The following is a 72,089-nucleotide window of genomic DNA, read 5'->3' on the forward strand; positions in this document are numbered from 1 at the left end:
TCATATTATTTTTATGATATATAAAAATGTCAAAGACATTTCAAATGGAGATTACTGACTTTTCTGCGTCAAAGTGACGAGAGCCAATTAAACATAACTCAGTGCTACCAAATTCTGTCCGAATGATTATTATAGGCCCATCTGGGTCGGGTAAGACGCAGTTGTTACTTAATTTAATAATGAGGTGGATGAAGTGGGATAAATTATATTTGATAGCACCGTCAGTGGACGATCAGCGATGCTACAGCGTGTTTAAAGATTTTAACGAAAGTGCAAAATCGATAAGTGAAGAAGATGTTGTTGATTTTATAACTGATATTGATGAAGCACCGAGTATCGATGATATTGATGGGAGTATTAATAATTTAGTTGTGTACGACGATATCATGTTGGACAAACAATCAAACCCTGCCAGGATATTCTCACGCGGCAGGCATAAAAACACTGATGTGATTTATGTAACTCAACGATATACACAAATCCCGAAAGTGATCAGAGATAACTGTAACGTTCTCGCGGTATTTAACGGCGTTGTCGCGCACACGTTACGAAATATTCATCAGACCTGGTGCAGCGGTGACATGGACATAAATAAATTCAGAAATTTCTTTAGTCGTGCTCAGGCAAAACCATACGGATTTGTAACAATAAATTTACATGATCCTCGGACACGGTATCGAGTTGGGTTGGATACAATTTTTGACTAGAAATGCAAGCATTAAAAATTCTAGAATTAGAAATGAAAGCATTTTGAGCAGCAGAGAGACTGAGCCACCGAATGTTTCGTCTAGTAGACCCTTGTATCGAGAAGCAGTTATATAGGTAGATATTTTTCATCAGATAACCCTTCTGGTCAGCGGAGAAAGCCTCTATCAGTGTTTTCTGACTAGAAGGGTTTATTTTGTGAAGACAATACTTCTATCAAGAGTGTTTTCGATAGAAGGTTCTGTTTGACGAAATAGTTGGTGGGCTCAGTCTCTCTGCTGCTGCAGCTTTTAATTCTAGATCATGAGATGATCGAAACAATCTGCCATATTTAGAACATACACACTCAGTATTTAGCATAATAGTTTATTAAAGATTATATATATAGATAAACGGAAATCCTGCACAGGATATATTTGCTGTGAATGGTTTACAGAACTTGTGATTGAATGGAATGTACATGAAAAATGGAATAAAATATCTTGAATACAATATAGAATGTAAATACAGTATAAAGGGTACATATAATATTTCAGCACAAGCTCTGTTTTCAAATGAGGATATCATGTGATATATATATATATATATATATATATATATATATATATATATATATATATATATATATATATATCAACCAAAACTTTTAGCCACTAGCACATGCATCACACGGTGCAACCTCTTCTATAGCACCCTGACAATAGTCTCCCCCACCATTAGCTGGGTAGCTGCAGGTTCTAGTCCTTGTTTTCTTGCCTTTGCATGCATTAACTGAGACACAGGACGAGAATTCAGACCAAGCACTAAATACGCCATCAACAGCTGAAATGGAACAAACATTTTTAATCCGCTTTGCAAGAAAACGGATCAAACATTAAACATGCATATTCCAGCAGTTCAAATGTTTAGTTTTATTTATGATTCTCATTCTCAAAGACGAATTGTTTGTTTTCTTCGAATTGTTTAATATTCCTTTTTGGATAATTAAGGATGGCTGATATATTCTGTTCTCAAATATAATTCTGTGCGAACGTTTTGTTTTCTAGTTAGTGAAAGAAAACAAAATGTGCTCACAGTTTGTATGCATCTTTACTAAATAGTAAATGTTTAATAATAATAATAATGATAATTAATAATAATAATAATAATAATTAATAATAATAATAATAATAATAATAATAACAGACCTTTAATAATTGGGATTACAATTTAATAGTAGTATGTACAAAGCAAATGAAGCTACCTTTTATTTTACCACTTACCACAGGAATGTGTGTTACAACTCTGCTGTTCTTCGGCAGAACCCAAACAGTAAGCCCCGCCGTGGGGTATCGGGTTGTTACAGTATCGGTACCTCTTTTGTATACCACCTGCAGAATGAATGCGTTTTTTCTCTAAAAGAACTAATTCATAGCAGCAATATATATTTATTTGAAGCATACACTGTAGGAAATGTAAATTTAAAAAAAAAATAGTTCATAGAGTAAAACAAAATCGTTTTATGGAAAATAGTGGGAGGCTGACAGTTATAGAGACAAATATTGATTAGGATAATCAACACTTTATTTATGCTAATTTTGGAAACGTTGCACTTCAGTAGTTTAAAATAGAAATTTATTTAAAATTAAAATTATGTAAACATTTCCGATAAAAGTATTCACGTCTTGGGTGTGTCCTCTTAGAAGAGTTCAGACTTCATTTTTCATTTTTTGGAAATGTTAGTTATAATGAAGTAATCCGATGCAATATTACAGTTCATTATCTTTTCTAAGCCTATAGGAAAACATAACTGGATTTCTCTACATTGCAGATTGTTGTACTAGATGATGTAGTACCAAGATTTTATGGCTTTCTCTCTCGTTTTTTATGCTATCAATACCAACCTCCACATGTAACCGAGCAGCTACTCCAGGGTCCAAAATCACCCCAGGCTCCATCTATTGTTCCTCTGTCTGCAAATGGACGTGTTGACTTGGCACCAACACCCTAAACAATATGAATTCATAATCAGTAATTCAGCTTAAATTACTAGTTTATGCTTGTTAATATGATGTCTTGTATTATTATTAATCAGCGTCACATTACAACGCAGTATAAAATATAACATATTCAAACGAACTCAAACGCTATTGCACATTTTCAATATCATCACAGATTCTTTGAAATTGTCTTTGTGTAAAAGTGGAAATAATTCTATATTTTACTTCTACGCAAATATTAATTCGTCTCTGCTGTCTCGCTCTTCTGACTATAATCACAGATAAATAGAAACTTCATGTAGGAAAAAGGCTTACCTGTGGAGCGATCTCAGTAACTGTAGAAAGAGATTGCGTGTCAGTAGCCAAGGTAACCTAGACAAAGAAAGTCATACACGTTGAATATTTTTATTTTTATTTGTCAACAATTCGTGAAGATTTTAAAAATGGTGAAGCAAGCAAACCACACTTGTCTTCCTTTCTGCTTAAACTGGAATTGCAGTGAAACTGGGTTTGCTCTTGTCATTTGGATACTCAGTTTGTGAAAGTGGAGCATTAAAACCTAATTCCTTCCTAGGGATGAAAAATGGATGAATAAAGTAAAATGTACGAAATTGATGTGAATTGTTATGTACGTCTGTACTATTTGCTTAACTTTAATCCATGAGTATCGATTTTAATGATCACTGATAAAGAACATATCAAATTTCGAAATTCACGTTAATGATTGTAGACTCTGATCGTAGAGAGTGGGCTATAAATAGGTCGTTTACTTGGATATTGATTCTGTGCTCTGCCTTGATAATGAACATGTTAACTTTTTGAGGTAGATTCCCATTGGTATACGAGAGCATTGCGGCATATGTGACGTTGGAATGAATTGCGATATTTAAGTCTTAATAGAATCGTGCAGTTACTAACAAGTGGAGAAGTGAACAATTATTCATATTCTATTCCTATTGAGCGGCATTTAATATTAGTCTTGTCGTTGGTTTTGTTTTGAGTTTGAAGCCATTTTTCAGCACCTGATAGGCTATACGCATAGCGGCCAGTAAAGGACGAACCCAAGAAAGTCTCTGTAAAATCCACCGACCTACTGAAAGCTACTGGCAAGCTTTCTCACATTCACACGTTAGCCGAGCCTGAGACTCAAAACCACCACTGGTAAAGGAGAGCTCTTTAGAGCGCTCAACCACGGGTTCCCTCTCAATGGTCTAAAACTACGTAACATAAAGAAGCAAAAGCAGAATGTCTAGTACAACTTAACAAATAGTTTAATTTGTAAGTTATAATATGAAAATTTAAGAGAAACTTAAAGTTGTATTTATCTCTAATAACAGTGTTTAAACTTTATCATCAATATGCTGTCATGTTCACATTTTATGTCTGAGTGCTTAATGGCTTCTTATAGACGTCAGCAACTCAAAAGTTACTATTAGCAAAAGTAAACAAATGATAATGCAAAATGGTAACTAAAGGAAATAAATTGATCTTAAAACAACTTTGTTTGATGGGAATAAATCAGAACATTATAAAAACAATTCTCCTCAGTGACCCGAAGTCAACTAAAATGAAACAAATATTACTAATATAAAATACATAACGAAAAAGTTTGGTTGGTATACTGACGCTATTTCATCAGTCACGATAACAGAATATCGAATTATCGAATACAGTTACTATGTTGTTAAATGTAGAGAAAAGATACTTATAATGTGATAAATAATGTATCATGCCACATTTTGAACCTCTTTATTTTGTTCAAATTGTTCACAGAGAAATACCTTGCAATATATTAATGATCTGTAATGTTTCCCAACAAACAATCAAAAAATTGGCCGGATGGGCGATTGAGACGATGATTTCAATACAATAGTTAACAATGTTGTGATACGATTTATTTATACATGTTCCTTAATCTAAACGAATTCTGCTTAAAACTGCACTAGCAAGAAAGAAGAACGATTTATTTATACAAGTTCTTTAACATTTACCTTACCTAAACGAAGTTTGCTTAAAACTTCACTAGCAAGAGAGAAGAAATATTTATTTATATACAATATTTCTTCTGTCTCGCTTGTTAAAACTTTAAGCAAAATCCGTTCAGATTTAGGCAAAATATTAAGCTCACAAATATTTTGGGATGTACTTTTGCAAGTTGAAAGGTATTGAAATGTCACCTGCCAAATCTATTCTTGTACATGAGGAGTTTACCTTTCAACAGGCACAACTTAAAAGCCCACTACCGGTTGAAACAGCTTAGAATAGCAAACACTGACTGATTGTGCCACAAAATAAAAATAAAATTCACTTTTATGGGCATTTAACATAAAACGGTTTTCCTTCAGAACTTTGTTGTAGTGGATACATTACCGTGCTTTTCTGAATGTTCAGGCGGGCCCTACAATCGGCATCAGTGTAATTGATGTTGGTTCCACTCATAGTTATCTTTACCATGGGACAACGGTCCTGTGGGCAGGAAGTGGTTTCTCCCGGTTGGCGATCATATTGGTTGATGAATTTGAAGTAGAGAACACTGTTAATTGAGTAAGACATATATTCAAGTGCGCATGTAATAGGGTAGGAAACAAAGTTAATAATGTTGCATCCTTTTAATGTTTACCCATAGTATACCTTAGACAAAAGACCAGTCATACGTTTTCATATTTTGCATGAGATCACATGGTATGCTTTCCCATGAGACAGTGGGAGAATATATCGAAAAACGTATGATATCAAACAAGTGAAAGACCATCCCTTAAAATATCAAGCCGAAATAACCACAAATGTTCCATTTTGCTGTCCCAATGGATGTCTAAAACTGGATGAAGAAATTTTCATGACAAGAAAAAGAAAGTATTTCTCGGAGTTTAGCGTTGATATTTATGCCAAGTCGTATGCAACGGGATCTAGCAGCAATTGTTGTAGTACGAAGTGACCTGACTTAGAAGACGAGAGGTGAATAATAATGCGAAATGTTAGAAATTCAACACTTTCAAAGTTTTATCAAAATAACGGTACTGAATAGTTTTTGCCCAAAAGCCATAATTTCTTAGCTAAGTTATACTGCGTAAATCAAAGTTAGGAGGACATGCATTCAGAGGTCAAATCTCGTCTGTTATTATGGAACCTTTGAAATAAGCTTATTTAAGAATCTCATCAGTATAGCACTGCTTGTTAAATTTAATGCGTAAAGATGTGCTTTGTAATTCAAGTAGAACTCCAAAAAGAAGTAGACTATCACAAGGTCTCATCAATCTGATGCTACAAGTCCATAAATTGTGGTGATATTAGTTTATATATTTTTCAAAACCCAAGGTCAGCACATCGGACTGTTTTCAAGGATACTAAACGTTTACATCACATACAAAAGGTAGATAGAGAAATACTCATGCACAATTACGTAAGAATATGTTGAATGATTCTTGAGCTAAAGTAGCTACAAGCAATATCCCACGTGAAGATAAAAAGTTATATTTCAAGAGACATTCCTCTTTCACAAATGCAATGTCTAGGCCTTGGTACAGCATATTCACTAAATTGTATCCGAATTTTGAAGAATGGGTCCTGCGCTATGATTATTGGACGGAGCTGGTATAGTAGGTATTTTATATTGATAAAATAACTTTATCAACTGGATCTCAGAAGACAAAATGCACATTTAGATATAATAGTCGATTCACCTGATAAATGACACAAACATATTTGAAAGGTTGCAAAGCTATGCAGGTTTTAAAGAATTCATGTGTTATGATATAAATGTAATTTTCAAGAACGATAACTCAGTTTACAATGAAGTTGACGAGACAAGCCCTGCTAATGGCACATCTAGGTTTGTATGAACATTAATATAAAAAATAAGTCAGAATAACAAGAACATTAAATGGTTCTCGAGTTATACAGGTCATAAATCTTTTCTGTGGTGCATTTTTAATATTGGTCGCAAAAGGGTTATAACTATTTCGAACCTTGACAAAATCTATAATAGCTTTAGAAGGCAGGTCTACTTGTAATAATCAATTTTGCCAACAAATTGCAACGTGCTATGTATAATGGTTGCAAGGCTACGCTCATTACAAGAAGTGTGAGTAGACGGATAAATGAACCGAGGGATGAACGGAGGGAAAATATAATTGTTTGCAACAGAGGGGGTTAGCTACCACAACGTAAGACGATTAATAGTTTTAATCATCTTTACAATTATCAATTATAACTGTTGTCAGCATGAACCAGATAGCTTTAGCTTTATCGTGTCCAACATGTTACATATATTGAGCAAAACTAATGTGAGCAGAGCTTTCCTTTATTTTGTAAACTGCATTATTGTTATAGACAGTACAACAAATATAGGCTACATACCCATTTGTGCTATCGTAGTAATATTTCTTGCCATCATTAATTGTGCTTTCCAAATCGGCAATACTGCTTGCTGCTATCCAACTACTCAAAGTCGGGGCCCAGTGTGGAAAGTAGGAGTAAAGGTCAAACGCTACTCCTCGAGGAAGACAAACTCCAAATGTTACCCACTTATCTCTGAAATAAAATTATATTATGATTTTAACGTGATATTAAATCCTCTTTCTACTAAAGCGTCTGAAATAGCAACCGATATGTCATATTTGTGCTCAACCAGGAAGGAACGAGGCCGTATCCCACCCATTCAAAACTGAATAAGAGTTTAAGTTCATATTTGTAACAATTTATTTATATATCGTTATTTTGGGGTGTTTAAATGAAATATCGTGCATGGAGTGCTTTTCATTTGTTTTATTTCATTTATTTGTTTACATTTACCGTGCTAATTTGTTATTTAATGTTTAGTTTACATGTTTCCTTTCTAAATTATTAAAACGGTAATTCTAAGTTAATGTGCAACTCATTTTGTAAAAGCCTGTATTTGTTTTCCCTTTAGTGTTATGTAATATTGTATTAGCAGAATAATGTATCATTTTAGTATTGACCGAAATAAGGTCATGTTTTCATCTATGGTCTACCTCTGTAGCAATGCCAGAACTACCGAACAATCAGCCTAATTAGCCACCAAAAGATGGTTATGCTTAAGACATTCCTCAATAGACCAAGCCAAAAGCAGAACATATAATTGCTGAAGAACAGGCTGGTTTCAAAACAGGACGTAGCACTATAAAACAGACCTTTATCTTCAGAGTCCTCTATGAAAAATATCTGAAACATCAACAGAACCTCTATCATGTCCTCATTAACGTCAAGAAGACTTTCGACTAGATATGTCATGCGGCCTTGTGGGCCAGCAGGAGGATATACAACATAGACGCAAAAGAAATCAACACCATAGAAAACATGTATTTTAAGGCGACTAGCAGTTCTTGAAACTCGCAACTAAAGTCAAAGTGAAATAGGCGTGCATTCTCTTACCCACTCTCTTCAACATGTACCTGGAAAGGATAATGTCCGATGAACACTCACCAACCTGCGCAACGCTGATGATAATATCGATGTCTTAACATCAAAGAGTGGATAGGCATGGATTTTGCGAAGACCCAACAAGGAGTGGAGAACAGGGTAAAATAGAGAGAGTGTCGTAAAGTCATCAGATGAGCCCCTACTACCAGCTAGATTACGGTATATATATATATATATATATATATATATATATATATATATATATATATATATATATATATATATATATATATATATATATATATATATAAATGGGTGCACATGTTTGATTGTATATGTAGCATCTTACTTTTCAATTCCATCACTGTATATTTCGAGAGGGTTCGGAATCTGGCGGCTCCAGTGAAGAATATATCTCTTGGATCCACCCAAGATGACCATAAAATCAGCTGAATCAACTCCTGTTAACTGCTCCTCAGCCCCCGTATCTAACCGCGTCATGATGGGATCTGTTATAGCCTCAATACTGTCTGGTACCCTCGGACGGATCTAAAATAACAAAATGACCTCTTTGACTGGGGAACCGTTTCAGATGATACAGACGTTCTCAATAGATGCATGTATAATATACAATCCACAACATTTCTACCAAACATTGACGTCATATGAAAGTTTCATATTTAGTTTCTGTTTTAAGGAATGAAAATGGTGCACTTTTGAAGGTCTGGGATTAACGTCAAACTTTTTCACTCGAGGTTCTAATTGTTAGGAGGTTACGATTAAAAGAAGTTATAAGAAATACTTTTTTACTCTGAAAACAAATCCATTATCTTGCTTTCTATTTGACAAAATAAATACCATGTCATGCATTTCGCTCCATTATCGTTTGTTTGCGTCAAGACCCATGACAGACTATACTTGTGATGATGTATTGGTTATTATATACATTGCCAATTGATAACATACATATAAACAAAACATTCTTGGACATAGAATCGCAAAATTCAAATATGCTACGAATGATTCTCTCTTTGCAGAAATATCAAGTGGACATAATATACCTCGTAGGACAGTATTGAATAAATAAAACGATATCTGATTTAATTAATATTATTGTATTATACTATAATATGCATTTGTTCAAAAATTTACTTTGCGATGGCTTTATTCGTTACCTTTCCATAATCATGTGGACATATCGCCATTTCCCAGTTTACTCTCTTCCTGCATTGGTCTGTAACATAATAATCAAACGGTTTTACAATCTGATTATTAGCAGCGCCAGAAACAGAGCCGTCAACATCTTGGAATGATGCCGCCTTGTCTCCGTCTTCATTTCCGAATCCAATATCCTCCTGGTCTCCATTTATGACCCAGTTTCCTGTAGAATCCTGAGTTGGAAGAAATATCAAAGCAAATACAGTTCTACTTATTGTTGCGTAAACCTTATCAAACAGATAGTAGGTGGGTGCATGTTTCTCATGTGCTAGATCTATTTCCGATTTCAAGACTGAAATAGATGAAAAGAGATGTTGCCTGGGTTTCCGCTTATCCTTTTTCTCCCACACGTGCTCTTGCAATAAGTCTTAAGGAGTCATAGGGGACCAAGCATATCTAAATCCTAACATAAATGAACCGTATACAAAACTTTAAATATTTTAAAGTCACACAGGGCTCCTTATATTAGCAATTAGACCCGCAGAGCTTAGTCCAGACATTTCATCTCGTCACGATTAGATTAATAAGTAATTTGACTGACTTAGTTTCTAATCCAGTGTTTAATCCAGTCAAAAACGACTGAAACAGAATAAGTGTGACTTTCTATACATTAATGGTCTTCTCATAAACTTCTCATCAAACCGATGTATTGATAGCGGACGACTAGTAGTTATCATTACATGTCATATCAATTACAAAGGAAACGGTCACTCGCACTAAATGAGGCGGTCATGTACAATACTAACCCCATCAACAAATGCAAATTTAGCAGCCTTCATGGAATTAACAGTAGAACTGCTAAACCTATTTAGCCTCAGAAATCCTATAGCTCCCATGTTGTAGTAAGGTGTTTTCTTGTATCCCTTAAACCAGATGTTTTCCGAAAAAACTGGTCCGTCATAGTAGATAAATCCTTGCCTTGGACTGGTCCTGCAAGATAAGTAAGTTTCAAAATAACAAAACTAATTAATACTATTATGTTCAAGGTAGCTTTAAAATAATTTAGTCATATCTATACGATGTCTGCAGTGTTGCAATTTAAAGTGATGTCTACAACTGGGGCATCAAGCCGCAAACATGTAGCACGATGTCACACCCAGTCACATTAATCTGATACCAGCCGAAAAGTCCTAACACTGACCTCTTAACGCTGAGCGCCTAACGATTCGGCCGGGGTTTGAACCCGCGACCTCCTGCATCCAAGGCAGATGCTCTAACCACTATGCCATCGGAGTGGTGTCGCTGTTTCTTGTGTAGGATTATATATGAACTTATGAAAGCACTGCACGCTCGTTTTGGCTTAGATTAGAAAGCGCATATTAAGCAATATTATCACCGATAATCTATGCTAGGAAATGAAGGAAGATTCAATCGTAGCAATATAAATTAAAGAGTATACAGAATATTAAACATATTCATGATTGCTGTGGGACAGTCTAGAGTATATTAATCTCCTTTACTTTTCTGTACATTGGCAGATCTTATCACCTATTGGGTTACCTTATGTGAATGTAAATTTGAATATCCACGCAATGTTTCTTGCCAAAATATCGAGTTTCATGAAAGTCAATAGATTTATAACAAATTTTATTTACCTGATTATGTTAAGATACACACTAGTTGGCATGTTCTATCTTTCCATAAATAATCACACAAACCAATGGATCCTCATTGTAATGACCACACTATCCCTGTTATAGCGTATCAAAGTCATGGTTCTCAACAAGTTGCTTGAATTTTTTATACTATTTCAAGATGAATAATTTATCTTAATTTAATTACATTTCTAATGACAACTAATGAAAATGTGATTTCACACTGTTAATAAGCTTGCTTTTCTATTCTTATATAATAATATACAGCAGCGCCATTGAAACAATCGTCAGAATACAATCCCCTAACTGATAAAGTATGTCTAAGCACGAGAGAGGAGCACTGTATAACCAATTTGTATAAACGAATACCACAATGATCGTCGACGCAACAAAACAGTACAAGACTTTCACAACGAGACGTGCCGCATAGCGCGACGTTTGCATCGATGTAGTGTTTTGCTTTAAAACACGCGTTATACGTGAGTGACAATTTAGAACTTAATTATAGTTTCTTCTGACAATTATTCGGGGCAAATATATGATGTAAGCAAAAGAAAAACACTTACAAAGCCCAGTCCTTTGGCACTGATCTGTAGTATTTGACTGTCGTTCCATTGAACGTAAATATAGCTGGTTCACCAATATTGCCGGATTCGCCGATGAAAACACTGTCTTTTATAAACTGTTCTTTGGGACTTGACCTAAACCAAAACAAGAAGCGATTGAGATGTTTTAATATTTCCGTAGTTAAAGGTTCCTGACATGATAAAATTGATAGCTTGTTGTTTAGGATATGTTTGCGATATGACTAAAATTAATTTGGTGTTTGCAAAGTCTCCAATATATAACAAGCACTGCAACATATTGTATTTCTTCTTTCTTTCTGGGTCGCTGCCCTATTCACCATGACTCAAAACAGTTGGATTTTACTCCCAAGAATATCTTAATGTTTTGTCTTTATGTCACACATGCTGTAATGTAGCTATACTTCATGGAAATTATTTGCTTTTCATTTCACAGTTTGAAACTCACACTTTCTGGCATTATTAGCCATCCACATAAATCATCTGTGAATTATCGCATAATCGTGTGCTTCTTAAAGAAATTTAATCAGAAATGAAGAGATTTAGTAAAGACTGACTCACCTGGCATATGTCAGACCTCTGATACTGCCCAGAAGCCTGGAAGTAAAATGTTCAGACAGGTATATTTGTGAAATGATAAATTTCTTATTCATCTTGATATACCACAAACAGGACGAAATAAATATACATTAAAGGTAAAACGATTCACAGGAACACGGTCAACGAGAGAGAGAGAGAGAGAGAGAGAGAGGGGGGGGGGGTGTAGAGAGAGGGCGAAATTTATTTTCCTACGTTAATGCCGGATATATTTCATCGTGTGGTACCAATAACATGATATGTTATCGTGTGGCTATTTGCTTGGTACTGAAGGATGAAATATTTCCGGTATTAACGTAGGAACATAATATTTTCTTCTTGGTATATGCCAACTTCCTCCAGAATCGAAGTTTAGAAGATTAAACTAAATCTTCGGTCCAACACACTCACCCCCTCAGCTGTTGTTCGTAGCATCACCTCACTTTCATAGTCTGATAATGTAAGTATAAGTGACTTAAGAATGCCGTATGATTGGGTTGACATATTCTGCCACAGTAAATTACATTTTTTTCATTTTATAAGCAATTTAAATCTATCTGAAAACAATGCGAGTGCGATTCAGTGCAACTCAGCGGAGTTGTTGTTGTTGTAAGGTTTAACGTCATTTTTCAGCACATGATAGGATATACATGGCGGCCAGTATTAGTGATGGAGGAAGAACCCGAGAAATCCCCGGAAATAACCACCGACACACGAGAAGCTACTGGCAAGCTTTCTCACATACACACTTTGGCCGAACCCGAGACAAGAATCCACGCAGACAGAGGCAAGATGGCAGTGATCCGTAACGGTGAGCGCCTGGTCAGATTTCTTTACCAAAGATTAATTTAGATGTCTGAAATGTAAGGCAATATCTATTTATTTGTCCTGGCTCGAAAGTTACCATTGTTTTATAGTTTTTGCAGGAGCAACTTTCGAAGGGCACAGACAATCAAGATGGAAAAATTATTATAAGGACATCTTTGTTACATGTATTAGGACAGAATTTTTTAGTACAAGTAACAAGATTGAAAATTCCTCTAAATTGTATTAAGAGTAAGTTTTGATTAAATTGTATTAGAAGTAAATTGATAAATCATATTGAAAGTAATTTTCTACTAAAATATATTGAGATTGAATCCATTTATTCGTGTTACAATTATATACTACTATTCAATAATGATTACGCTATTATGATCAAGTACGAACCGTCTTATACACACATTACTTGTATCTCAGACTCAGCACAAAAAAGTACATTCATTAGGTTACGTAAATAGTGAACTAGACAGATTCCAAAGATTCATATAGAGGGCAAATGTGCTGATCTTGCAGAAGTACCTACGTAATAATGTACATAGACCTAGACAATAATCTGTAAGAGACTACGAAGCCTCACTTTGAGATTCTAGCCAACGCAAGAGCTAGGAGCGCGCCATATTTGGCGTTGTCTTAAGAAAACGGGTATATAAGCCCCAGCCACGGGCTGACATCAGTTTTGCTGGCCAGAAGCTCAAACAGGCTTTGTCTTTGCAGGTAAGATTATAATCTATGTACAATTTTTCATAGTAAAAGACCTTTTAGAGTTATAAGAATTTTTAGTGTTAAGATGTTAACCTAACATCAGTACGTTTAAACATTAGATTATTTTAATATTTCTTTACTATTCTTTAATATAATGTATCGGAAAGTTTAATTGTTTGAAGAACTTATATTTACTTATAACTATATTATTGATTATAGTAACAGCAACGTTCGCTACCAACTTCATACTCAGTAATAGTTAATTTGGAAATAAAATACTCTTTAAATAATAGAGTTTTATATGTTGACATTTTAGAATTAATTCAGTAAAATATATTTCAATTACTGTATTAGTCTGAAATATTGAATTTTAGATTCTTTTGCTATTGTGAATTTATTCGATATTTTATTATCTGTATTACATTCTAAAACGGCAGCTATTATACAAGTATGATGTTGGCAAGTGAAAGAATATCGTAGATTTATATGTATTTCTTATATCCGTAAATTGAGCTTGTTGTAGTTTGATATTGAAATGTAAGTTTATATGTTGAGTATTTCAATAGAGTTTTGCTGGCCAGAAGCTCAAACAGACTTTTGCCTTTACAGCTCGATCCGTGTACTCTCTCATGCCAAGCTTCCCCAACATGTAGCTGTATTTCCAACATCAACAAGTGACTCCTCTTTCAAGAGGACTGAACTTCCTTTCTTTCCTCTCTCTCTCTCTCTCTCTCTCTCTGTCGATTTTTGGAAACAGATTGACTTAGAGTTTACGAAACAAATCTTCACATAAAAGCTGGTGGAGAAATCTTTTCGTAAAACATGCAAAATTATGGGAATGATGACATATTCACATGATTTCACAACACAAAATACAAGATGAACACTTACGATGAATTAGACATTTCAAACCAGCCACCACGAATCCATGCATTCTGGTTCCAGTTGTTGTAAGCTGGAAAATAGACAATCGTAACCATCTTTCACGTCAAAGCCCAGTCATGCATAATACAAGTAAAATAATTTTTTTACAAGAGTTTCATATTTCTAGCTTATCATAGGTTCCGAGAATAATCAAAATATGTTTCAATACAATTATGTCTGATATCGTTTGCGTAATAGGTGGGGCAATCGCAGCAATTAATTTTCATCCACAAACAAATGAAATGAAAGCATCATTGACATAGGTAACCGTAAATCTTGTTTTGAAAAGAAAATTCCCTCCAAATAATTAGTAGTATGAAAGACTTACAGGTGAAAGAACGTACACGTTCCTTTTCTTTCCTTTTTTCATTGCTCACAACCCCAAATGTCGTTCCGAAACCAGGAAAGAAAAAAAATCTTACTGGATACGTCGCCTTAGAACATTGAAACCAAGCGGTTTAAACCAAGAAAACTAGAAAAAGCTATTCACAAATAAAAAATTACCTTTTTGTAGCCGGCATGTTCTCTTTTCAATAATACTCTTAATTTGCTTAATAGTCACCCACTAACCTATAATTACAACTATACCAATGAAATATCCGGGATATAATTTGCGCGTACATAAATTTACTTAAAATAACAGATGACGCTATGGCTCATCCATTTCTAGGTCAATATAAAATATATTTCAGCATCCGCAACAAATCATGTTCATGTATATTACTAGAAACATTTCAGCTCATTTATATCTGTTTCACTTTCTCTCTTCTACTTTCCCTATTAGAATTTATGTTTGTCTGTCATTGACCTCTTTACCTGTTAAACCAGTCAATTTCACTTTCTTAGCGGGTGAACTGCTGTTGGTTGGATCTTCCAGTGGATTATAGTCATTGCAGCAAAACATTTGTCCATCAGATGCTAATTTGTTGTCGATGAATAAACCCTAGATAGATATAAAACATATAACATGCTTGTACTGTAAAAAATACATTTCAAGAATAAATGATAATGTGTCAAAACACACGGATCAGCAGTAAATTCAATATACAGTGCAACCTTCTGCAAGTGATACATCCTTTACCAAAGTAATGTAACATTCTCGAGCGTTGTCAACAAATGTAACACACTCGACTCATGAGTAATTGATTCTGATAAGGAAAGCATATGTTATAGAGAAGTCATTCTTATCTGTTTCCTTCTTTACCGATTATATCGATTCCTGTCCATTTCCAATAAACTAATTACTTTAATTAAAACATACAAATATGTTACTCCCATCATTGCTTTTTTCAAAAAGTAAATACGTGCATTTCTGAATGTTTCAATATTTATGTCTCTTCCAGGTATTAAACTAAATGAATTCGTTATTAAATAACATATTAAAATTCAGGTTTTGTTTTTTGTAAAGTACTTACAGATTCATATCCGTGTACTACGTTGTTTTCGAATAAGGAAATAGCTGTGCGGCGAGCTTCCCCTACTGCCATAAAGTTTTCGGTGGCTGATAGACCTAGTGGTGATTCTGGATAAATATACCAAATTCCTTTCCCCTGAATTGATGAAAAGCATTCTTATCAAAATTGTGGTAAAATACATGTATTCACAAAATTCATTAGACCGACAAAAACTTAAAAAACGCAAATAATCCAATCATTTTGGTTTAGGTTAGGAATAAAAACCGGTCTTCTTGCAGGAAGCAACATTTTTGTAAAGCTAAGTTTGTATAATTTTACCCATTTCGTAAGTTAACTAATGATTGTGTGCGTTCTAGGATGAACTTTCTTGTCTTAAAATGAGTTGCTCCTGATTTTATAAACTGTATTCAAGAGAAGGAAATTCGTGCTAAACACGTGGACAAAACAACGTACCTCACCACCAGCACCAGCATTGTTTCTTAGGTAATTCAGAGGATTGGTCATCCAGTATGATGTAGGGTCACTACATAAAAAAATCAGAAATTATAATTTTTCATTCATGTAAGAAAAGTATCGTTATTTTCAATGTCTTTTCTAAAAAATAAATTTAAAAAAAGAAATAAAAAATGAACACAACAAGTCATTGTATAATTCAAATGCAAAATTTGCAAAAGATAACCTCTAACTCACTGAATTATTACAATAGTTTTATGAATATAAGAAAACTTAGCAAACGTTTTTAATTAATGTTTGAAACATTTTTACACATAAGAAACATTCTTACACATAAGATCAAAACAAAAATTGTTTTTTTCAGTAACATAGAAGATTCCAAAGTAAAGCTGCACGTTTAACTCTGAGGATGCACATTGTGTTATTCATTACGACATAACAAGTTTATTGCAATATAGTCTAATAAACTTACCTATCAGATGGGATGAGCTTTGCCCTCAAGGTTCCAAGAGCCAAATTTCCATCAAATGTATTATACTTTTCCCCACCATCCTCCAGAAAGTAAGAGTGCCCAAGAGAGCGATAGCAAACATTGTCCTTTACCTATAACAGGATAAATGTAACGCATTAATATTTATATACAGACAGGGTCAGCAGCAGAAGAACGTGACATGACTTAATAGAGATCAATTTAAAAATAACATGAACGACAAGAGGAAAATGCTCAGTGTGTATATTAACCTATATATTTTTCAACAGAGGAAGCCTTTTATTTTCAAAGTCCCTAGCGATTGAAATAAGATGTATAGCATATTATGAATAAATACGTTGTTTTTTAAAAAAAATTGGAAGACCAATGTGGGTGTCATAAAGAGCGGTACATAAAACTAATACAACGAACATTTTAGGGACGGTCGAAAATAAGCCGTGCGAAGCAGAATTCACTTCCAGCGTACGTTGGGTATTTAGCAAATTCGAATGTCTTAAGAGTGTATTGTTGCTTTAAGTGGCTAGTAAAACGTTTCTGGTTGATATTTTGGTGCAAGGTAAACGAAATAGTTGCATAAAGTAGACATTTGTCACGTTTGGGGTTAACCGAATATGGATTTTTTCCCCCATGAAAATGTGAGAATTTGCCGGCAATTAGCTGGGCTTTCATCTCTGCCATTTATGGTACTACTTAAGGTACTGGGCCATTTTATCTTTCTTTCAATGCTTATAAATTTTCTCTTCCTTAACGAAGTTTTTAACGCCTTTATAATAATACTTTAAAATTACCAAACACATAAGTTAACATTCGGTGCATTTCGCTTTTTGTTATGGATTGTCTATAAATTAACTCCTAATTCAGTTCTAGCTGAAGACAATAAGCATACAACATATCACAAGAACTGACACGCAATTCGACTCAGGCATGCTACAAATGCAATCAGCTAGCAGTTGTTCTATTTGTTTCAACGGAACCAATTCCGTTTGTGTGACACAAATTAATTGGCAATATGAGATGTTTCGTAAGAGTAAGGTTTGTTACAAGCGTGCCGATTCACTGTATATCCGGAAGACACAAGGGAAACGCCACAAATTATAATTAAAACCGGAGTTTTGATTTTAGCGATTTAGTTGTAAATAAATTTTACTATATACTGTACATAGTACAAATTTTAATGTGACCTCCTCTGCAAGCCAATTTTTTGGCTGCCTACCCAGTTGCTTCAGTCATTAAAAGATAGCTATAAATTGGAATGTTTGCGATGAGATAATTTATTTAATAATTCCAAAGTACTACCAATAGATCAGTTCGCATAAAAACTAAAATCTAGGTTATTGTTTGTATAATCAACAATGGAGATTTTGCAAGTTACACAGTAATCTGACAATCTTTCAACAATTCAAATGCATAAATTAGTTTTTATTTCCATCAATGAGAGGTAACTACTTAATATTAGCGTATTAGCGTAGTAAATTGGTATCGTGATATATATATATATATATATATATATATATATATATATATATATATATATATATATATATATATATATATATATATATATATATATATATATATGTGTGTGTGTGTGTGTGTGTGTGTGTCCTGATACTGTCACCATGTACTCAACAAGTGAAGGTTTGTGTTGGAAAGTTTTCTGTCGTTTGCATGGAGGGCGGGTCCTCTAAAAACAAGGGAACAGTCTTTTACGAGTGGAATTATGTTTTAGACTACAACGGGTTCCTTTGTACAGGCAATGAGCATTTTGTACAAACAAGATGCTTTTACCAATACAAGCCCTGGATTGGATTAGATCAATCAACGCTTAACAGGGTCTAAACCTGAATTGTAGAATCCAGAACCTGTACGCATTTACGCCGATGTTTAAAACTGGCGTAAATTTTAGACATCAACTAAATTTTGAGTCTGGACAAAACTTTAAGACTAATTTTGACGAAATGTAAGTCTGATCAGAAGTAATGTAGGTTTGATTTCACATGAACCAAACAGTCTGAACTCCACAAACAGACTAAACTTTAAGACTATTTTTGGTGACATTTGAGTCTGCTTAGGCGGAACGCAAGTCGGATCTAAATCACAAGAACAGCTAGACCTTCAACAGACTTATACTTAGGTCCAGAACTGAGCTAAAATTGTCTAACTGATATTTAGGTGTAACTTACAATTCCCGAAATCAAACGATTCGACATTACTTTAATATTATGTTGATGAAATTCTGATCCAGTTATTCAGTCTAATCTTTATTCTTAAAGTGTTATTGTTGATAAAGAGCATGATTTCGACGACCATTTAAACAAAACTGGGAAAAGATATGATTCTAAGTAATTACAGATAATAGCTGCAATAATGTACCTGTTATCCCAAAAGGTCTTGTAAATTACATATTCGCAAGCTTTGATATTCAAAGGGTAAACCTGAGAAGTGTGACGTCTAGAAACTGTAGAGTCTAAAAGATTAGGGTATGAGGGAAATACCCATCTAATATTTTGGAAGTAATAAATATGACATATAAAGAAGTTTCACTTTTATTTGACAAAATGAGATCTCTTACCAATACACCGTGAGTTCCATGGATCGTTACACATCTAGCAAAGGTATGGTGTATACTGTTCTCCTTGAAGTAAGGTTTGTTGGTGTAATTTCTTGTGTCTTTGCACATATGGAAGTGAAGGGGATATGAACCTGGAAGGAACGCGAATTAAAATATTTAAATGTATATCAGTCACATGTCTTGATCCAATTTATGTCAGTAATTTTATGGCTTGACCGTCTCAATACTCATGCAAAACAAACGTCTTATCATTAGTATAGTCATTAAAAGCATCGAGTCAACTAAATCTAGAAGAAAGACACAATAAAGAAAAGCTCAACTCAAAATATTACAAATGCAATTGGTAAATTTAATGATGATGTTTTAAGGAAACCGCTCTGACATATCTTGTAGAATTTACATGCAGAAGATTCTTGTATGATTTTCTGAACTTTAATGCATTGCCATTATTTGTGTTTTGTCTTTTTGTTTTAAATTTTCAACAAAAGCCATAGACGTCACAAGTAATCCTATGGGGTTATTGGGAAAAAAGACAAGAAACGCATTCTTGAAAACTTCGTTAAATGTACGAATATAATCATAGCCGGTGTAAAGTGAAGAATAATTTCGTATTTACTTAAAACATGGTATTAAAAAGCAGTATGGTAGATTGATCTGAGGGATAATCATAATATTGTCCTTAATCATGTATTTATTGTGACCCAAGACGGCTTTTAAGCTCGTATACCTATATCGGTCTGTTGTCCCATGTGATACAGTTCAGCTCCTTCTACTCTCCCATTCTTAAAACCGTATAAAAACTGAAATGAAACCAAAGTATATGCATGAACGGATTCTTGTCTAAACTATCTACAGCAGCAGAAGTCCACCTTCTACGAGGAAAATGACGTAATGTCAAGGAAGAATATATTTTTAAAGACATAAGTTTATGGCAAATATGTACAAAGCCAAATTTTATGGTCATCATGAATCTAGCGTTAATTCCGGGCGAGAAGATGAATGTATCACATTTATTGACAAGTATTATGAACATATGCTGAAACTGTATATGATATAAAATGCTGAAATTGTACATGATATAAAATCAGCTTGTACCTTGATATGTCCCCCAAACGTGTCATAGTTGAAGTTGCTGCACTTTCCTGGACTATTGGCATCATTGACGTAACAACTAGCCTCCATTTTGCCCTCAACAATAATGTTTCTGCTCAACAGCGCCACCTCTGCTCTCATGTCTACTACTCCATCTTCTACACCGCCCCAGTGAGTGTAACGGGGTGGCACTGGTAATGGGAAGAAATCAACCATTTATCAATGTATGTAGAAGATGCCGCGCGAGCACCAACACTGTCTCCTATTTTTGTACATACTTATTATCGACCCTGCTTAGCACATAATGCAAAACTATGAAGAAGAAAGTGTTGACATGCACAGAAAGTGTATCACTTGTTTCTTATTAAAGCTGTTCGGCACTGGCACGCAGTTTTTTCTGTAAATAATATTTGTAAATAGTGATAGACACTAACACCATCTTTAAAGTTGTGAGTAATACTTCAGTCAGTGATAAACATCGTGTCCAATGTATATTCGTGCGTTTATTACCTTTAAAGGTGTATTATAGATCAATAAACAAAAACATGTTTCTCTACCTTGTCAATTGTTAGTTACATTTGTATTTGCAACTATTTACAATTATATGGAAAGCACGATGATAGCGTTTATAATTATCAAAAGCGTAAAGGTTTACTTACAGTCTATCCTGACTTGCTTGTTGCTACATGAAGAACATTCTATTATTGTCCCCTCTTCCGCCTGGTTCCAATCATAATCAGTGGAGGAAATAACGACCTTGTCCCCTTGAATAAGATGGGATGAGATTTAAAGTACACGCTCATTCATTATTATTATTATTCTTCCTCCAGACAGGCTAATAGATTGTGTATGCCATCATATCAATATGCAAAGAGGAATTCTACAAATTCTTTCTTTATATTCACTTAGCATCCATTTAAATCTTATGGCACATTTTACCTTTGAACTAAACATGATGTCCTTCTATTCGAACCTCTATGATCATTTCTATGTCCTTATACTTACTGAGCTGAACTAGACCAGGTAAAACTATTGATACTATATTTGTATTTATTCTGGCTGATGTTAACAGAAATAATGGATTATTACAGCTCTATGCTGCTAAGGAGCTTGCTGTTGATGTCTGGTGTATTTAAATTTAGAGTGGTTTTGAGTACATGTATGCATGTCCTAACAAACAAAATGATTATTACCAATATTCCATGTGGTGACATAATCGACGAGAGTTATTATGGGATAGGCGGCGAAAGTAGTAAAGATGAAAAAATTCTGTTTAGCTTTCCAGGATTCGTCAGAGTCAGTCAAGCTCTCCACAAGAAACTTCAGCCCTTTGTCCCAAAGAGTCAAGTCAGCGGTGGCAAGACTTCCTGAGCTGGAAGGAGGAGTGATTGTCTCTTTCACCACGACACCAGTGGAAGCTGCAATAGTATAAAATGTTTATCGTCTGGCACACATACATACATGCACGCACGCACGCACACACACGCATACATACATACATACATACATACATACATACATACATACATACATACATACATACATACATACATACACAGACATGCAGACAGCAAAGCAGAATGAACCACTCTAATCAAAATGGTCATTTGCAAGGAGATACTATTATTAGAATCATGTATTGAGAAGATAAATGACACATATAAACCATTTAAGACTACTTCTCTATTGTATTAAGTAAAACAATCACTGATAAACTTTGCTCTTTCCTTAGGAACAATGAATTATAAAAAGTGCGCGTATTTTTCCCATTTATAATTTAAGCTGCTGTTTGGTATTTGGAAATGTTCCTGAACACGTTATAGGGATGCAAATTCAAAGGACTTGATTGGAATTTTTTGTATTATTGGGATTTGCATCAAATTTAAGAATGCCTGGGAGGCGTGAAACTAATAATAATTCACTAACGAAATTGAATTTGGCTACAAACATTTCATTTCTGCATGGAGGAAGGCTCGATTTCTTATAAATTATGTTTATGTTAAAATGTGAAATTTTACTTTTATACACTACGGCTGCGTATGCATTCGTGTTGTTGCTGACTGTCCTGAGCTTGCTTGTGCCTGTCACACTTCCAAAAACTAGAGTTTCAAATACGTTGTAGATTTCGGTTAAATCGTAGGTCAAGATCAAATTCTTTCTCAGCGAGAACAAAAGCACCTCGTTGTTTGCTAATTCTGTGAAAAGAGAAACACACAAATAGAATAATAATTTCATCGTTCAGATTTAATTTCACTCAAGATGATCGGAGGCTCTACCTATTCTGCATTCAAACAAGGATTTCTTGTACCCACGGTTGAAATGAACATGCACAATTTTAGACCTAATCAAATAAGGACACTCCTTTTGAATTTACAAATTTAATTTATATTCTTTATAACCTAAAATTAGAAGAAAACAATCGTTTGAAAGCTTGACGTCGATAGATATCGCTCAAGCGTACCTATAATCATTTTTCGTAAAGTATCCCGCCTTTCAAGTTGATTCCAAGAGTAGAACCCAAACACTTCAAATTTCTTTTTCACAGGCTGATTTAGGGTATTGATTTCGAAGACGTATGCTACAAGGGCGTCCATCCAACTGTCAGGATCGTTGGTTCCATCCACCTGAATGAGAATGTAAGGATGGATTAATATATATTTATAGAATTTATGTTGGTGTTTGCACCGAGACATGGAAATCCCAGTCAAAGGGTTATATTTCTGTCTCCCACGAGGCTAGGCCATGTGGAGAGACAAATAATGTAACCCCGTGACTGGATTTTCTAGTCTTGGTACAAATACCGACTTAGATTATTTTCCTCACTGATCTTTTTTCAATTAAATTAATAGTACCCGGCATGTTTGCAATATAGCTAGCAAATTCAACACGCATAGTATTAATGAGCTAATAGTATGGCCTCTCACTTTATGTAAAGGTCATTGAGTTTTATGCTATTTTATGAAAATATGAATCATTTTCTAAGTGTAATCTAGTTATATATGCCAGTCCTTGCAAAATAAAACAAACCAAGGAAAAAGTCATAATTGTTATGTGTTGGAAGTATTACACAACAAGCGGCTTGGAGAAACGTGCTATTGTTATATCAATACCGCCCATTAATATGAATATGTTAATGAGATCAATTAGAAGACCTGTTGACAAAAAGTACATATATTCTACGCCTGAGAAAATAGAAACATAAAACATTTGAGACTATTACTGTATTAATACATTGAATCGATGTATGTCATGCTAGAATAACTATAAATAATTAATATTTTAAATGGATAACATATAACTTTCAACAGAGCTAATTTGAAAAACGTACTATGGCAGAAAACGGCACCATACTTTGTAGTCCAAGAGGCCTACTGGATAGAGTTTTAATCAAGTGTGTAGTAGCTGAGGAGATTTGAAATTCATGATTTTCTTGGAAATTTATATTTTCTTTCATGGAAATAGCAAAGGTGTAGCTATCGCTATTGCAATGACATACTACAAGGAAATCTTCTTGTGGAATAGCGTGGGACCTGATGAATTATGAGTCTAGTTGGTAGGTGCATATGTTGTCATTCGAAATGGCATTACTGTGTCTGAGTCATCTGGGGCGGAGTGTTGATGTTGGACAAAGTTGAGAAAACCAGCATGACATAACACCTTAATGGTTTTGTGCCGGCTTTGCAGAGAGTATGGATTTCTGTAGCCAGCGATGTGTATAGCCTGTGTGCCTCTAACTCTACCAAAAAGCTCAATGTCGTGTGCGTGTGTGTGTGCGTGTCTCAAAATGGTTTGTTTTTTGCGTTATTAGAGTTGCAGATACTTCAATTGCTTTATTAGTGAATTTCGTTATGATATGTATTCGTTGTTTTAGGTTGTTGTAGGTGTTGTTGTTGTTAGATTTTATAACAATTCCGTAAGGCACAACATATAACAACAAAGGTATCTTCTTTGTACAAGTATTTCCTATTGCGTGGACACCATGACCGAGACGACCGGACTGAGATAACAAAACTGAGATAAGAAAAGTAAGCTTAGCAGAACAGCTAGATTTCTTTGCCGCATGGGTGAAAAATAGTTGGAAAGAAATACAAACAGATAACAAAATTAATCGTAAAGATCAAGCTAGATAGATGCAAACGTAGAGATGGCTAAATAAGTAAACTGATAAATATATTTATATTCTACTTTGATTTATAGATTGTTGAGCATAAGTCAAACAATGAACACATGCACGTTAAATGCACTTCAGAGAAAACTGATATACCAGTTACGAATAATCCTTGGAGGAAGACAATACATAGTTCTAAACTTTAGCATGATACTAAACGCTTTGATTGAGAAAGAATAGAGGTAAATAAGGCTCTGATGTCAGTTATATTCGGTACTGGGAAGAATAATTTCTTTTCCGTTTTCCGATTATTCTATCAAAACGGACCAGAAATGCATGTGTACATGCACCCAAAGATAAGTTTCGATAAAGACACTATTCTGGTGGAGCCAATAGCAGATATTCCTATTATTGGTTTGACTTTGACCCCAACACAGGCTTGTCTCTAGCATTGCAAAATGTTCTTTGTCATGCACGATATTTGCGAAACAAAAGACCAAATATGATCGTCCGACCTCAATTGGTTAAACAGGGTGTAGAATAAAATTGCGTTTTCAAATTACCCATAACAAGGTCAGACTAATCTGATCTACTTCATATCAGGGCTGTATACGGAATAGAATCATAATATACTAATTTTGCAGTAATGAAAAACTAAATAAGGTCACCCTCTCTCAGACGGTGTTGAAGACAGTTTGGTTACAAGGTAGCCATTCGGAAAAACGCTTAGATCGCGATTGGTTGTAATAAATCACGAATCTTACAAGACATTAAAGAAACATCTGCTGGATATTTTCAATTTTTCACATACGCTATGATCATAAAGAATTCCGTTTGATTTGGAGAGCTTCTGTAGAGTTCCATCCAGTTTAGTCCAGGACAACTTTCTCTTCCCATGAACCTCCAGTGTACCCCCGCTCTTCACTAAAATTGACTTTCCAATTCCTGAGAAATCACCACGCTTTCCTGTTAAAAAAAACCACAAAAATGGGGAAATGGGTAAATGAATCGATCTTCGTCATTGTTATTCAATGTCACTTTTGTTATCGATCCTCTATATCCTGTTCGATATAAGTTCATCTATTCATCTCTTGCACTTGCATTATTTCCTGTTTATTCATCCTCCAACGTCTCTTCTAACATCACACTAATAGGCAGTTACATGAAATGCAACCTATCATACAAAAACGATGGTAGATATATTGCCATTACCTTATTTGTCATAAAGTGCCATTACTCTCTTGGTCGTAAAAGTAATATACGATAAGACTTCGACACTTGAACCTATTATGTACATAATTAACATTTGAAAGTTTCTATACGTTTGCGTCAAAGATTAGATCAAACTATTATATTTTGTCTATCTCATCAATTTATTTCACCATGCATTTTCAACTCTTTTGCGTCTAATCTAGTATGTATTGTTCACACGTAATGTGCATTTATGTCTTAGATATGAATAACACGCAGAACAATTAAATGAATCGATGATATGTTGGGAAATTCAGTTCTTACCTGCAAGTGTTACATGAACGTTTCCTTGATGAAGACAAGATTCACTTCCAATGGTGACCTCTCCTGATATCTCTATAAAGTTTACTGTTAGCGTGATATCCACGTTCGGGCTGAATACCAGCTTCCCACTAGAGGTCACTACGATGCCTGTCAGGGTAAGGGATGATTCATCTAGGAGTATGCCCGTGTCGATTGTCACATTTGCGCCAACAGTTGGCTGAATAATAATAATAATAATAATAATAATAATATGTTGCAAAGTATATATACGCTATAGGAGAGAGAGAGAGAGAGAGAGAGAGAGAGAGAGAGAGAGAGAAATTGGATAACACCAGTAGCAGATACACAATACCTAGATAAATAAAAACGATATTATACATTGATGAGATGGTTACACCGGTCAACAATGGAAAATTATCACAACATGTCCGATGTTCCCTTGATCTTCCCCAGGCTCACGAAGGATAGAAATGTTTCGACCCGTTTTGTAAATTTCATTTGCACATGGCATTTATGTTTATTTTTTACCTAAGTAGTAATAGGTGATACCCTACGGACAAGGGGACGTGTATGTTAAATTTACGGGGCTGTACCCTACGGACAATGGGAATTTAACATGGGGAATTTTAACATTGGATGTATAGTGACAAGGGATTGGGACTGTCTAGCGTCAACAAATGTTGGGACTGTCTAACGTCAAAAAATAGTGGGTTTGTATAGGGTCAATAGGAATGATGACGTCACGGTACTAGACATTGGCAAAAATGTTAAATTCCCATTGTCCATAGGGTACAACCCCCCCCCCAAAAAAAGTAACATGATCCCGCTGTCAAATGTTATATCGAATCAGGTCTCTTATTGCAAATTTAGCAAATAAAAATAAATTGAATACAATTGTTATATGGTATAAAAAAATGGCAAAGTACGCAAATGTTAATGATTTGGTTTGCGAATACTTAGATCTTTCAATCTATCTTTCACATTTAAAGTTAATTGCAGACTGGTAGATTTTAGTGTGAATAAAAATTGTTTCTATTGATCTTGTTTTCAGGTAGATTTCTGAGATTCATTGTTTTTACACATGGCTACGACCATCATCATCATCATCATCATCATCATCGTCGTCGTCTCCTTCATAATATCATGTACTTTTCGTAATAACGTATACCATGCATGTTTCGATGTTGCTATGATGTTCACAGCTCTTTATTAATACCCGAAGCCTCTTGTGAGTAAAGGCACAAGTTTCTGATTTTTTTTCTTTCCATTTTCCGTCGACTGTATCACTCTTGTCATTACTTCTAGATGCAGACAGTTTCGCTATTAAATTAGTTTGAATATGCTTTTGAATACCTATCTGAAAGCTACTTACCCAACTGCCTTTATTGAATTTATGTATGTATTATAGCGAACATATCCGTTAGCAGCCAATAAAAGTGGTACGGTCAGTGAAGAATAATGGTGTTGAAGACATAGTAGTGGTGGTGGTGGTATCCCTGCTCTTTGCACAAAAGTACAAATTTTCTTCTTCATATTTAAAATATGTAAACCAAAAACCAACCAAACCAAGCAAAATGGATTCCTAACCTGCTTCCCCTTCGGGGTCGATAGCTACCGCATTTTGTTAGATAACACCTATGCTCGCTGCATATATAACCAAACTGAAACAACAATACAACCCCCTTAGCCGATTAAATGTGATAATGTGAAGGCAGACATGTTTGGAATTGTAGATGATTACAGGAATAAAATGTTTTCGATAATTAATTATCCAATAAAAACACATGATTTAATGTTTTAAGACTTTACCGACACCGTTTAAAGAAATCCGGATTAAAGGATGTGGAAATGCGATCAAATAACAAAGAGATAAATAGAAAAGAAAACATTACCTTTCCTGAAGACCACGTTGTCGGATCTGACCAAAATTTAAGAGATGGATCTTCATGTGGACAAGTGACTACAGCGGCCGTTTGTTCATGTGTTGCTAATAGCAGGAACAACGCCAACATATGGAACGAGATACGACATAATGCCATCATCAGCGTTCAGCAGTATTTTGCGGGATAGGATTAAGCTGCTTGTATTTATACTGATGATTTCGATCGCTATTTGTGTGCTTTGCCACGTGCCTGATGACATCATGTTTCTCTTTCTTTCATACTCAACTAATAATAAGATCATACAAAATATTGGGTCCGGGTACTGATGTACCGTTCTTGGGCACACGTGTATCAGACGTAATCACCTCGGGCGATTCCTTCAATTTAGTTTAATTATACTTAACAAGAAAGCTTTATGGGTTAAAAAAGTTTGCCTAGATACGTGACGTACAACTACTAGGTCTAGTTTCGACTGGCTGATGCTTCATACATTTCACTGGTAAACATTTGTCGTTCAAGTAATCAGTGAGGAGAGTTTCAGGGGCGTACAATAGCGATTTTATTAGTGTGTCTTATACCAATTAGGGTGTGTACGATATTTTATGGTTTTGTGCCGCTGGCGTGGTTTGTGAGAAGATAATAAATATTGTTGATATCATGAAAACTGGCCTCAAAATTTGCAATGCACTCTGATATTTCAGGACTTTTCTTCTTGTTGCATTCAGAGAGAGAGAGAGAGAGAGAGAGAGAGAACTCCAGGAGTAGCTAAAAAGAGCGGCATAGACGCCTTATGGATTACATGTTATGAAAATATTTTGTAAATTCATTATTACAGGTTACTGTACCATTATAACCCAAATGGAAAATTAAAACTAGTCATGAAAAGATGTTTCACCATGGGAACGGAACATTGCGGATGACAATATGGCCTCCTTTGGAAGTCTTTAGTATTTTTCGGTTATAAATCACTTTCCCCCCGAAAAGAGTTTATATGCAAGCATACTATTTGTATTAAAATAATGTTAGATTTTCTTCAGACTCACACGTACTTTCTTCGTTTGGTTTGATGGGCAATACAAGAATAACATCTATTTTAAAAGTAATTTTGGTTGTCATGAAAATGCCAGTTTAACGACGTCAAAAGAAAATCGTGGATTTTCTATTAATAGCTCGAAGTGATTTCTTTGATTGTCTTTGTACGAGTCAAACAGTCTTGTCATCATTGTCCTTGCTGCTGTTCTTGCTGTTGTTGCCTTTGATGTTATAGATATTGTAGAAATTATATGTCTCTTGTTCTTTGGTTTTCACAGGTAGGTTTGATATAACGTTCTTATTTCTTTATGTTCGGTCCGAAACTGATGTAAGACATCCACTGTTACACTAATTACAGATTATTGACTGCTGGGAGTCATCGTTTTCGTTTCCTGCGTCATCGTTTTATGTTGTTGTTCTACTAAAGTTGATTCTTCCTCCTTCTAACTTTGTATATAACACCAAAATTATTCGTTTGGAATTCATTGCATTATATCGGTACCCTCCTAAATTTGTGTGTGACAAAAGTCAGAGAAAGTTAAACACAGTGACTTGGTTAGAAGTAGAAGCTCTGACAGTAATGTTACTGCATCCTGTTTTGATTTGATTGCAGTGACATGTACTCTAATATACTCAAAACGGTTTCTTAACATTTTGATAGTTGATCGTAGAAATGCTGTTTTTGAAAAATCACAAAAGGGTCATGCCTAACGTCATATCGCATTCGTAACACAATACAATAATTATATATGAAAAAACAAAAAATATCAATCAATCATACTATATAATATGAAGCAAGATGAGATAGGAATACTGTCTGATATCTCTCGTACTACATATGGGTAGATAAAACATGGTGTTATAAATGTATCGTTTTCAATGATGTTAATATTATAGTTAAAAATATACTTGGTCCCTTTTAAACAACAACCCAGTAAATTAGGCTTTATTCAAGGGATTAAAGATGTCCTCACATGTATGGTCTCGGCTAAAATCTCTGGTACTAATATGTTTCTAATATCTGTAAAATGAAATGATATTTGTCTCCTATATGACTGTTGTCTCATAACATTCATGTTCTTTGATTATCAAGGATGTCTTTATGCGGAAATTTCTGTGTAATTAAATTATGGACCAAATATGTCATTGGATGGGTAGATAAAGAAAGAAATGCATAAACCAGAACACAAATATTGTAAAGAATAAGAACGTATTGATTAAATAATATTTATATATAGCTGAAGTTCACTCACTCAGCTGTCTTTATGACGCTGTTGGACGTTGAGTAAACTCAATATCTTAATCTCCTACGTCGTGTGAACATTAGACAATATCTAAACAATGCCCTTTTAAATTGTATGCCTCATCTTATTTTCCATGACTCATCAAATGTTTCATCAGGATACATCATTGCCTTGCATGTTGATCATTATTCATTTTGAACAACTTAAATCGAGTACTTATTATATTTCCGAAGTTAAATAAAACACGAATTTATCTACTTCACTCTCCTCGTGCTTAGGTGGGTTATGTTTTCCCTGGAATGTTCAGGAATTTAATACAAAGCCAATAATCTCAAATCGTCTACAAATAAAATGGACAGAAACGTACGGAATATGCAACCTTATACCAATTACATGTGTAATATTCCCTTTGATCAGCAACATTTTGTCAATTCATGTACATCAAAACAGGAACTTTAAACAGTTTTCTACCGAAGTGTTTGTTAGCATTAAAAACTTTCAACAGTTTTCTACCGATGTGTTTGTTAACAATGAAATTCAGTAATTTTGCGTGTATCGACAGACTCGCAAGTTTTGTAAAAGTTTGTTAATAAAAAACAGCCTTCTTATTGTTTCATACGAAGATATATCAGAACCATTATTTGAAGAGAAAACGTGTATTAATGAATATCCTTCGCCAAAGACCCCATTTGCTACATGAATTTATTTATTGCATTAGTTTCACACCAGTGAATAAGCCTTTGGTTTAATCTACGTGGAAATATTTTATTCAAAATATCAATGACATAAATAACTCAATAAGTGTATGGGTCATATGAAGATGATACTGGGGTCGTAAGTAGAAAATGCTTACACCACATTCTTTTGGAATGTTACCGCAATCACAAATTGCATTAGGTAATGTGACTAAATATGGTCATAAGTTTGAAGTAGTGTTTTTTGAATCATTTTAGTAACCATCTAGTCGAGACCACCTGAGTTCCTAATTAAGGTTTCGAATGTTTTTGATAGCTTCGGCTTCAGAAATACAGCTTTCAAAAATATCATCTTGAGTTTTAATTACATAATCAAAATTAGTTTTTAAGTTATTATGATAACATTAGCAATCTGAAGTATTTATACTAATGAATACATGACATCGTGCCGCAGCTGCAAACCTTGTTTGCACGCGTTTCTTTAAAACCCCGCAGAATTCATGACCTTGATTCAATTAAATTCTATTTTCTTTTAACATTAGTAATATTCTTTTTTATGTTCATCCCTATTTGCTATCTAGTTCTAGTTTAATCGTAGTTTTAGGAGATCCGTTTTTCTTATCATATATTATCATACATCTAATAGTGAGATATTACGATCTATTAGTGGGCGAAAAATGATATCATGTTTATCGCCACATTGGCGAGTTATTTAACATTTGGAACTGCTGTATCTCCAATTAGGATATTTGTTTATGATGTTTCCAGCTTGCTGTTTCTAGCCAAAAATTAAATATCATCCTTCTCCATCCAAGTTTCTCTGTTATCACGTGAACTGGGATAAATATCCACATATTCGCTTCCACGCGCAAGTTCAGGCTGTGGTTATCACGACAGGAGAAGCTGTTTATGATCATATACTCTTGGGTGTTTGATGTATCAATTTCTGCATCAAATATGCACTTTCTTCATCAATTATTATACATTAAAGCAGTCGTTTGTGAGTCAGACAATAAAACGGTTTGGTACAGTTTTATTGTGAACTAGATTAACTGTGTCCCCAATAGTGGCTTAAATATTCGCGTAAAGTTAGTGGACAGATGCAATTTCTCCAAAACAAGTGGTAGTAAAAATTCAAAAGGCATAATATTAAACTCTAGTATTTTAACGTCATGGACACCATATGTCTCATAATTTGACGAACATCCGCCTAGTAACGTTTATTCTCACCCTGAGACAACAAAAGTAAATGGTTGACTAAATATATTGTCTATTTGCTCTTAAAACGTGAGTAGTTACGTTTCATTTAAGTTTTTGCTATATACCAGTTTAAAAGAACAATATTGTTCTTACGATGCTCAATAACACAATGCCTGGGATTACTACTGGTGACAAGGACTTAACATCTATCAGTAGAACAATTCGTCTATGACTTTGTGACCTATAAGATAGTTTGTCAAGCTACGATCTGATTCAATACCCTCCATTATGAGAAGTAGGCCAGGCTGACAAAATTATAACAGTACACTTTAGTATGTCATATAACCCTTGAGAACTAAGCGATCTACCTGGATTCACCGAAGCCTTTATGTTACTTGGTGAGATAAACAATGATTTATTGAAATTTCTAAATGCCTTGCAAGTTTAAACGACACTATTATCACGCATCAGCGAACGCAATGTTTACTCTCTTAGCGGGTTAAATGTATTTTGGTTCACACGTGGGTCACAGTTTGTCGAAAACAAAAAATGGGCAATAACATATCCCACACACACAAACATTTGCGTCAGATATTTTAGTTTACTAGCAGTAAAATGTAAACATAAATATCCGTTTCTTTGAAGCAAATTTGGCAAGTTGTCCTCCATCTTCTGCATGTGTCAAAAGTTTAAGTCAGTTTGAGTGCGGAAAGAGAAACACATGCATACATTACACCTCATATTTAAGATATATTGTTGAAGGGTTTGGGAAGCTCACGATGATTCGGAACTTTACTCCATTATGCTCGAGGAATGGACTATGCGGTAGGTGATACCAGTACAAAATAAGAAAACAAGTTTGACCCGGGGTCCCGTTCAAGGATATTTGTACGTATTTGACAAATGTACATGTATATGCACGTGGGAATGCTTTTGGTTGTACATATTTTTCTTAAATATTGATTCAATGTTCGTTAAACGCTGGACTTATTCTTCTGTGTATATTAAATATGCTACCATATTTTTTATAATAAACTTAATAGATTATGTCCAATTTGATAAATTAAAATAAAGTTCGTCATCATCATGCTCGTGACGTGTATGTTGTTGACACATTTAGCATGTTCTGATGAGACATTTCATCCGTCATAGATAAACACTAGAATCAGATATTCCTAATAATGATAGGGCTGACTTGTTATTGTACTTTGAAGGGTGAGATAGAATCTCATTAGAGATGAAGACCAATTGGCATTTTAAAGCTAGGTTCTGTTCTCCTTTAATGACATATTCGTATCATTTGATCAAATTATACATTCAGCTGTTTTATTGTGCCCTGACGCATTTTGAAAGAAACTTCAATGTTGTATTTTCCCTATCGTTTAATCACAAACACGCTAATCAAGTCCCGTTTTCAAGCTAGGATCTTCAACTAATTACTTCGTATTCATTCAATATTCAATATGCATATATAAGCTTAATTTTAAACAACGATAATAGTAATCTTAATCTATGATTTTCTCTGATAAAAATCTATGCTCTTGATTAATTTGTTTCTCAGTTGGCCATTTTTTTCTGATTACAACCTTTGAGCGAATGATAACGATACAAATTTGCATTTCCATTACTTCTAATTTGGGAGAACTTTCATTATTTTCAAATATCTCCAGTTGAATTGTTCTTTATTTCCAAGAATTTTACTTCGTGCGATTAAATCAAAACTGCTTATTTTGCATTACCAAGATTAAAGAAAGTCTTGACTAAAATAAACGACAAAAAGTTTCAAATGAAAGTGTATTACATTTTGGAGCTTTTACAATGAAAACATCCAGCTTTACTGAGTGCTACATCAGTGAAATAACGGCAGATATAACTGGAGATGATTGGAATATCTTAGTGTTCTCAAATGTATTTGGGAACCGTTCTATATCATGAAAACTTGCTGCCTGTATTTTCCCCATGTCATAGAGACTTAAGTAGGCAAAAGTTGACATTTTAATAACATAAAAAAAATCTACAGAAACCGCCACTGGATACCATTGAATCTGTTTAATCCATTTTGCCGCTAAGAGTCAAGAGCTGTTTCATACAGAAAGCTTTTTAATCGTTAAGACGATTGTTTTAAGTTGAAAAGGTGTTACGTTGTAATAGTCTGGCAGCTAACGCCAATCTTAGAGAAAGAGAATGTCACGGAATCGGAAGGTCTACGGAACATCATCCCACAGAGTCATCAACATACATACCCACTGATGGAGACTGACTGATATGTTTTTCTCACTTGACCAGTATAACAAAGTTTGATGAATGCTGCCTAAATTGCTTTGAAGTTCTAAGATAAAATAAATTCTAGTGGTACAGTCGCCTGAAGATAAGGAAAGGAGCTATTTTTAGAATTGTAAAAAAAGGCAAACTGTAGGCAAGAACGTCTTTTGTAGCATATTCGTCTACAAAGACAAACAAAATAAAGCGTGAACCTGCAAAGTATACAATTAGTATTTGATATCATTTACATGTAACATTTATTGTCCGTACGTTTTATCTGACAGGTAATTGGCGTAGTGGTTATGTATATTCATCAAATATAACACGAATCGTGTTATAAGCAATATACGAAGTCTTAATTGATATCATAATACAATCTATAAACATAAACACTCTGATGTTAACAGAAAACAATAAATAAATAAAGACAACTTTATACTGCCCTCCCTCGAAACCCCATCGCCTTTACGCCGATACTGCTTTAGATAGTGCAAGTTTCTACAGCTGAGCGACTATTGTTGCAAATTAAGAACAAATATTGCATACTAATCTATTTTTTCTTATTTATGTTTGTATTTAATTCTTTCTATTATTATTTGATTTTATATTTGTAAGAAGCACGTGTCACTTTACAAGGTCGCTAATCATTGGTCAGTTTGAACAAATTCATGATGTCTCTGAAGAACATATTTGTTACAGTCGAGTGGAAACGGTTTTTGATATATTTTGAGAATTGTGCTATTGTTGAAGATCTCACGAACTTCAAATGCATCGCCCATTGTCGTTATCATCTGACTGGTCTAGTACCTTTTTAACTTGATTTTTAGTATTGTCATATCCACATGGAGCGAGTGAGAACGAGATCATACTCGCGCGACCTCCCGAAGATTACCGGTATCTCCATTTTATGTTCGACTCATAAGTAGACTTCTAGCTTGATTTGCTTTATGCTAAGAATAACAATGAGAGACTTTTACAACTGTTTAAGCACACACACACACACACACACACACACACACACACAGATATATATATATATATATATATATGTATGTATGCTCATTTGCTCAACCTAAATTAAATATACATTGTTGTTTTAAACTGTGGTTCTAATTATGTTTAAACAAAGTCTATTCAACCTTGATTATTGAATGATCTGCACTTAAATATCATCATAAAACTTCCAGACAAAAAATAGCATTCTCTATGGACCTTCACAATTGTGGCCAGCTACTAAACTGGATTAATAAAAGAGCACTTCAGGTATAATGGAAAAACTGTGTGTTTGTACGAATTTGTTAAACGACATGCGTAGCTTTCGTTGTGACATCATAGCGCTCTACATTCAATCCGAATTTTACCGGGCAACACCTTTAGGTTGTTTTCCTCCAAAAACAAATCACGTACTTTAGCACTGATTTTACGTTTTGAACTCGGGGTGTGAAAATAGTGACCTTCCAAATAATATGGATGTATGAGGATAAAGTGAACAATTTACATATTATTATTTTAGCCAGTGTTGTGATATATAAATGCATGTTGTAACCTGGAATGTTAATAATGAATTATGCTATATTTTAAATATTTTGTTATTTAAATTCATTTGTTCTGGACTGCAATAACTGCATCCAAAGTTAACACGGTCTCTTACTTTATCCTTCGTTCTTTCTTTCTCGCATATATGTTTTATATTTTTTGAGAAAATATATTTCTTCTTCTTGTATGAGCATTAAAAACTTTGAACTTCTCGGCTTAATAGTTCAAGAAATAGTTTTTCAAGATTATCTAACGCATCGTATAATACATCAGTACCATCTGCTCAATTTTAAATTACTGATTGATATGTCTGTGGATTAATCTGCGGTCAGAGAAAAATCTTATTTAACGTACTTTGCTAATTATCCATATCAATAATATTGAGGTGTGTGTCACTTTATCTTTTGAATGGTTGAATAATACTTTAGAAATAACATTAAATAGCACAAGGAGTGTTTAGCTCATGTTGCTAGTGTTTGCATTTCACAAGTGAACCGTCGTTAGATAGTATATTTACTAATGATATTGTTGTAACATTGTCTTTTTTCTTAAAATTAATTTTGCAGAGATTTTTCTACCACCGAGGTGCTTCCGTCCACCTCTAAAGCCATCAAGATCGACATATTTAAATATAATGATGGAAAAAGATTATGACTCGTATATTCGTAACAGTTATTATAGTATTGGTGATCTACTTCATGCATATTTACTGAAAGATCAAAGCCATTTCCAATTTTATAGTTTCCTCTATTTTTACCGAGCATCTATTAAGCCATGACTGTATATATCAAAATAGTCTTTTGGCTGGTTCTGGTGCTATTTTTCATCAGTATTCAAAATTGAATTTACAATATTTGCTTTTAATCCAATTATATCTATGCAAAAGTTTTTTTTTTTTCTAAGCAAGTGATAGATTTTTATGAGCGTGCAAAATACTCGTGGAATAACTTTCAATTATACTTGTATTATACCGGATCCAGCTAGCAGAATTTTTTATTGAAGGAATATATTCTTCAAATATAGCTCAGTACCATGAAAAATCTAAAATTATGTACTTGTTACCACTGTAAAATCTGACTGACACTTATTTTAAGAGGATCTCAGTCTTTTGATCAAACATAATTGTTGTCTGCTTCGATAACACATTTAATGGCGTGTCCATTTTCCTTGGAGGGGGCAAGATGAGGAGATGTTTATGCATATGCGGCATCTGTGTTTGTATATTGTCTTTTATTTAGATGAAAATAGTTTAATATTTCAACATTTTTAAAACTGGATGCAACTAGCGTGTGAATAATTACAAACTAATTTGCATTTATGTTAGTTTAGCATTTGTAGTACATAACTTAAACTGTGATGAAGTCACACTGTAAAAAGTACCTTAGCTGGCTTCCAATTGCTTCTGATCTTTCTTTCTGTACCACAAGTTATTTTCAGGAATACACGATGTAGGTAAATTTACAAATCATGTGACGAGTTTATATATAATTTACTCTAAATGTTATAAACCAAAACTTATAATTTATTTTCCATGCAAGTAATAACGAATTTTTTCATTATTTTAATAAATATTCTGTTTTCGCCGGTTCTATGACGTCATGTGATTATGCAATTACTAAATAATCAAAATATACACGAATCTTGGAATCTTGGAGTCGTAATATATATAAACTTTACATGAGACTTGCAAAAGTGTTGTAAGGTACAAAGACAAAAATAGACAATATTGGCACGATAAGACCTGACAAGAGAAGGTCCACATATTATGAAAGTTCTCCAGTAGTCATTCATATATTTCATGATATTTTACATACAAATATAGTTTATTTAACTTATTAGTTTATACCAAACAATTTCTTTATTTATGAATTTGCTGGGGCGAAATTACGCACCACACTGAATTCTGATACCTCAGATGGAACTGGCTCACCACTATAGGTGTAGTCTCAAAGTCATCACCGTGATCTTAAAGCTAAATCTTAAGATGTCTATGCCAATGAATTGTTAAGTATAGTGCTCTTAACTATCTAGATTCCAAGTGGAACCCAGACATACCGGGGCGTGTATTGAAAATAGGGAATAATTTCAAGAGCGTGGTAAAAAACAACGACTTTAAGATACTGCCATGTATAACGAAAATACCAGTGTCAGAATTTTACAATGTTGTAGGAACATTTCACGTACATATGATCATCCATTATGTTTTTCCCGTCGCTGTCGTTTCGGCCTTTGATTTAAGTGAACAGCACGTTCAGCATTCTTGAATATTTACTTTACAAAGCAGCATGGACATTCAATATAATTGACTGCGCTCTAAGATTTGCCAAAAGAACTGCATCTATCACAACACAGTCTGTTTAAATTCAGATCTCCGCTGTCCTACGTGAAGATGTGATGACGCCTTCTTAAGGGTCGTGATCTGGTGACCTTTCAATTAGCCAATGGAAATGCAGATTTTAAAAATCTGAAAGTGAATCAAATTGGTCGGTACACTTTCATGCTCTTCATACACATTGCTCACTTTCCAAACGGGAAGATATACGACTTTGCCCGAATGTTGATAAAATTAGCGATTATGCTAATAACCTATGTCACCAGAACATGACCCCTAAGCGGTCGCTGTTAGATCCTCATGTATAACATTGGACATCTGATTTTAATCAGGTTGATCACAACAAGATTGATAAAATTTTCGTCTTACATCTAAACGTTATATGTAATGATAGGCAAGAATTAATTTAATATTGTTTATCTTTCTTTTATAATCAGAATATTCGGCTATATTCGAATCATTTATGTTCACCTGAAGCGAGAACGTTTTATGCGAGGTAGTAATGTGGAAAGGCCAGGTTAGGATTGTCAAGCTTCCACCCTTGTTTTCTCGAAACAGTAAGACCAATGCAGACTGACTCGTGTAATAAAAGGCTCACAGCTCAATATCTCTCAAAAAATTTAAATGCAGGTCGATCATATCATTCAACGCTTTTAAGGATTGCGGCAGAAAAAGGCAATTTGTTTAGTTCTCGTATAATTTATAAGCTATATTATGCTATCTCCTCATCATGGACGATTTATTTTCATATTTAGACAAGAATATTGTACTCAAAGTAGGTGAATTTAATAGTTGCACTTAAGTTGAAAACGAATTTGTGGACATTTTCAAATTTTAATGTGCAAATTGTCGCCTAGCATTTCGATTTCCATACTTTGAAAAACAAATCGATACCATTAACTTTTTACTATGAAACAACTGGGACAGTCACATATTAAGAAAGTTGATAGAAACGGCATATGCTTTAATATTGATATTTCAAAAGATTTTGAAATTGATGAAACATTTAAATGCTTTGTAGCTGATTCTCAAGATATTCACTATGACTTTTTTGTAGGTGCCAAAGCGAGCTTACTTATTTGCGATCGTGAGAAAGTGGTATTTTTCTCATGTACTCCGTGAAGCAGAACATATCCGAAGCTCTGACGCATATCAGCTGCAAGCAGAAATATACCAGTCAGCACACGTCTTCATTATTTATTACTTAAAGGTAAAAATATAGAACAACCCGGATCAGACTGATATACTTATATTTTATGTAGGGGAAACCAGGACAGGTGAAAGTTGATCATAATGAAGTAAGCAACTTTCGGCGATTTTATTAATCAAGAGCAAGTCAGTTCTAAAGTGTGTTGAGTTGATATTTAAGATCAGTTTACAAAACGTTATCAAGCAGCACTATTGTGAGCGTAATATAACAAAACACGAATAAAAATGTTGTTAAAAGAAGCATAAATCAATGACATCAGGCCTTAGAACACCATAATAGCGAAATAAATATTTATATGGCCAAAAAAGCTATTTCGTTACTTTATTTTCTTTTGGAGGAGAACAATAAATTAATGTGAAGAATGCAAAAGGTTTTCTATATATCAGCGGATTCGTTTGATATTGACACATACTATTTATAAGCTTAAGAAGCTGGTATGTACAGTCATTTGAAAGGCATCGTTGGGAAAATCTCTTTCTCACATCATTCCCACATAATATCTAACCTGATTGTCGCCAGGGATTAAACCTGTCAACGTAATCGTTTTGTAAACCAAACGGAAGCTCTCGATATAAAAAGCAGAAGAGTCCATTTTAGTAAGAAGTGTTTTGTCTGCGGCCAGCGTTTGTGATGTCTTTTTTTAATATTACTAAAACAAATAGAACAAATAAATAGGACGAACTATTGTATACATGTGCTTAAAGAAATTTAATTTAACAAATTAACGGAAATTGTTGAGATTATCAAAGATGGTGAACTACATCGCATCTATTGCTTGACAACATAGGCTTGCCCATGCAAATATGGTGGTCGTGTTATCTTAGAAACTCTTGTTTGATTGGAAACGCCAATACGTTGACCCTGTTTTGGACCCCCTTTTGAAAATCAGGTTAAAAATTAAAAATTGATACCTAAATTACTAAGTTTTGTTTTGCATTTCTTATATCATTGATGCCTTAAGTTTTTACAATCAGTAAGAGGGTATAAAGAAAACGCAAGATGTGCGAATACTATAGACTATTTTAAAATTCGAAAATGACATTACAGACTTCCACACTACATTATTTAATGTTTTGTATACTCAAAAGCAGGAGTGTTTTTATTTCGTCGATATATTCCATAATTTAAAGACAGAAAAAAAATCATACTTCTTTACAATTATGGCCTATATATGACATTTATCATATGTTATTTATTAAAATTGATGGAAAAAAGCTTGGTGAATATATCTGAAATTGTTGGATTGGATTTGCTCGCCATTATCGTTTTCTGTTCATCAAGGAAAATAATAAAGGACTAAATTGTATTAAAGTCAATGAATGATCTAATAACGGATGCAATGAATTAAAGCATGAACCAGACAGGATTGAGAAGAGCGCAGGGATAAGACTGTCAGTGAGCAAATTTATATGGTTAAAAATCACGAACACGTCCAACGTCGACTCCAATTACTAATTGGAAATTGGAAAATTGAACTCATATAGCTACGTAATTCTATGCTATTAGCAGTTTCTTACAATTATAGAAGGTAAATCACATTTGCGCATGTTTTGTCTCTCTAGGAACTGAAGCCATTGATTTGTTATATCTGTATAGTACCGAAGTTAGTCTTTAAATATATTGGATTCATAAAAAACTTGCATATTTTACCAAATCCACAATATGAGCGGAATTTAATATTTCAGAAAGTATGATCCTTTAATATAGCCTTGTATGTCATCAAAAAGCAACACTTGTCAACTGAAATCTGGTTGTTCTAATATATAACATGTTTATGAAACAAATTTGACAATGTTTTCTTCTTATGCCCACGTGGATCGTTCAGATTAACTAGACCATGAAAATCAATCACATGAACCGAAACTTACGGTAAAACGAATACATAGTGATATACATATAGGTATTTGAATGAATTGGATTAAGATAATATATGTATGGTGTTTATTAATGACATCTGACCACACACATACACACAGAGAGAGAGAGAGAGAGAGAGAGAGAGAAGGGGGAGGGAGAGAGAGGGAGGGAGAAAAGGAGGCTTGCACGCACGTAGTTTGTAAGGGTACATGTGCATATCAAGGTTTTGAAAACGCATTTCTTCTATAATGGAAGAAATATTAGACTCTTATCAGGAGAACTGATATCTGTGCAACATTCCAATTATTTTGAATTTGTTCTCTCCTGGGTCGGGGATGCTGCTTTTGTAACATATTTTTTTAACAAAATTCTATCCATTTCCTATTATTGGTTTCAACTACCAGGTTAAATTATCCATTTATCAATTATGGCTAAGATGTGATATGTATTCAAACGATAAAATACTCTTCGTTAATTATATCCATAAACTCTGAGTGCAAGTAATTCGCCAGTTTAAGAGATTTCGGCTTTTAATCTCCATTTTATTTTGTCACATGTGGTTTAAAAATTTTTCGATGGGTTTGCTGCATTTATGGCGCGAATACTGTATTTATCTAATTAATTTATTACATAAAGGGAAACATTTCTATCTTTTTCCGAAGTTTCCCACAACGTTTGCCGTTTCGAGAAGTTTTTTTCTTTGAATACTATTGTATGCTTTAGTTACGCTGTAGGTACTTTTTGTAATACTTTCGTTCAGATTATTTAGTGCTGATAGTAACGCAATAACATATACTGTGTACCTGATGCGCTCGTACGGTAATCTCATTTCAATTGTGGTACGACCACTCCTATCGCTGTTTTATTAGGAGTACAGCTTTCGACCCGTCCATGTAAAACACTATACTTGTAGTCAATATATGTACCCATGCCCTAAATCATATACAATCGTAAGTTGCACGTTCCAGTTGTTTAATATTATAGTGTATGGTGTATGACAGTTTCATGCCTTATGTCTTGGAAATATGTTTTTTTCTCGGTTCATTTCTGGAATATCTGGTTCCTTTGTCTGGTTCACTTCTGAAATATCTGGTTCCTTTTAATTGAGGTATTTTCTCGTTCATGTTTTGCTGAACCTTTACGGCTTGTAATGTAAGATAGTTTACTTCATGTATTTTGTGTGTATGTGTGTGTGTGTGTGTGTGTGTGAGTTGGAGTTTTAAGGTAGCTTTATCAATATGGCAGTCATATTTCTATAATGTCTGCAGTGTGGCAGTTTATAGTGATATCCAGCACTGCGGCATCATGCCGCAAGAATGCAGCATAATGTCCCACACAGTTACATTATCATGAAACCAGGCCGACCAGTTCTAACAATAACCCTTTAATGTTGAGTGCCAAGCGAGACAGCTGCTAGAACCATTTGGTATGACTCAGCTTGGGTTCGAACCCGCGACCTTCCGCATCTCAGGCGGACGGTCTAACCACTTAGGACACCGGAGCGGTCATTCCATGTATTATAACTCGTGCGAAATAATTGAGTATCATTTCCTTACGCCTTTGATGAAGTATGGATCCCCCTGTTATTACAAGGATTTCTTCCTTGGAAGAACTTTTAAGTAATCCAGTGCATCTGAGAATCGCATTAAACTGAGTTGCGTTCATTTGACGGAATAACTCTGCGTACACTGATCTGTACACTTGACACCCGTAGTCAAATTTAGCTCTGATTAATTCTCTGTTTAGAGTTAAGAATGTATTTTATGCGCCCCCCCCCCCCCTCGGTCAGGTTGATGCGAGCTCTTTGATACAGGTTTCTGATATTAGCCCATCAACAAGTATTATAGCTATGACGTTAGTCAGTTTCTTTCACATTGTATTAGCATATCAATCGATGAATAGGTTTTTATGTGGTAGGTGGGTATCTGCCACCTGTGTGGAAGACAACCAGTTATTTTATACTTGTGGTGACTGCTTAAGGCCCCATTTAGCGAAACTTTTCCTTATTTTAGTAAACCCTTACTGCATGTTTCGCAGTTTCCCCTCGTTTGTAGGGCTTCCAACTTTCCACATGCCAATATTATCCTGGAATTGGATAAAGATCGAGAGTCATTTGGAGTAATAGTGTTTTCTAGGTCCTGCAGTTCTTATATTAAAGGGTGTTGGGCTAATGAGGCATCCTTGTGTAATCGCATCTTCCCTTATGTGTTGAATATTCTTTTCCGATGCTGACTTAGATTTTCTATCATCATGGAAGTTTGCAATCCAGTTGAACTCATTGCCGGAAATACCGTAGCCTTTAGGTTTGCAAATTAGTACCTTTGTCCAAATTCTGCTTTACATACGTCAATGAATAAGGCTGTTAAATACCTTGATTGTTTATTTTCTGCTAGGGAAAGATAGTTTAATTGCGGAGTCCAGTCTGATCGGTTAGTTTATTGTACTACAGTATCTACGGAATCCGCTTTGTGAACTTGACTGTGTTTCCTAACTTAGCAGAAAATACTTTCAGTCCATTTCTTATCATGGGTTCTTCAATGTTTTGTATTTTACTGGTTTTTTTCAGCCTTTGTAGTATTATTCCTATATCGCACATTATGTTTGTTTACTAGGTCTAATATAACTAAATTAACTCATTTGCGAAGGAATTTTAAGCATATATTTGATATCCCACTAATTGTCTCCTTTGATTTGGGTTTGGTTTGCTTTTCAGGGCTTTTGTCGACTCTACTGGCAAGTTCTTGCCCCCATTTTTATTAATACTGATGTTATGAATTTCTACAAAGCCTTTCTGTGTTGTTTCTTTTTTTTCCACTTAGGATTGTGTCTCTAGTCGTACTGGAAAAAAATGTGAAAATTAATCTGCTTTGATGCTGTAGTTATTTCCAGGCACAATAAATGCAGGACTTGCTTTCTCTTCTTAATTTTTTAATATGTTGCCATACTTGTTCTGGATTTGGTGTTAGATCTAATCTGTAGGAGGAAGCCATGTTTTTTGTGTTGATTTTTATTCATTTTCTCATGTCATTTTGTTCTTTTTATAAGTTAAGAAGTTTGATTGTTTTTCTGTTCTGCTGTATCTATTTAGACCCTTTATATTTCCTTAATGATATTTCTACATTTGTCGCTACATCATGGGATAGTTGGCTTATTTATTGTGTCCTTTGTCTTTAATACTGAGGCTTATGTTATTGTTATACGACTCAGCTGTGAGGAGTAGAATACGATCAATATGAACTCTGTGTGATATATTTACCTTAAGAACGCAAATGCCAATCAAAGGCATGACCCTTGTCCATTCAATCTGTTTGGTTTGAGACGTGTCGCAGAGACGACTTAGAGTCAACGAACTAAACATTATATTGCTAGCGGTCCCAGAAAATCGAAAAGCTAAACAAGTTAGGAGATAATATATTTAGGCAAAAATACGAATGAAACTAATAATTAAAGAACTGGACACTATTCAGCTTAAGATGTTTAGTTTGCTATGTTGCAGAGATGACTTAGTGTCAGCGAACAAGAGAAAACATTCTTAAGAAACACAATATGGATAGGGGAGATGGAAACTGTACCACTGTACCACTGAAACCGTTTGGATTATTCAGATGAATAAATAAAAGTTTACGTTACAGTTAAGGACCCCCCAAAACTAATTGTAACATAGGGAAAGGAAACGTGGAGAACAGAAAATGGTGCTGTAAAGAAGCAGTTGGAACAACACATAGAAGAAAATGTCCTGATTAAGGTTGCAGCAAATGAAAATAAAATGATCACTCTTATCCACAATTATAGACCAGTCTTAATGAGAGCCTCATGAATATTAATGTATCGCGAAAACGAGGCAAAGCTAGGTAGATAGAGTTGTCCACGTAATGATTGATGGAATAGCATCAGGTTAGAAGCAACGCCTGTTGGGTGTCCATCTGTAGTCCTCTTTCTTAAAGTATCTAGAACAGACAACTGTATTTGTGAAAATCTAACAAAAGAGAAAATAAACCATGAGTTAATTGCAATAATTAGTTGTAATAAAAACAACAATTATTTCAGCACAGGCCATTGAAATTATATCACTGTCAATAAAAATGCCAGAATATGCAAGAAAAAAGGATATATATATATATATATATATATATATATATATATATATATATATATATATATATATGTGTGTGTGTGTGTGTGTGTGTGTGTGTGTGTGTGTGCTTAACTTTTTGGGGATTCTTTGACATTAACTTACTACACTGACAGAATTCCAATTAATGGCCTGTGATTTAAGTGTGCATTTTCCCTTACGTTTACACATATCAGTATGTTTTATCAACATATTCATTAATTCGTATCCAGTCAAGCACGTTCTCTCTCTCTCTCTCTCGTAATTTCATACAACTTGTCCTCTCATCATTTTCATTGTACTGTTGCTTCTTCCACTCTATCGTGGTGGTTTTCATTCTACTGTTTCTATTTATTTTCTTCAACGAGATAATAAAGTTCACTTTTTCTGTAATTACTACTCGTACATCAATTCATAATATCTGTTTTAAATGCACTGCATGGAGATACGCCCAGTTTTCGATGACCCCGTATTGTGGACTAGGACTAGGGGTGACATTTTTATAAAACTACCATTATAAAATATACATACATACATACACTCATTTGCTTCATCGGCAGAACCTAATTTACGTTTGGATTTCTCTTTATTACATCATTCAGTTGCAAGAAAATACGAACACACCAAACATCATCCAGTTTCTTACCTTAAAATTTGGCCCCTCATCACCAGGAACGTCATTAGGAGGGGGCAGCGGACATTTGTCCCAGCCCAAATTTGCATGTGCTATAATATTGCTGTAGCATATATACGAAAATTAACAATGCCGTAAAGTTTTGCCCCCCCCCCCCATCAAGTTTTGCCCCCCTAACTAAGTTTCTCTCCCCCCCAAAAAAAAGTTGAAATGACGTCCCTGCAGTCATCACGACGTATTGCAACAATCTATTTTCTATGAAGCTCCATCTTCTTCACTGATGGAATATGGTGGAAGCTTAAATCTATGTGAATTCTAGCATTACCATTGCACAACGGAAGAGAACAATATTCGTCGCGATTTTTTCCTTTGCCACTATCAATTGTATCATCCATGGTTGCGAGGTAAAATAAAGCAGGTGCCTAGCTTAGCCTCGTTTTGGATTAGACGACCCAGGGTCACATGAATACATGAATACATTCTGAGAATGGTCTGTAAAAAGACAATAACAATAGTCCCAACACATAAGCATAGCTGTCATACATCAAGCACACACTTTAGATACACTTAGCATAGAAATTTGCATATACATGTATAGCATGAATACTGCAGAGCACAAACATCAGACATATTGCATGGTATACACATATAATAATAATAATAATAATAATAATAATAATATCAATAATAATAATAATAATAATAATGTGAATTTAGTACAGAGCCTAATCTGTAGAAGCTCTAAGCGCTTAACAATATTAGATAACTCATCCGAAACATATACATAGCCAATCATTTAAATTGTATGTTGATGCAAGTGATGTTGCGGTTGGAACGGTATTGATTCAAGAAGATAAAAATGGTGTTGATCATCCAATGTGCTATTTTTCTAAAAAATTAAATAAGCACCATATAAAGCATTCCACAATCTAGAAGGAATGTTTGAATTTGATATTTGCATTGCAACACTTTGAAGTTTATATTAGTTCAGCTCGTTCTCCGAGTATTGTGTTTAGTGATCACAACCGCCTTAATCTCATGGAAAAGATGAAAGAAAAAAAATCAGAGATTATTAAGGTCGATTTTATTTATTGCATGAATATAACATTGACATGAGGCACATCAAGGGAAAATACAGTTTAATAGCAGATGCACTTTCACGTGTATAGAAATGTATTATTTCATGTATACTTTGTATCATTCATAAGATTTATTCTTTTTTTATAAACCACATGTGTAACTGATATAAGGTAAAAAGAAAGCTTTATTATATAAAGCTTTACTTTTTATGGGGGTAAGTGTTATATATATTTAATTTAATAAAATTATCCGTTAGTTTTAGCAATGTTTTATTTCATAACATGTTATAGTAATGTAACATGTTTACTGGACATGACCTTGTCCGAAACTGAGTTCTTTTCTGCTGGACCTGAATGACATTTTTAAGTTTGTTTTGTTTCATTATGTAAACAGTTAAAAAAGTTTCATTATATGCTATGCGTATGAGATTATTAACCAAATTATTATTCAAGTAAACAACTTTTTATGTCTCAGAAAATAAACCATTAAGCTGACCCAAGGCCATACCTGGACCATGTGTCAATTGGTAACAAACTTCTATTTCTTCCAGAAGAATGAACCTTGGCCCTCATCCTGGAATCTGTTTTGCGTCTTATTCGTATATTTGATATTTCGATAAAGGATTGTCAGTTCGCCTTCAAACATTTGACTCTTGACTCGTTAGGTTTCATTATGTTGTGACCAGTTTGGGCTGAATTTTATTGTATTCAAATTATTGAATTCAAGTGATTTTTTTCCCCTGGAAATACAAAAGCGTACCGATAAAATTCTTGGACAAAGACACTCACTGGAATTTTTCTGAATTCAAAACTGGAATAACATTTATGTGATTCAACAAGAGACCGTTGACGGATCTGGACTTTCTATGTTATTACAGACGTCATCACCATCCATCTTGAATTTCTTCGGGATTTGAACTGAGATTTACTTAGAGCTTTTCATTCAAAGGACTTGTGTCTTTAATTCTTGGATTATTTTTGGATTTAATTCGCAATAACGTCAGTTCTTTTTTCTCATTTTTCACTTTGTATTTTAGGGAAAAATATTATTTGCTAAATTTTACAAAGCTCGTCGTCTTCACTCTTTTTTGTTACTTATTTTAAAAACACAGACTGGTAACAGAGTAAAATTCAATTTACGCGTTTCTTATTATCACGGAATCCTAAGATTCGGAGGGGATTTATAATGATTTCTATATGTTTACAAATCAAGTATAGTTTCAACATCATGATGAAAGCCAAATGTGCAAATAAAGTAACTGTTGTCTGAAAAAAGAATTAAACCACAGAATGAAATATATTAATGCCTACCACAGACAACTGGTGTTATAGCAAAGAAAATTAGTGTCGAAATTATGTTACTTCTTCTTCAAATTGTCTTTTAAACGCCGATAAGAGAGGGTGAAAACATAACACAGAAAGTTAATAAAAATCCGTTCTGAACAATTTGATGGTAAAAATTGGCGTTCCAACTTAGTTGTTGCAATATTTTGTTAGAGATGCTCCGTACAAAAAGTGCAATGTAATATGTTTAAGTGCTTTATAGATGAGAGATACGATAATGCCGGTGCACTTAAATATGTTTTCATGACTAAAACAGTAAATCATTATGTGCTTCTTTTGTAAATCACGAGTTGGTGATTAAGTTCGAATGTTGCATGGCTACAAATTGGTTCATCTTACATCTCCATTTGATTTTTGCTGGTGAGAGGTGCATCTAAATGTCAAAAGTGAGGGAACTATTGTTATATCAATTGTTGCATCGGGCTGGTGAGAGGGGCATCAAAATGTCAAAAACGAAGGAATTATTGTTATATCAGTTGTTGCATTATGTTACCGTCGTATTAATGCGTAATATTTCCATCCAAGTTGTTGTATTAATAATAATATCATTAAGACAAGAGATATAGGTGTATGTGGTAGTTTATGTTTAAAGGTCTTTAAGCGGTCACATATGTTTGAAACACAGCCACCATAGTTCACACATCTGATAATGATCAACATTCTGGCCCATAAGACTTTGGGTCTGTATTTGTCATCACGGTAAAAACAAGAGTTTACAATGTTAATAATGTTAATGAACACTGGCTTTGTCTCTGTCCTCTAGTGTTGATAAACCATCGCCCATGTGTAAAACTACCAATCTTTTCTGTGTAAAGGGAGGACGTCTTGAGCCCTAGTTTGGGTGAACATTAAAAATTGTTTGGGAATCTACTTTATTTTAGATGTTATTGTTTGCAGCGTTTATGCCCAGAAACACATTAATAACAAAAAGTAAAATCGGGTTTCTATTCTTAATAGGGGAACTGCGGTTGCTCAGACGTTAGAGTGCCGGACACATGACCGAATGGGTGTGGGTTCGAAACCTACCATCTGACAAGCCTGGGTCAGGTACCGTATTCTGTCCTTGGGCAAGGCACCTTACTTTAATTGCATCGGCACTAAAATGTCTACCTGTGTTGCTGTGCAGTAAAGCAACAAACCAACTAAAATCAGCAATTAATGAAAACAGCAAATTAGCTTCTTAAAACAAATGGTTAGGCTGTTATAAAAAAATGTGTTATTATACAATATACCGCTTTGTAACTAACTATACTTAAATTCAGATGTGCAATATCCATTAAAATTAGATAATATGAAGACTTGCATGGAACAACGTTTGATAACACATAACACATTTATTTGCTGTATGATTCTCTTAGAATTTCTCCACAGTAAAGGACTCTGATTTCAACAAAGATACAAAACTGTAGCTTCGAAACAATTTCTAATTCACTAACAAGCTATAATAATAGGCTTGAATCCAGTGAAACTTGTGTAAAAGCAAATTTGTTAGAAATACAAACAAAACATGCCTTTTTGCATGATTCAAAGATAATTAGGTTCACCTACCTCCTGACCAATTTATTTTGCATACACAGTTTTCAAGTGTTTGTGAGTTCGTTTGCTGCTCAATTTTCAGTATTAATAGCTCATTTTGTATAAAAGTGTTAGTGTACTTTTTATGTGTTATAAATTCAATTGATATCAACAGAGGAACGGAAACGAACCGGTTGATCTGCAATATGCAGGATATACCAACAGTACAAATTTAGATTTTACTTTTAAAAGATTCAATAAGCAATCTAAGCAGATGGCCACACATCAGTGATACTTTAATCTAAATCACTGTATTCGAGTAAGGTAAGGAAAATGTTTTCAAGAAACATGCAAGTTATGCCTAAATATGATTTTTTTTTGGTTACCGTTCGTATCTCTTCATTAATTTGTAAAAAACCTCAGAATAATAGCTTATGAAGCATATACAAATGTGACATGAGATATAAAACTTAATAATTAAATTATTAATGAACAGTTTCGGCCCGAAGAAAATTGGAACAATTCATAGTTTCACATCTCTCTGAAATTGAAAATAGCACATCTGCTGTCAAGTTTAAGTTTTATGTTCCGATCTTGGCTCACATAGTTTTCACTGTCTTTGCTTTTATCTTTTTTCTACCTTCTTTAGACAGTAGAGTAATAACTTTGGCTACAGCAGCTGAATTGTTTTCTCGAAATGTTGTTTTTTGTAGTATTATTGAAAGGTAAAACCATTTAACATGTTTTGGATCTTGCAAACGTTACACTATCCTGTTGACCTTCAATATATATTTTAATAGCAGTTAATAATAAAATCGATAACGGCAGATGTTCCAAAAATATTAAAGTGTTCGTGACTTGAAATATTGCAGTATCTTTTCTTTGTGTGATCATGTAGATAGTGCAGGTTAATGAGTTCATGTTCAGCCTACAGCGTCCGGTTAATTAAATGAGTCTCATATCAACAAAGCATCAATACGTGCTACTTTCTTTATTCCTCTATAAAACGAGCAAAACTGCAAAAAAAAAAAAAACAAAAAAAAAAAAAAAAAAAAACATAGGCGGGAATATTGCGCCAGCAGATCATTTATATTGTTTGTTCTACTGATTACTCCTAGCAATCAGCTTAGACCCATATCTGCCGGAGCTTTATGCAACGACACATCTGGTTCTAGTTTTGTATTGAATAGACTCCCCATAAGTACGGCATGTAATGATAAGAATCATTAAGTGATGGGCTATTAAGGTGAACACTAACTGTAAAAATAGATAACAATCAGAGATATATTAGAATATAATAATCTGCAAAAATATATTGACCTTATATTAATGAAACCAGGATCGTAATAAACGGGTTCATTTTTGTATGACATTTTGATCTTTTCTACATAGAAACAAAGAAATTATTTATTTGTTATACATAATACAGTGAGGATGAATATAATGTGTATTTTATTAACACTTGTAAATATTCATCAGCAAGCAAACCTTTAATTATATCATACATTTTTCTTTCTAGTAGCATATTTTTCAATTTGTGCGGGTACTTTGGTAGAAAGGGACCCACGAGTGAGATAGAATTTATATGGTTGTGTCCCAGTGTATAATACAAAAATATATATTTGTTCCGTATGTGACTTATTATGCGCTCAAACCGTGAAAGAATAATTTTCAGCGGCAGGCAGCGAATATTGTTTCAGGTGTCAAATACATTTTTTCTTCAAGGTTTAAGACCAAAAACATATTAATTGCATCAACAAATGTGTTGTTGTTATTGGGCACATACCTTAAGTTGAAACGATAGTAATAGACGAAAGGAAAATATCTTGACGGGTTACATATAAAGAGTAAATGCTGTTTTGGTTTTCTTATGTCACTTGTTTACGCTCGAATAAACAGTAACAAAAGAAAGAGTAATAACAACAAGCTTTGAAAAAATACAATAATTTATTTAAGTGGTAAAATTCTGTAAAAATGAAAGAGAAAAAAATGAACTTACGGTTTCATAGAATCAAATCCAAATATAATCCGAGAATTATCCAAGCATAAAATTTTAGTAGTCTTAATAGCAAAATGTTTTACTGATTTCACGTTAAAATTCCGACAAAGAATCCAAGCTGGAAGACGATGACTTATGCTGCAATATGTAGTGTTGAAGTCTATAGTTCCTTGTAGAAATAAAAATTATCACTCCGGTTTCTGATAGCTGAATAAATCTTTATAAAAATCTGTTCTTGCTCCATATTATTACATAAGCACGCGTATTTTCCAGAAATATAAGAGAATTAAACCTTTTGAATCCAAGTAATTTGAAAAAACTCCAAACCAAGTAATTTGAAATAACTCCAAACAGATATGACTAGATATAAAGAAAGACAAAAATTGATGGAATGCAAAGAGTAAAACCACAAATTTCATGAGCTATTTCCATCCACCTTGAAATTTTTATTTTATTATACGTAGATCTGTGAAACAAAAGCCCTGTTTCTTCGTTACAATAGGAGTATATGAAGTACAGACAAATCAAACATGCAACATATTTTCAGAAACATGATATCATATCAAAGTCGAACATTAAAACAATTTCGTGATTCTGATCAATGTTGATATATATATTCAACTTCAAACGTTCTTGTGATTGGAAAAGGAGAATGCATCGAGAAAACAAAACAATAAATATTTCAGATTATTTCGCCGAACAAATATATAAATAAAAATAAAAGCAAAAGCTAATGAAATGCCTGAAAAAATAGACATATCATTGAGTTGACATATATTTTATCTCCAGTTCAATTTTCGGTAAATGCGAATAGCTACTTTCTCCAGATAGCCAAGACACGCTAATTTACCCCATTTGTGTTGAAATCATCCATTGTTACAAACAGACGTATACGTCATTGAAATATATTAAGTCTCTAGAAATATTATATGTTTTATTCCATATAGAAACTTGACACAGATCACACAGTTCAACTCTCTCAACTAACGCCGTGTTGGATCAGTTCCGGTTCATGTCTTTATTGGCTAACGACATGAAATGACGTAAGACAGGCTCCGTAATGGTGAGATGATGCCATGTGTCCTTAAACACTGACAGTTTCATTGGCTGGTTGAGAAATACATTCAGTATAAGCGTCTGTGTACAAATAGATGTTTAACTATATTCTTTTAAGCGTCATAAACACATTTTTTTACACAGGTAATATTTTTTTAATTCATAACTTCACAATTGCGTATTTTGTGAAATTTATTTGATTTTCAATTTCTTGTAACTTTTGTAATTACAAGGATATGTTGCAAAATTATATGTGCATGTTCTTAAATTGTGTGTGTGTCTGTGTGCGTGTGTGTGTATGTGTGTCTGTGTGTGTGTGTGTGTGTGTATCTAACTTGAAATTTGGAACAAATTGATCACCAAAATAAAATATTTGCTGATCTTGCTTTTATTTCAACGATCCTGCTTAAATCAAATAGTTACTAATTCAGTATTTTGATTCATTAATATCAACTAAAATCATTAACAACTGTATTTCATCAACAAAACTCACAAATTAAGTTACTTGTTCATTTGCTGTTTACTCCGAATGCTCACTGTAGGAAATGAGCAACGGAACAGCCTCTCCTTGGTACGAGATAATAGTGTGGTAACTATTGTCATAGTAGATTATGTACGTTTCATGGGCCGGGATGTTTTGGTTTTACTTCAGTCTGTGTTGGGTTATCCAGAAATGATAGTTGCGAGAAAAGGCTAAGAGTGATAACTCGTGTATAGCTCCACATGAAGTCGGATGTTCATTCCATTCCCTTTATTTGCTCCATCAACGAACAATCGCTGATTTGATGGTATCAATTTTTTGTGGGGGGTAGGGTTTGTCATGGTTGTACTGATTTTATATATACAGCAGAAGAAAACAACCTGACATCAAGAGTTTAAATGCCCCAAAACTCGGTGATCTCTCTCTCTCCAAACATCACTACTAAGACTAAGTATTTCACAATTTTGGAAATGCCTAATAGCGAAACAGAGGATCACGTGATCATGTTTACATTTAAAAATCACGTAGCCCCTGTATGTCCTTAATAAGACCCAATACTTTTACTCCGAGAAAAACGTGTTTACTTGACCCGCAATCAAGGCCTTGAACTAAGTCAAACATAGAAAGTTTTTCTATTATTAGCTATTTATGGAAAAATTCAGGTCAAACTGAATTTTCTGAAAATATCAAATTCCTAGTAAATACAATTACATTACAATGACATGTAAAAAAACAAAAAGATTCCAAAACCCACAAACAATCAAATCAAATCAAACACAAATTATATCAAATATACGAAACACAGGAGGGTGGATTTTTCCGTCTTTATCTATATGTAAAGATGGAAACCTTTCGAAAATGAAATATTGATATAGGTACCTTAAGCTGGGTCTGCCGAAATCAACGAAATACTGTAACATTGAGCGAATTTTTTTCCTAATGGACGTTACATTTTCGGGTACAAGCATTACTCAAGACACTGTTATGTTTCCTATATTATTTCTACATTTGTTTCCCAGTATTGAATTATCCACTGTGTCCAAATCGCAATAAATCATATCTTCATCAAAATTACTTTCAAAGAGGAAATTACGGTGAAGTTATTGGCATAGATTATTCGGCATTTTTTTGACAGGTTCGACTGTTAACAAAGCATCTTGCAAATGGATCACATATTTCACTTCCGGGTCAGCAGTAGTGCCTCAATATTTCATTGTACATTGTCGACTAAATACTTAAGATAAACAACACCATAATGGGCATATTCACAGGACGAGCACTTTCATTTAAATCATTACAAAAAATGCCTAAATCCAACACTTCTATCATCACCAAAATCAGATAGGTAAATGATGTAAGATCGACCGGGACTAAATTCTTGGGTAGTGAACAGGAAGTAATAACTGTGACCCGATTCCAACAATAAAGACTGAACTGGTGTCGCATCTCGTCTTGGAACCAAAGCAATTCTGCTTATTATACGTTAAGCAGTACACTTTTCTACGTTCGTGATATACGTTTAACAATATATACAAGCTGACAGGACGGCTATTGAATATATTTGTTTTGGATAACAAGGAAATCTAGGGGAATAAAGATGTAGATGTTAGGGATTACGTTATATGTTGGTAAGGTCCAGAACAAACAAAAACGCCTGGTATGAAATCGCTGCTGCTGTGAACGATAAAACTTCGTTGCAACTGGAGTGTATGATATAAACAAGAATAACTGGATTACAATTAATAAGCGTGGCGACATAAAGTCCTTTTATCAATTTCATTATTCAATTATTCAATTTGAAGAAGAAAAAACAATAGGACTTGATAGGGAGAAAACATGAATGCATTTCACTTCATCAAGCTATACATCCGGTTTGATTTTGATAGTAGGAAGCAGTTTACCTATAAAGCTGACAGTCTATATTCCTCTCCTGGCGCCATTGTAGGCATGGAGGATATCATTTATGTCCCCCGATAGATGTTTACCAGCTCAAAGTAATATCAGCAATAGGGAAGAAAATGACAGGTGAAACGTTTGATAAAATACATTTGAACCCATATCTATCTATCTATCTATCTATCTATCTATCTATCTATCTATCTATCTATCTATCTGTCTGTCTGTCTGCAAGTTACCTTACAATCAGCTCATTTAAGAGACCTCCTCTCTATAAAACATATATATGTTTTATCTGTTGTATGCTTTAGGTGCTACCAAAGTATGTAATAAAATGACCATTTTTATTTCGCTACCACTGTTATCCCCTTATCTTAGGCAAATAATGAAACCTCTAAACGACAAAATTCGAATTATTACAAGAAAACAGTGATCGTCCCCACTTTGTTACCTTCATGTAAAGTTCTTACCATTTATACAGTAAAGTATTTTAAACCTATAGCAGCGAAGGGATTGGGTAAGTGGGAAGCCAACCTCATAGAAATGATTATATATATATATATATATATATATATATATATATATATATATATATATATATATATATATATATATATATACCAACCTCATAGAAATGATTATATTTATATATTTATATATATATATATATATATATATATATATATATATATATATATATATATATATATATATATATATATATACATATAATTACAGCGTCGCATATCGGCGAACAACGACGCATGTGTATCAGCGCAGTCCTTGATGATATCAGCAGTAAGCAAAAAGAACTCAGTGATAATTCCTCATAGGAAAAATTAAGCCAGGATATCGCTGCCAAGCTATATGATATCGCTCCACACCTTAAGTGATGCGGTTCGTATATTTCTCGAGGTTTCAGATTGCTTGATTACAACGACATGAGTGACCAAGTAAAGCTTAGGTCACAAAGTAAAGGATATTTTAAATTTCATAGTAGATGATGGTGGCATATATATGTATATTGAATTTATGAATGACGTTGATGAGTCTCCTTCCATAATGGATATGCATAGGAGCATTAATAACTAGGTGGTGTATGATGATGTCACTTTGAAGCAAAAATCTATGGCCGCATTTTCTCTCGCGGCAGACACAAAAACATAGACGTTATGTATCTGACACAACCAGACAGCAACGCCAATGTGTTGTTTGTGTTCAACGGGGTTAACTCACACACGATGAGTAATATCCATGCCGCCAGTTATCAAAGGGCCACTAGCAGCCTCACTGTAAGCACTGCTGGGGAGTGCCAAGGATATGGTCTATATATTTTCACCAAATGTGCCTCTGGGTGATCTTATATAACGGCGGTGTTTAAACGATGTCACAACGATATTATTTCCGTGATGAGATGAAACTGACGTCTGCCTGGATTACGTAGAGAAACATTCACTTTAAGTTTCTATATCAGGGACACGGCGGCAGCGAGCTAGCTTGCAGAGTGAATTAATTCAACTAATTAATTGCTGTTAACTGAATAAACAATGACGATCACATATCAGTACGAGGCCATCCCGATGAGGCTGGAAAATTCACTCTGCCTACGTATCGAAGTTATTGCGGAAATGGGCTTGGCTATGTTATCCATGGGTTTCTTATTAGAATTGCCCCAGTGAAAATAGAACAAGGAGTTTCAGTTGCCAAAATATTCAGTGAGGAGGTCATTGCGGTTCTCAAAGATAAGAATATTGATATTGACGTAGCTGGTAGTGTTGCCTGGCTTAATGTGTCTGCGATAAAAGATAGATTATCTGAATTGATTTCCAACAGCGAACAAGATGGCCAAGACCGGCAGTGCTGCCGAGTATTGTTGAAATGCCAGCCAATCGTCAACGCGACCTCAACAGCGCGGATGCAATAATACTTAAATCTAAGTCTCCGCTATTATCAACATTATTCGTATGATGCTCGTGTGCCAAAGATAATTTCAGGTTCATGAGTCAAGCAGGTATTTTATCGGCTAAGGCTGGAAATCGAAGGAACCCAACTAAAGAAAGATGGTAATCCATACGGGGAGGGGTAACGTGGTGGCTTGTTAACAAATGAACAATGTATCTTTTTAGCAACGTTAGATACATCATTGACGGCAAGGAAATTGAATAATGTCTCGATAACGTTGACGTGGCAATTACAATACTTGGTATCGCAAGCTACAGTGGTGATTGTCTTCACAGCGCTGAACCCTTAGTGAAGCTTTCCAAATACGTCACAGATAATTCTGATGAAATACCACTTCTCGAAGTACTAGAAGTGCGATACAGTGTTGCTAATCCACCACCAGCTGGTATGATAGTACCTACTGCTGATGTTCTTCTTTCTTCTATTCTGCAGGACGCTAATCACACAATCAACCTGGGAATTACAGTACGCCGAAGATAAATAAAAGCGCAATGTAGTTTTGTATTTCCACTGTCGGATATTATTTGGGTGTCAGAAAAGTTATATTTGGAGGGCACAATACAGTTGTGTTGACACGACGCTGTACTGAACGCATATAAATGTGGTACTCTGAAGCTTGCACGGGTAGGTTACTCTGACACAATTGTGTAGATGCCCACGAAGAATAACGACTACATAGTTTTGTGCAAGGTGGTGTACACTCTATATTGTCATGGTTGATGACGCCTACTGATTCAGGTAAACGTGCATTAGCAGGGTTGTTAACGTAGCAGATCCCACCTCAACCGGCGGTTTCATGCCTATGAAGCGTTTCAATATATAAGACAGCTGAAATGGCAGGTAAGAAGTCCAGTGACATTTGATCACCATAACGTGTCTGAGGTATCGCTGTGACTAAACGGGTTTCAATAACCATCCGTATGAATCCTCTTTCATTTGCAACAGAACCATGTCGCACAAGCGTGATATTGGCTGGTGTCGTTCGTGAGGTGAGATCATAATGTTGACACCGGACTTCATGTATCTCAGAAGGTTTTCACATCGCTGTACCCAATGTATTATTTTTTCTGGAATATTTGGATTAATTCATACAGTCCGTGGTTGACACGCATTTACAAGCGGGCTTGGGAAGATTGCAAGATGGTCTTGCCTCACAAAGATGTATCTGTGTGATGCTATTATACAAAACATCGATTTTTTTAAGGGATCGATGGACGAATGAGAGCTATTAACTTACCTGTGGAAAACATATAATGTTTTCTGAATTTGTAGCTGTGCGAGCTAGCTAACTATGTGCAATTAATCATATGCGCATTACCAATAGAAACATGGCAAGAACAAAATAAAAACGACACCTTGTGGATATAACACCGAATTTAAATCAAATTACGAAATTTTGAACGGCCGCCGATAAGAGCTGTGGGACGACGATCAGATAAATTAGCACTAACAGAGAGACAGATGATACATTTCTACAGAGCGCGGGAAGCACGGCGTGGAGTGGCAATAACACTATCTGCCTCTGAGATTGCAGATATAGCTAAGGACGGTGAAATATTCTCACTTCTGTCTGCAATACTGGGACTAATTGCCGCTGAACCGTCAGTCAAGTACGCTGCGTTCGTCGCCGTTGCAGCCGTTGGCGGTGAAAAATTCCCAGGGGGCGGGTAGCTCGCTTGGGACTTAAACAGAGGTGAAGATATGCAACAGGCAGCTGGCATGGTTGGCATGGGTCTGCGATTAATACCAAGACATATAGCTGGTCAGGGACTAAGACTAATGGGAATATAAAACCCGCATCACCAACATTATCCGTTGATTTGCTTGCTATGACGCGGAATAAAGAAATCAAATATTTCAGAGGAGTTTTATGCCCGATGAATTACCAGCTTTGCCACATGCACGTGAAAGGAGAATTATTAACTTTGATTCCACTATGAACACGGGCATTTATTGGGTCGCAAAATCGATTGATCTAGGTGCGGTTATTTATTCATGGCCTGCACCGCAACGTAAATGTATCAATTATGTGGCATCGCGACACAAATTCAACTGGATATCAACGCTACCCAAACAAATTGCGACAGATTCATCTATGTGTGTACTAGGAGCAATTGCGGTGCTTGACGAGATCACAGACTTGACCAGTCTTGTGACAGCGTTACATAAATATACAGCGGGATGACAATTAATCGCATACAATTAAAATTGCTGCAATTAGAGTATTAGTCATCCAAATATGTTCGTGGATATCTATGGATGATCTAGACACCAACGCGTCAGTTCTGGCACTGATAACATAACAATTCGAAATGTGCCACAAAAAGACAATTATCCGCTTTAATGAATCTCACTGAGGTCGATCAAAATAGATTTGTCGCGTTTCAGAATCAATTTGGCCAGCTGAAAACCGGCAATGTCAAAGTGACCGAAATTGTTACCAGGATGCTTAGGTCAATCGCTGTTGCTTTTATTGAGATAGATGAAACTCGAAGGATCATAAATTCTGATGTATCCCACATGGAAATACGTCGTGCACAAATTATCCATTTATGAAAACTATACATGTTAGAACTCAAGCCTTCTTTCTTGTATATTTCACATGATACTGAATTTTCTTCTGATGTGGGAATGTAAGAAACAATGAGATATCAGCATATTTTATGCATAACAATATTGAATGCTTTGAAAACAATACTGAGATGCTTCTTGACATTTGGCATATACTGATTATTTTCACAGAGAACATACCATATTAGAACAGAAATTATAAATGATATATCGCTGATTCCTCCGGAAAAGTCCACTACGTTTGCTCGAATTTGTTTAGTGCAAAACATAAGACGCTTTCAACTATCCTACTTATGAGCAGATAATGTGAATGTCTAGTAGAATGTTAACATACCCGACTTTCCTTTATAGAGGGGATCACTCCGGTCACTTAGAGCTTAGTGCATCCGCCTCGGATACGGGAGATCGCGGGTTCCATCCCCGGAGGGTCAAACCAAAGACTGACAAAAATGACACTAGTTGAAATAAACTAATCGTAACATAATACATTTAAAGGTTTAATTCCTGCAGAAATAATCATGCAAAGTTTTGCAAACACAACGGATATTGTTGTTTCATTTGTTTCTCTTGTCTATATTTTGACACAACCACACACACACACACACACAAATATATATAGACACATGCATATCTATATATCTATCTATTTGACATAATTAACTTTTTATGTTACGCATGGTGAGAAAAACATAATCGCTCGTATTATTACATGACGGATGCATTGCAGACCAAAGGACATGTCAAATTACAATATGTGCCATGATAATATTATTCTTTTAAAATTGGTCAAGTGTGCATATTCTTATTTTTAATACACTAGTGATGCTTTTATTCACATTTGGTACACAATAAATGTTGTTATTATTATATGCTCATTTTTACCCCGTTATCTTTACATTGTCAGAATCGTGCAGTATTACCCGATATTGAACCCGCGCGACAATACACATACAGCATTCACGTGCATAAAGGAACTACTTTATATTGTAAACAAACAATGGACGCAGACGCCAGCACGTTTGATTTGTACAAAATCATGGACACTTGCGTAAGAGGCTCTTTACGTTGTGGTTGTTTAAATTTGTTTCTGAATGAACTAAAACAGATGTTTCGTTGACTCCCACATATCAGCTGCTTTGGCACATTTCGCGTTGATACAATGTTTCGGATTTAGGCTAGCTACATTATATAACAGACGCAAGAATTGGTCCTTACAAATAACATACAAGTGACAAGTCATATACTCTCTTCTTTAGCTGGTGACAAGAATGGCAAAATAAAATATACTTAGAGTTTTACATCCTGAATTTCCTCAAAATGTATTTTTATAATTCTTCAAATCCGAATTACATGAGCCATATCATAGGTTCTCAATCTGGATTACACATTTCGAAATTGTACTGTAATTTCGATGATAAGTGCAATTACATCCTCCTTACTTAGAAACTCCCGAACATAAATTCATAAGAGTCAATGTAGAACTGATGCATTAGGTACACAACTTAGTTGATCACTCATTAGATTATGGATAGCAGAATGTGAAAATCGCTGTATATTGTATGTATGCGCTCATCTCCCACATTTAGGATAACATCTATACTCCATACAAACGTGTGGTAGATAATATATGTATTAAAATAAACTGGATTGATAACAGTTTTCATGTGCAAAATTCCGAATATCTATTCAAACGTTTCATTATTTATTCTTTTTTTTGTTACAATGCGTAAAATCAAATAGTAGAAAAACTAACTTCGTTTTCAGTTATTTTTTAATTTACGCGTAAGAAGTCTTACTATGACGACCGAATCTGCAAGAATGGAGCAAATATATTATTCTTTTAGTTAGTCCAGACCGGACTAAATTCACACCTAACGTCGAATACTTGGATCTTATCGTCTCTTGACTAGGTATTGATCGAACAAGTGTTTACTCACGTCGGTTAGTCATTCTAACTCGTTGATCCTACTAACTTTTAATTGATAGACTTACAATGGACTACTGGTCATATTAAATTGGTACGAGATGAGCCATCTATGTAGTTTTATTGCAATATCATACTTGCTGTCTAATGAATAGACCTGTACAAAATCAAAGTACAGACGAAATGGTTTAGGAATCAATATACACGTTGCAAAGAGGAAAACTATTGAATAAATAAAATAATAGAGAACGAACTGTGGGAAGAGGAATAAACTACTTTTTATCTCTAAAACATATTTAAAAGGATATTTTTAAAAGGTCATACTATGACCTCGTAATCACACTATGTAAGTACAAAGACTCAGTCCTTCTTAGATATTGTTTGTACTGCACTGTTATATACCGTTAGGCAGTACCAACGTGTATGTAAACATAACATCAGAATTAAATGAGTTTGACTATGACCTCAATTATTGGTAATCTAATATAATCAAACAAAGTACTTCGAACTGTTTACTTAATCTCTGTGAACCAGTTACGTTTCTCTCTGTATGTTTACCCACGGTCATCTGTCGTCTAAACATTTTATCCCTCGTGCCTGTTCAAAAGTAATAGTCATGTCCGAACAAAAGTCATATTCACGATGGTTCTTCCATCCATTGATACAGACTATATTCAAATGATTACGTGGAGCACAAATTATTCTTTTAGGAAACTATACATGTTCGGATTCATCCATTCTTTTTTGTATATTTCACATGATACTGAATTTTCGTCAGGTGTGGAAATGGAAAAAAGGTTGAAAGAGAACTCAGTCTTACTAAATTTCATACATGTCGTTAGGGATTGATTTGAAAACGACACCGAGAAGTTTCTCGATATTGGCATATATTGATTTTTCTTCCCAGAGGAAATACTATTTTAGGCCAGAAGTTATAAATGATAAGTCAAAAAAAGCCTGAGACTTTTGCCTTTATTTGTTTCGGGCAATTTATTAGACGCGTTTGGGGCAGATAATGTGCAGGTCTAGTAGAATGTCAACTTATCCTTATTTCCTTTCTAGCGCATGGTATTCCCGGATACAATGAGTACGATTCTGAAAAGGTACCTTTTACGGAAGAGACGCAGAAAACATGAGTTTATTTGCATTGATGCATGGATGTATATGAATAGATGGACATACATTGATCAATATAAGAATGCATCTAATTAGCTTTCTATATACTATTATTTCTAACAGGACACACACACACACACACCGATACACATCCACAAACATACACACCCACACACAGATACACCCCCACACCCCCCCCCCACACACAGATACACACACACACACACACACACACATATATATATATATATATATATATATATATATATATATATATATATATATATATATATATATATATATATATCACGCGATTAACATTTTATGTTACACATGGTGGGAACACATTTAAACATATAATCTACCGTATTATTACGTGCCTGATGTATTGCAGAGCAAGGTCCATTTCAAATAACAATGTGTGCCATGATACTATTATTCTATTAAAACTCTTGAACTCTTGAGAAGTGCTTATATTTTTCTTCTTTTTAATACACTGGTGACGCTTTAAGTCACAATGGTGTACAATGGATGTTAATATTCAAACTTCCTGAACATATATATATATATATATATATATATATATATATATATATATATATATATATATATATATATATATTTAAGGCAGTTCTGTTGTCCTCCGACATATCTCGCGGGCAGATGAAAGCCGATGGAATCCTACCCACTATGCATGTTATCCTTTTCTGCACTCTTGCCGCAAATGTCGACAAAATAAACAAATATACCCTCTGCTGAAACTTTAATTCTTGACAAACCTTTATCTGGAAAACAAGTGATTGCTTTGTTTTCCTATTTATTTAAGCTTTCTTCAGTATTGAATTGAATCGAATGATATACGCTGAGTTACCTCCCACTGTGTGCTAAAGTTACTTGCACCGTGAAATAGATGGATCCTGAAGTAATATATTTCAAACTGACAGCCCGTGATTATTGTGAGCGATCTTAACTGCGAAAGAAGCGGGATGGCGATGAATAATCTACATATAAGTCACCTACAAGCACTATACATATATAATATTTATCATTATATCTAAGACATTTTCGATAATGATAATTATGAACATGATGAATATTGAGTGAGTTTGATCTGTCTTTTGTAATACCTCTGTTACAAACTTGAGCCCAAATCTTAACTCCGCGTTGCCAGCGTAGTTACTAAGACGATTGAGCCTGTCATTTGAAATATAAATGCTACCGCTTATTTTAATTCCGAAATTATACGTTCACAACTTCTAGTTTGTTTATATTATATTGCCGCGGCATTCTCTTCTCTTACTCTACCAGTAATAAAAAATATAACAAAGGCAAAACGGTGTTTACTTGTAATGCTATTGACTGTATCTTGCCCTCGGTGTTGACACATTGAAGCACTTACTGGCATCTTTTCAGAAATATATGGCTTTCATAGTGATACCTCGTATTACTTTAGAAAAACACATTTTAGCAAAGTACAGATAACCAATGACAATGATGAATTTTCGTATTCTCTTCTTGAAATGCTTTGAACCAAATAAACCCGTTCTTGTAAAGTTAATGTATTTTGTATCCAGTTCTGACGCAGTTTACTGCAATCTGTTGTTTCCTGTGACAAGGGAATATACGCTTCTTTGCAAAATATATTAGATCAACATCATGATAACATAGGAAAGTCGTTCATAGGAAGATTTACATAAATAAATTTAAATTAGCATTCGTAATTATTATAGACAGAAGACATTTAGAAAAAATGAATCTGTCAAAATAAGTTAAATTTCAAGATTATATTAAGAGATGGTTTAAAAGTTATTAATAAAGAAAATTGGCCTATTTATCAGATAACATTCTTACTACTTTTATTTAAATAAGCAAACATGTAAAGAGTCTTTGTAGTGCATGACAGTAAATGATTCCATCACTAGGGGTGAGGGAGGAGGGACACACATGGAAAAGGTTATTGGTTGTTGTTGTTTTAATAGGGTTTAACGCCATTTCTCAGCACAAGATAGGCTATACATAGTGGCGGAAGAACACGGAAAAACCGTGGAAAGAACCACCGACCCACGAGAAGCTACGCGCAAGATTTCTCACATACCCACATTAGCCAAGTCCGAGACTCGAACCCACGCTTACAGACGTGAGATGGCAGTGATCCGTAACGGTGAGCGCTTTAGACCACTCGGCCACTCGGTGCCTCCCAATAAAGGTTATTTGGAGACCAATTACTTTCGGTGGTCATTAATCTAATACCAGCATTTTTCCTGCAGATTTAAATTTCATGATCTGTTGATAATAAGCATGACATACATGAAGCAATAAATCTGCAAACGTCATTATTTACAAATCCAAGTTTTTGTAGGACTTATCGAGATATGTTTAGTTGAGGGAAAAATTACGGATTGCATCCAAGTTGACAGCATGGGGTGTTCCAATTTCATTCGACAATTTATTATCTTGCTACCTACAGGGAGAAAACACAGGAACTGACAAATTCTCTGTGAAGTGTACACCATATTTGTGACAGATTTCATTACAAGTTGTCATATAATGTAAACACTGTGCAGACTAAACGTATTCACATATTATGGATATGGTTTCTTATTGTTTTCAGTTTATTGTAATATACTAAAATTTAAGTTTTAACTTTTTTCAAACTGGTATTATGGTTTTCAAAAGGAATATAAATAATGTTTGTACACGCCCATTTTGCTCTTAGCATAAACAGGTTTTAACATATCCCCTATTATGTTTGCGGTGACTGAGAAGTCAGAATGCCATACTAGTCATACATGCGCTGCTGGTCTGAATCCTACTCACATTAACCAGATAAGCTGCTACGTGTCTCTGTGCAAAGAACTTTACTTTTATGCTCTTGCGGTGAATCTTCTCAACATGATGGTATGCCTTTAAGCATTATTTCCAGCCAACCAACGTAGGACCTTCATCCATGGCGGATGAAGGAATATGAACGTCAGTAGCTTTAATAAGAACAAGGCTGACAATTAGGAAAATTAGATTTTACCAAATCATTAGATCAAGAAAGTATTTTCTTTTTTTAACGTGACTCCAGGTCTTGTTTAAATAAATTGTTAAGATATTTTACTACTTGTTTTTAAAAAGGATAAGAGTTTCCAGGTTGCATATTTTTCTTTACTTTTAATACTATCCTACAAATTATTTATTCAGATAGCATTCATAGCTTCAATTTGAGTGTACCAGTGCCATGTGTGCTTCATTTCTTTGTTAGAACACACGTTTCTACGTTTAGAGGCCTACTTACTGCAGTATGGAAACCTTCTTCTACCCGTTAAATTTTAGTTTCTGATTTATTGAAAAAGCCAGTACTTTTGTCTATTTCTAACAATTTACAATTTCACCCAAAAATATCATAAGATTGTGTTCTAATGAAACGAAGTCACATACCTCAAAAGCCTAGGTCACGCACATGTTTGCATTGTGTCTGCCTTCTTGTATCTACATGCTCCATATGTTTGCTCCTCTGGGATTCCGGTTACATTAGCTGGTAAGCCTTCAAGGAGCCCCCCACATGTGTCAGAAAATAAACTGATTACATATCTGTATGTGTCACTCTAAGGTCTGCAGAATTGTATATTTATGAAAATAATTTAGAATTAAAAATATTTAGATAATGATTTTATAAATCAGGGTTACTCCTCCTAAGTATTATATTGGTATTGTTCCAGGTTCACATGCTGGTCTTTTAACATTTTCAATAAAAGAGATTACAGGGTTCGCCTTCCCCTCTTTAGTCACATGCCAAAGGCTGGTTTACTCACCCTCGTCTCAAAGTAATCCTTTCCTGTATCCACATGCAAGGTAGGTAACAGCCATTGTCTAATCACATTATAATTTAAATGTGTTTGTATTCCATACAAAGACCAAATAAAGTCTGATACATTCGACTGAAGATTACTGTACCGTAGAATTAAATAGGAGTTTTTACATGGTTGCCACATTCTTAACTTTTTAATGTTTGTAACATTTCATACGAGAGTAGATATATATATATATATATATATATATATATATATATATATATATATATATATATATATATATATATATATATATATATAACCTAAATTTATTTATGTTATCAATACCATGGTGCATGTTTACATTATTATTATATGACACAATTGTTGACGGGTCGTCTGTTGGTAAAATGTAATGTCAGTAAGATTCGTTAGTGAAAATAAATGTCACATCTATGACATCACCTTTTCGCAAATTATTGTTTTAGACAATGAGTAGTGTTCTTAACAACTCGTGTATTTGTCCCCAGACATTATGTCCTTGAACATTCCATCCTGTTGTGCGCTTCGTCGCAAGACAGTTTGAACCCACTGCAGATATTTACCAATTGAAACATCGATTCTCTGGAAATGTGTGACTGTGAATGTTAAAACAAACAGATTGTACAATATACTGTTATGATATATACTGTGACTTCCAAATAATTTTTTATAATAATAATATCATTAATAATAATGATAATAATTGGAACTTGCAGAATGCTGAATACATACATACATACATACATACATACATACATACATACATACATACATATCAGAGGACTTCAAACATCTATCTTTGTTGGACGTAGGCAGCGAATGAGCTGAAAGAACAAGTTGCCATCTAGTTCATTTGATGTTGCATGGAAAGAGGTATCCCTGCGGTTGTTTTGCCATTATAGTCTGCCAATTTTTTTAATTACTTACCACAAAGAAGACAAAGAAGCACGAAATGATTTTTCCTTTTTCTGTAAAATCTCAATACTTTAATGAATGCATAAGGGTCTTTGCTATGAACATTACCTATGCACGATGCACATTTTTGTAAAACTATTTCGTGGCAATGTCAAGACTTATCAGACCTAATAACTAAATACTTTATTTTCTCTTTGTGTTGGGATGCTCATTGTTCGCAATATCAAATGTTGTTCTAGAAATAATGTTTAATGTATTGCAGATTTGAGATGTTGTACTATAAAATACGCTTTCATGTACTTGTTCTTTTCAGAAACATTACAGAGAGATCGGATTTTCCATTTTCACGTATAATTCTCCATGCAGTTAGTAATTTGAATTTATTGGTCATGAATAGGTGCCAAAATGTCTTAGAAAATACCTGTGCTTACTGAGCAAGAATGTTCAGTTCAATTATCAATTATGAATTACCAATAGCTGAAGCTATTTTAAATCCTTCATGTCAGTTATCATAACTGATTTTCACTTTGTCGCTTTGACAACCATTTGTATGAATATCTTGTTTGATTCAAGACAGCCAACATGAATATAAAGATTGAAATTAACAGCCATGTGGACCTCAATTTTATCTCATTAAACAACAGCTCAAACAGTTGCTATGGATAAGTAATATTATAGCAATGTTGACACAACATCAAATCAATTATCTTTGCTGTTAATGTTATGAAAGATAGAAAAAAGAAACAAAGAAACAAAAACGTATGCAAAGAACAAAAATGAATTGTAATTTATAAATGACACTCATAATATTGATAACATTGTATATATTAGTAGTTGCCTTTGGCATTTAGCCTTCTCAAGATTGCATCATGCCCCTAATGATAATCTCATAATCGTTGATTATGGATGATTGTCATACATGTATTAATACTTTCTATAAGAAAGTTACATACATTTATCAATCTTAAATTCCATCAGGATCATATTTCATTCGGAAACCACATCATTTCCTTTGAGTTCGCTTTTGTTGTACACTCATGAAACTTTAGTGCCCTTGCATGCATGTTAGCGTGAATGCAACATCTAGAACAGTAAAATGAATGAAACCAAATAAAATTAAATTTCCCTCGTACAAAGTCATCACGTATGTAAATATTCATTAGTTATAGAATGAATTAATATTTCCTGCAACACGAACAGCTCCTTCGCACAAAACAAACATGCATGTGACACAAGGCAAAGCATTTTGTCTGATGGCAGTACAATATATTTGATTTTATCATTTGTTCCTCTGGTTCATTTGGAAACCCCCAGTACATATGCCATTTAAATCAGCAAATGGCAGAAGCTGTGTTTGTTAGCTTCACCGGTCAAAGACCTGAAAATCTTATGCGTGTTGTCTGTCAGCCATCTATCCGTTAGCACATTTTTGGGATCGCTACTGCCCCTAAGCTTTTGGAAGGATTGCCATGATACTCTAAACACAAATTCATCTCATCGTCTAAGTGCTTCTAAATGAATGGTGCAGTTTAAACATCAAATCTAGCCATTAGAGAGGCCATCGTTAAAATATTGTCACCATTACTCCATAATTGGTAGCCATATCGACATGGCGTTTTTGCTAAAGGCTTCTTATAGTGTCTAGTTGGTACGAAAGAAAACTTGTGCCGACCTGATGACCAATATAGCCTTCCTTGCAGCCATCTTGAAAAACTTGTCATGGCTTCTTCTCCTGAACATAAAGTAATATTGTTATGGAACGTTCACCAGAAGACTTCTTATGATGTCTAGTTGGTCGAAATAAAAATGTTGCTGATCTGATGGCTAGTATGGCTAGGAGAATGATCTTTTCCAGATAATTTTATAATTGCTACTCCTCCTAAAAAAATGATCATATCAAAATGGAAGTTTCTTGAAAGGTTTTCTTATGATGCCAAGATGGCCATCAGTGAAAATCGTGCCTATCTGATATTCAATATGTCTACCATATATCTACCAAATTAAAAATGTTAGTGTCGTTACTCAGCTTGAATGGAATGTAATATTGCCGTAGTGTTTTACCAGAAAGTTGTGTTTTGGCGTCTAGTTGTTCCTTAATGAAAATTGTGCTGATGTCATGTTAACTATGGTCATTCTGCAAGTTTTCTTGTCGCTACTCCTCCTTAATAGATTCAATGTGATGTCAAGCATGATGGCCATATTGAAACTCTTTTATCATTACTCCTGAGTGTAAAGTCATAATAACATCGAGTTTTCACCATAAGAGTTCAAAACAATGTATTGTCCGTTCTAAATCAAAATGGTATTGATTTGATGGCTATAATGCAAACAGAGAGGAAATCCTGAAGATCTTGGACCCACCACTTCTCCTGAATTGATGGTCATTCAAAATGTGGATTTTACTGAACAACTTATTATGTTATCAGGTTGGTCTTAAATGAAAAGAATGCAGGTCTGATGTCCAATATGGCAGCCAGGTTTCAATTTAAAAATTTCGTTTTGCTAATCATCCTAAATGAAGCGTAATATTGTCATGGGATTCACACCAGAATATTTCATATGATGTCTAGTTGTACCATAATATGAAATGTAACTGTTGTGCTTTTTCAAGGCATTTAGTATGCCTTTTAATTAAGAGTATTTTTTTCAGTAGAGGCATTCAATAATATGATTAGATGAAATCTGTACTATAATTCTTGTTAATGTGATGTTATGCATGGCAGTATCATTTTCCTTTGGCAGATTTATCTTCAGTGGTTGGCTGTTTTCAGTGGTTGTAAGGTCTTGTGAACTTATATTATGACAGCATGTACATTGTGAACGACTTAGGCCACAGTACACTTGTTTCCACTCTAGACGTCCTGTGTTTGATCCAGTTTTGAATAGTCTGGGAATATAGATCTGCGTTATCACTCTCTCAGAAGACTTTGAATATGAGTAAGATAAATGCATTCTAATAAGATGATATAGCGTGTGATTAGGTCACTCTGTTACCGCTCTTTATATCCTTGATGCCTTTTTCATTTAAATTAGTAGATTGATGCAGACAAACAGGATAGGGTGAATACTACACTAAAACTTGCAATAAATTCTCAAAATCACAGTCACATTTCACAATGATGAAGATCTATACATAATAGTGCATTGAATACATCATGTGAATTTGCAACTTACTGGCTCATTCTAACGCTATGATAGTTATATTTCTGGTCCACGTTTTCTTAATTGGAATACGGGCTTATCTCATGCAGTTATTTGATGAGTACAGTACAGCAGCAGGGAAGATTAACAGACCATTTTTTCCAAGAAAAATAAACGTTCCTACGCGAACTTTCTCCGTAGAAGCCTTGGAAATCAAAAATAAAGCCTTCCACGAGAGCTAATTTTCATGCATTTCAGACTCGGTGCATCAGGTAGGTATGCCGAGTGTGTCATAAAATATAATACCCGAGGCAGAAATAAAATAGGCTGGGATATTATTTTTTGTTATTGTTTTTTGTTGTCACTGGGGGCTGCATTCTCATGAATAAATTTGATCAAGACCGATACGATACCGACTACGTGGATCATGCAGATTTATCGTGATGAAACCATGCGGCGTCATCTGAGCGCGGCTGAACAAATTTTTAAATTTATTTATATCCATGTCACCGTTACACCAGGTCTGATGGATATTTCTCAGCGTGTGCGTATCCACGCCGTTGAATACCGATAAAATATTACAATTGTCCCTGATCACCTTCGGAATCTGCGTGTATCTCTGTGTTACGTAAATAACATCGGTGTTCTTGTGTCTGCCACGCGAGAATATTCTAGCCGGGTTAGTTTGCTTGTCCAGCATAACATCGTCGAACACAACAAGATTATTAGTATCACCGTCCAAATTCTCCACGGATGGAGCTTCGTTGATATCCGTGATGAATTCGATCGTGCCTTCGTCGGTATTGTCACTAAATTCCTTTAGTACCTGATAACAACGCTGATCATCGACGGATGGTGCAACCAAGTACAACTTGTCCCATTTCAGCCATCGCATGATCAAATTCAGCAATAATTGTGTCTTACCCGATCCTGACGGACCAATGATTATCATTCTGATCAAATTCGGTAATGCCGCATGATGTTTTACTTGCTCGCGTTGTTTCGTGGCTGAAAAATCAATTACATTCATGTTACTAAAATACATGGATCTATATTGTGTTAAGTGTCGCACGCACACAGCTACGATAAATCCGACCGAAATCATTACACGCAATAACAGGAACGCAATTGCAGGAGAATGTGAAGT

General features: G+C 34.5%; 2 protein-coding genes across 2 annotated transcripts; both read right to left on the reverse strand.

Annotated features, from left to right (window-relative positions):
• Positions 1 to 1,351: 1,351 nt before the first annotated feature.
• On the reverse strand, positions 1,352 to 12,113 carry LOC149781940 (cell surface hyaluronidase-like). Its single transcript, XM_089935036.1, has 11 exons — positions 12,022 to 12,113; positions 11,443 to 11,577; positions 10,028 to 10,211; positions 9,239 to 9,454; positions 8,413 to 8,612; positions 7,041 to 7,214; positions 5,055 to 5,217; positions 3,000 to 3,056; positions 2,589 to 2,691; positions 1,968 to 2,075; positions 1,352 to 1,527 (listed from the first exon to the last, which is right to left on the reverse strand). Exons 1-11 carry the CDS (start codon positions 12,111 to 12,113, stop codon positions 1,352 to 1,354), a joined length of 1,608 nt encoding a protein of 535 aa, XP_089791162.1.
• Positions 12,114 to 12,408: 295 nt separating this feature from the next.
• Positions 12,409 to 44,370, reverse strand: LOC149781941 (cell surface hyaluronidase-like). Its single transcript, XM_089935037.1, has 15 exons — positions 44,326 to 44,370; positions 26,130 to 26,346; positions 25,426 to 25,580; positions 22,968 to 23,130; positions 22,525 to 22,701; positions 21,700 to 21,924; positions 21,166 to 21,270; positions 20,510 to 20,697; positions 20,142 to 20,214; positions 19,415 to 19,545; positions 16,825 to 16,955; positions 16,353 to 16,422; positions 15,900 to 16,034; positions 15,301 to 15,427; positions 12,409 to 12,488 (listed from the first exon to the last, which is right to left on the reverse strand). Exons 1-15 carry the CDS (start codon positions 44,368 to 44,370, stop codon positions 12,409 to 12,411), a joined length of 2,022 nt encoding a protein of 673 aa, XP_089791163.1.
• Positions 44,371 to 72,089: the final 27,719 nt, after the last annotated feature.

Source organism: Sinohyriopsis cumingii, chromosome 15 (assembly GCF_028554795.1).
Source record: "Sinohyriopsis cumingii isolate HCF-2022 chromosome 15, ASM2855479v2, whole genome shotgun sequence".
NCBI lineage: Eukaryota > Metazoa > Mollusca > Bivalvia > Unionida > Unionidae > Sinohyriopsis > Sinohyriopsis cumingii.

What these genes read in the sequence shown, in the direction of transcription:
- LOC149781941 (XM_089935037.1), bottom strand. Translation starts at nt 44,370, where the DNA reads ATGGCTTCCTCCTACAGATTAGATCTAACACCAAATCCAGAACAA. An exon ending in AAGCTCATCCCATCTGATAG is followed by an intron (nt 16,423 to 16,824) that starts GTAAGTTTATTA and finishes TTTTTTATGTAG; the next exon opens with TGACCCTACATCATACTGGA. An exon ending in TAGTACACGGATATGAATCT is followed by an intron (nt 15,428 to 15,899) that starts GTAAGTACTTTA and finishes ATATCTATCTAG; the next exon opens with GGTTTATTCATCGACAACAA.
- LOC149781940 (XM_089935036.1), bottom strand. Translation starts at nt 12,113, where the DNA reads ATGAATAAGAAATTTATCATTTCACAAATATACCTGTCTGAACATTTT. An exon ending in TACAGTGATGGAATTGAAAA is followed by an intron (nt 7,215 to 8,412) that starts GTAAGATGCTAC and finishes ATTTTATTTCAG; the next exon opens with AGATAAGTGGGTAACATTTG. An exon ending in CTGCTCGGTTACATGTGGAG is followed by an intron (nt 2,076 to 2,588) that starts GTTGGTATTGAT and finishes TTCATTCTGCAG; the next exon opens with GTGGTATACAAAAGAGGTAC.